The sequence below is a fragment of the Lissotriton helveticus genome, chromosome 7 (genome assembly GCF_964261635.1).
Source record: "Lissotriton helveticus chromosome 7, aLisHel1.1, whole genome shotgun sequence".
Classification (NCBI taxonomy): Eukaryota; Metazoa; Chordata; class Amphibia; order Caudata; family Salamandridae; genus Lissotriton; species Lissotriton helveticus.
The window spans coordinates 1,578,422,182-1,578,494,270 of record NC_136068.1 but is presented as its reverse complement, the minus strand read 5'-3'; positions in this window follow the sequence as shown (position 1 = coordinate 1,578,494,270).

Here is a 72,089-nt window from a genome sequence, read left to right as displayed (position 1 = left end):
CACGACAAATGCCTGGAGGCAATTGCCAGGATCAATAACGTGGAGCACCCCATTGGATTCAGCAGTGGATCCCGTAACAGAACAGGGGGGTCAGAGAGGACCGATGGACCTGAGGGGACCACGGCCGAAATCCTATAAAGAGTTGAGGGCTGACTTGAAGGAATGGGATAGGTCCACAGAAGCACCGAGCAACAGGTCAAGAGCAGAAGCTGAATGGGGAAGTCGAGGCAACGGGACATTATCTCACTGCGGGGCTAGCGAAAGCAGTCAGGAGTGGGACGGTAAAAGTCAGGAGAGTAGAGGAGTTACACGTCATATTGACGGTGGAAATGGGCAGGAGCGAAAAGGTAGAAGTACGGAGTGTGGAGAGACGTCTCGTCTCATTCAAAGTGAGGGAGACCAAAGGACACAAGAGTACAGGGATAGGTTTAAGTGCACTCTCCACGCACCTGATGATAACGTACAGCACTGGAATCGTGGGAACATGGGGAACCGCGAAGGATCTTGCCATGCGTCGAGTGATCAGAAATCACAGGCAAATTGCGAAGGCATGGGGAATTATGGAATGTCTTACCATGCACCTAGAGAAACCAGGCAGAACGGGAAATGTTGGACTATGGGAAATAGAGAAGTGTTTCACTATATACCCAGAGAGGATGGAACTGCATGGGACCTGGAGAGATGGGAGCATGGGAGGACTCCCCATAACACGCCTGAGCCCAGACGTAGGACTCAGAGCTGTGATGGGAGAGATGTAAATGGACTCTCTAGAGATAGCATACTGAAAGCTGTGATAAAAGCCAAAAGACTCGATGTGACCAGCTTAAAATCTGACCTGGACGAGATAATAGATGGTGCGTTGCCTTTAGAAAGGATTGACATGTACGAACAAGATGAGCTGCTGTTTATAGCAAAGGATATCACTCAAAAGGCAAGAGCAACTCATGAGAAACTGTCTGAACTGGCAGACAAGTATATGGTAGATTTGTCCAGAACAAAGGCATTGCAGGGTAACCATAGGTTGCATTATTCAGATCAGGACTTAGAAGAGAGGAGGACGACTGGATTAAAAACACACATAAGGGAACTGATCACAGGAATAAGAGCATGGAGAGATCTGGACAAATGGGAAGAGAGGTGGTCCAAAAAGGGAACTGTTAGACGGAGCGCGAATGTGATGTCTCCGGAGGGAAGGCTACTGCAGATGGAGGCATTCCCTTTGCGAGAAATAGCGAATGGGAGTTATGTACACGTGCCCTGGAGTAGGGGAGATTTGGCTGCATTTACCAACTCATTTCCGAAGTTAAGGGAAAATCCCGTAGAGTGGTACAAGCAGGTAGAGAGGTTTGTCAAGATTTCAAAAGTATTGTGGATTGATTTGAACACTTTATTCGACATTGTGGTCCCAGGAGACTTGTGGATAGCATGCAAGGTTAGTGACGAATGGCCAACTGCAGAACCAGAAAGGGATGCTCGTACTAATGGACCGTCAGAAAGAGTAATGTTAAAATATGAAAAGGTGATGACATGGCTGAAGGAGAAGGTGCCACCACAAGATATAGATTGGGTAAAAATAGACCGAACAAGACAGGAACCCAAGGAGACAGTTCATGAGTTTTATGAGCGATTGCTGAAAACGTTCAAACAATACAGTGGATTAGATGTAATGGATCCCAAAGATATAGGACAGTTTGTATCGAAGTTCATTTTGGGGTTGAGACCTGATATTTGTTTGATGATTCAGCAACATTTAATTTGTTGGCAAACAAACCATTGGATGAAATTTTGAGATACGCAAGGTATTGCAGTGATGAAATAGATTCCAAAGCAAAGAAACTAAAGGAGAAACTGATGATGGTGCAGATGCAGTCGGCTGGGAAGGGTGGACAGCAGCAACAGGGAACAGGGACGATGGTACGGAAACCAAATAGTCAGAATAAGGACAACGAGGAAAACCCGAGACCTAGAATAGACGTTGCTACATTGAAAAAAATGACAAAGTGTCACCAGTGTCACCAGGTGGGACATTGGAAACGCGAGTGTCCCTATAACCCTGAAAACGGAGAACTAGAAGTAGGGGAGGAGGAAGTTCAAGAAGTTCCAGTTCAAGTGGTGACAGTGCCAAAGAGTAAGGTGGCCAAAGGGGGGACTTCGGCTCCACGAGCTCAGTACCCGCAGCCACCAAAGATTACGACAGGGGGAAAGACCTATAGACAAATGCCTCTTTTTATAGACGAAGAAGAGTGTTACTACGTTGATCCATTGACGGGACGACGTGTAAGTAGAGAGGAGGATTGTACCCTCGGGGCAGTTCTAGAGGTGGATCAAAGAGGACCGTTTGTTGAGGCTGAAGTGGCAGGGTGTCCTACAACATTCTTAGTAGATACCGGAGCTACTCGATCAACTTTGAGATCGGCAGTGGTTCCAGATCTACCAATGTCGGGGGAAACAATTCAAGTGGTAGGAGTCGAAAATAGGAGAATGACTAACCCTTTGACGGAACCAGTGCCAGTGAGAATAGGAAACTACACCGATGAACATCAGTTTGTAGTATGTGATTCTAGTCCTGTGTGTCTGTTAGGAAGAGACTTATTGTGCAAACTGAACTGCACAATATACTGCACACCTCAGGGAGTGGAGGTACAGACTACAGACGATGATGCTACCTTTAAAGTTGCAAATTCGAGAGTATGCGTAGAACTGTATCCTACCCTGACTGTGGAGGAGCTTCCTTGGGACTTACGAGATACAGTGTCATCAGAGGTATGGGATTATACTGGAGAAGAGATAGGATTGATCAAAGGAGTAGAACCAGTGAAGATCATGGTAAAACCAAATGTTGAATATCCAAGAACGCCTCAATACAAATTGACCCCGGAGACGATTGCAGGAATAAAACCCGTAATCAACTCTATGATTCAACAGGGAATACTGAAGGAAATAGTGGGTAGTCCATGCAACTCCCCGATTATGGGTTTGCAGAAACCTAGTGGGAAATTTAGAATAGTACAAGATCTTCGAAGGTTTAATAACATAGTTGTTTCATGTTGTCCAGTGGTACCGAATCCATCAGTGATATTGTTTCAGATACCATTCCAAGCTGAGTGGTTCACAGTGATAGATCTTTGTCAGGCTTTCTTCTCAATTCCATTAGATGAGGAGAGCCAGTTTCTTTTCGCTTTTAAGCTGGAAAATCGTGTCCTAACATGGTGTCGTATCCCACAAGGGTATACAAAAAGCCCATCAATTTTCAACCAGCTATTGAAGAAAAATCTTGAAAGTCTAGTACTGCCACAGAACTCGGTTCTGGTCCAGTACATAGACGACCTACTTGTTGCGTCAGGAACGGAAGAAGCTTGTAAGATAGATACCATCGCCTTGCTGAACCATTTAGCTGAAAATGGGCATAAGGTATCTCCGAGCAAATTGCAGTACTGTCTGACAGAAGTACAGTACTTGGGTCACCGGATAGAAAAAGGAAAGCGAAAGGTGTCACCAGATAGGATAGAGGCGATAATGAAGATGAACTCGCCTACGACACAGAGAGAAGTCAGGATGTTCCTAGGAATGGTCGGTTATTGCCGACAGTGGATAGCTAACTTTTCCCTGAAGGCAAAACCCTTACAAAAACTGACGCACAAGGAGGTGAGTGATCCGGTACCATGGGACAAGGATTGTTTGATGTCGTTCCTACAGCTGAGAGAGGACTTGTGCCGTGCTCCAGCTTTGGGGATGCCTGATTACGAAAAACCATTTTCACTTTACTGCTGCGAAAGAGAGGGTTGTGCTTTGTCAGTTTTAGTACAAACTCATGGAAATGCCCGTAGACCAGTTGCATACTTTTCGGCTACTTTAGATCCGGTAGCCGCAGCGTTGCCCGGATGTCTCAAATCCGTTGCTGCAACAGGTGTCAGCATTGAAAGGTGTGAAAATATAGTAATGGGACACCAATTAGTGGTGTATGTACCTCATTCTGTAGAACTGTTAATGACCAGGACCAAGACACAGCACTTAACCAATAATAGGCTCACGCGCTACGAGCAAGTTATTCTTGCTGCGGAGAACGTGACCCTTAAGAGATGCTCTGTTTTGAATCCTGCTACATTGATGCCACTTCCTAATGATATAGAAGGCGAAGAATGTGAAGATCACGATTGCCTTGATGTGACTGAACTATGCACCAAGCCAAGACCAGATATTGTGGATGAGCCGTTGACTGACCCTGATGAAATTTTCTTTGTTGATGGCTCATGTTTAGGAGACGATACTGGTCGGTTGAGAGCAGCTTATGCTGTTTGCACCATTACTGGAGTTGTGGAAGCCGCTTGCCTGGAAGGAGTACACTCCGCTCAGGTAGCAGAAATCATTGCATTGACACGTGCCTGTTTAGCAGGTAGCAAAATTAGAGTCACCATTTATACCGATAGCCAATATGGTTTCGGTGTAGTTCATGATTTTGGGCAATTGTGGTCTCAGAGGGGTTACATGACCTCCTCTGGTTCGCCTATTCGAAATGGGGAATTTGTGCGACTGTTGTTAGAAGCATTACAAGGTCCAGCAGCAATTGCGGTTGTTAAATGTGTAGCCCACACCAAAAATACAGATTTTGTGTCGCAAGGTAATCGATATGCAGACGAAGTTGCTCGCTATTGCGCGGAGCAAGGATATTCTTTCACGGAAGTGGAAGTAGGTGGGACTCAGGAAAAGACAGAGTTAAACATGATGCTAGAAACAGTTGATACTTGGGAGGATTTAAAAGACATGCAAGAGAACGCACCTGATTCTGAGAAAAAGGCATGGGAAACAGCAGGTTGTGTGAAAAGTGAAATGGATTTGTGGGTTTCAGCAGATGGAAGGGCAGTATTACCTGATGAATTAGTGAGTCCAATGGCACGACAGATACATGGTCCAGTACACTTAGGAAGAGATGCCATGCTGAGGTTATTTAGGCAGACTTGGTATAACCCTAAGTTTAGGATTGCAGCAGAAGCAGTGTGTCGAAGATGTGTCACGTGTCAGCAATTGAACGTAGGGAAAAGAACACCAGTTACAATGAGTCACATTGGGAGGTCTGGGGGGCCTTTCAACCGAATGCAATTAGATTTCATTGAGATGCCAAAAATCAACCGCCTCAGGTATGTTCTGGTGGTTGTATGCATATTTTCCAGATGGGTCGAAGCATACCCTACACGCAGGTGCGATACACTCACAGTAGCAAAGTTGTTGCTTAGAGAGTTGATCCCGCGCTTTGGGGTGCCGACCTCCTTGGAATCAGACAGAGAAACTCATTTTAACAGTGAAGTTGTGAAGATGCTTTGCTCTGCATTAAACATTGATCAGAAGTTGCACTGTAGCTATCGACCAGAGGCTTCAGGTATCGTGGATCAGATAAACGGAACTCTAAAGTCCCGAATAGCCAAAGTATGTTCATCAACGTCCTTAAGCTGGCCTGATGCTCTGCCCTTGGTACTCATGAGTATGCATAGCACACCAGACAGGAGGACAGGTCTCTCTCCACATGAGGTTTTAATGGGGAGGGCAATGAGACTTCCGTCTGTTCCAACTACAGCTTTGTTGAATATTACAGATGACCTGATCCTGGATTACTGCAAGGGACTTTCTGATGTCATTCATTCTGTGTCTCTTCAGGTGCAGGCTGCTGAAGTTCCATCTTCAAGAGACCTGTGTCACGACTTGTGCCCTGGTGATTGGGTGCTTGTGAAAAAACACGTCCGGAAGAACTGCCTAGACGTGCACTGGAAGGGGCCCTACCAAATAATCCTGACAACGAATACTGCTGTAAAGTGTGGAGGGCTGCCAAACTGGATTCATGCTTCCCATACTCGAAGAGTTCCAGCACCCTTAGAAGAAACAGCTACTCTCACAGATGAAAATCCAGCTGTGGACGGCGAACCACTAGAGGGGATCAGTCAAGCTGTGGGGGTGTCGAAAGAAGTTGGGAGTGCTACAGATTCAGCAGAAGAAAGACAGGACGACAGTGAAACTGAAGTTGCCACCGAAGGAGAAAGTTGCTGTGAATACGGCTCAGACACAGATCAAGACAAAAGTGATCAAGAACCGAGTGTGAGGACAAGAAATAGGAGAACAAGGTGTGGAGAAGCTAGTTGGCCTGAAAGAAAGAAGAGGCCGAGCTTGAAGCTAACTCCAGAGAGAACTCTTGTTCCTATATGTGAAGACTCGGATTTGGTCGAAGGTGCACAAAGACAGGAACAGGAAGGTCCGAGAAGATCGGGGAGGGTGCGAGTGCCCTGCAGAAGATAGGCTACTCCTGAGTGGACCTACCTAGCAGCAGATGTCCAGTGCACGGAGATCCGGGAGGGTGAGGGAAGTGACAGTGACCAGTACTGACCCAATCATAACATTGGAAGTAGTGTTGTTGGTACCAGGAGTGGAGGTCGAAGGGTTGCTGACACTCACTATCCCCAATCCTCCTTATCTGAGCAGGATAAGAGAACTGATTTTAAACAGAATAGAATTTCCGACTTTTTGTTCAACGATGCCAACACTCGAGGAGATCATTCTTCGTTTAGAAATATTAGAATACGTGATTAGAGCCGCTGGAACACGTATGATTCCAGATTGCTAAAGACTTTGTAAATAAACAGATTGAAAAAATAACCTAGCGCCAAGTGGAAGAAGAAGAAATTTAGGGACTTCCCATTTAGTGGACGGAGAAGGGCTAGGGTTGTCTGTTGCTATAGAACTCAAAAACTGATCTTGCAGAAGGGATTATCAGCTTCCAGGTGTGGTTCGGAAAGGCTGAATAAGCAAAGAAAAGAGACTTTGAGTTGTGAAAGAAAATCAGAACTACACTGTCTTGAGATCATGGAGGCCGGCAACCCAAACCGCAAGACAAAATGCATAGTAGGCACACTTTTAGTGGGAGTAATTTTTCTTATAGTTTTAGTAGTTACTATATCATATGTAGTGGGACATGAAAATGAAGAGAAGGCTACAAAGGAAGCAAAAATTGTATTGATGCAGAAACCTACTACTGCTGGTCAAAGGGGGGACAATACAGAGAAAGATAAAGCTTTACTAGCAGCAGAGACCCGTAGGTTGCATGTGGATGAATCACAGGGAAATTTCAAATCAAATGCATATGCTAAATTGCTTTATGAATATATTGATGCCATGGAGGCAAAAGATTGCTATGTGTGCATGCAATTGCCAGCCTCTGTAGATGAAGGTATTAGATATCATCATCTTCCATTGACTTATGGAATCACATGTAGTTTGTTGCTTAGTATATTTTATGAACGTGATGGTTTTGAGTATTATTTTTCAAATTGTGATGCTGTTTTACCAGAAGTTCCGAACTACAAGCACATGAACAAGTGGGATTATTATAAGAGTGAAGATAGATTAAAGAAATTTTTCATTCCTTGGAAAACGTTGGATACTTCACATGCCCGAAGAAATAATTTGACTTGTAAAGTGTCAGAAATTGAGAAAAGGTTTATAGGACAGGTGGATGATCGGTATAGGAGACAGAAGATCTTAAAGGCTTCAGGCCAATGGAAAACAGATTGGACCGAAGAAGAAAGGTCACACAAAAGAAAGGGTAGTAATGGTCCAATAGCTTTAGATCGAGAGCAAAAAGGGAAACTGTGTATATATCGGGGTAATACCTATTATGAGAATGTGTTTGTGGGAGAAGTAAATTGTGAACATGCTTTCCAATTAGAATATTATACCAAGGATTTCTTGAAGGGAATGCAGGTGATCCCGAATGTATATTTTGTTTGTGGAAGAAATGCATACGTGAAACTACCGGATAATTGGTATGGATCATGTTATTTAGCAATTGTCTTCCCCAAAATATACCATGCTAAGGATCTAGAAATTATAGAGGTAGGAACTCAAGCTAGAGGAAGAAGGGATGTAAGCAATGAGGAGGTAGTTGGAGACGTATTTGGTGCTATGTTTCCTCTTTTAGGGATAGTACTGAATGATGTCAAGATTAGAAGATTGGCAACAGTTGTAGATAGGTTGTCCGCCAGTACTGCTAGATCATTAATGCTGGTGGAGGGAGAGATGCAATCGATAAGGGCAATGGTTCTTCAGAACCGACTTGCTCTAGACGTTCTGTTAGCCAAAGAGGGAGGAGTCTGTAAGGCTTTGAAGGTTCAGGAATGTTGTACTTACACTCCAGACCATTCAAAACCTCTAGAAAAGTATATGTTATGTTATGTTATGTTAATATTTTTTATAAGGCGTGCAGCTGCCCCAGCCAAGGGGCGTCCCGGCGCCTGATCAGGTACCACAACATAACAAATCGGTGCTGAGGAAATAAGGAAGAAATCATTCAGCAGTTGGAAACAGAAACGTTTTTATGGCGCGCCTAAAGGGAGTAAGGCTGTTCAAGGCTCGAATATGGACGGGGAGAGAATTCCACAATCCTGCCGCTAATACTTTAAAGGAGCGACCTCCCATCCTACTAAGTCTAAACCGTGTATTAACCGCCAGATGGAGAAATTCCGATCTGAGGGACCGCGTAGGGACATAGGGGAGGACAAGCTTAGCGAGAGCTGGAGGAGAAGAAAGCTTCAAGATTTTAAATGTCAGGCAGAGAGCCTTAAATTTAATTCTCTGTCTGACCGGCAGCCAGTGGAGAGAAGTCAAAACTGCAGAGACAGAACACTGTCTAGGGAGGCCAACAATGGCACGTGCCGCGGCATACTGCACCCTTTGCAGTCTAGTAGCCTCTGCCTGATTCACTCCAAGCAGCAGCGCACTCCCATAGTCCAGCCGCGAAAGAATGGAGGCTTGGACCACCAGTTGCCGAGTAGGGGGGTCGAAGAATTTGAGGACCGGTCTCAGCCCTCGCAGAATACCATAACAGGTACCTTCTTCGTGTGGCTGGTAAAGGAGAGTGTAGGATCCAGCCAAACCCCCAAGTTCTTAACTTCGGCAGCTGGAATGGGAGTCACCCCCAGTTCTGGAGGCCACCACTGATCTCCCCAGAGCTCCGCCTGCTTTCCTAAAATCAGGACCTCGGTTTTTTTGGCATTTAGCTGCAAACAGTTTGCTCGCATCCAATTTGCCACGGCTATGAGTCCCGCACGGAATCTGGGAGCGTTCACCTCGGGATCACCGCTGAGTGTCACCGCCAGCTGCGTGTCGTCGGCATACGATGTCATGGTAAGGCCACATTGTCTGACGACTGCAGCCAGCGGTTTCACATATAGATTGAACAGGGTGGGGCTCAACGCAGAACCCTGCGGAACCCCCAGCCCCAGCGGATGGAACGAGGACTGACCAGGTGGAATAGCCACTTTAAAAAACCGGTCCGAAAGGAAAGAGCGAAACCATTGGAGAGCGGACCCCTCAATTCCCACTTCCTCCAGCCGCCGCATCAGGATGTCGTGAGACACCGTGTTAAACGCGGCGCTCAGATCTAACAAAAGGAGCGCCGCTGTTTGGCCAGCATCTAGCACCGTTCGCAAGTGCTCGATCATAAAGAGCAGTGCGGTTTCGGTGCTGTGTTGTGCCCGAAAACCATTCTGAGTCTCGTCTAGAATATTATTACGAGAAAGGTGGACGGACAGAATTGAGTTCACATGTGCCTCAGTAACCTTAGCGGGCCAGGGCAGAAGGGAGATGGGACGATAGTTTTCTGGTAATAGGGGGTCCAGATTAGGCTTCTTTAAAATTGGGCTGACCACTGCCTGCTTCCAGGAAGAGGGGACTACCCCCGAAGTGAGCGATAAATTGATCAGATCTAATATGGGCTCACGACATCAGGGGGGAAGGAGTTTAAATAGTTCTGGCTTCAACGGATCTAATGGAGAGCCGGATTTAATTTTGAGGCTCAGAATATCAAAAGCCTCATCAGACATTACTGGCAAGGAGGACAGGGTTTCATAAACCGTAGCCGTCACACCAGTTTGCTCAGTACCAGGCACAGATGACGTAAATCCTCGATAGATTGCCTGCACTTTCTCCACGAAAAAGGATGCCAGACTTTCACAGTGAGAGTCCATGCAGATTTCCACCGAGGTGGCCCGTTTCCCCATAAGGTCTTTAAGAACCTTAAAAATTTATTTAGATGGATTGGGGCTATTCTGGAACTCGAAGGCGTAGTGTGCGGCCCGGGTTTGACAAATTGTCCTGTGGTAGACTTTAAGCTGGGCAAAATAAAAAGATTTCAAGGTAGGATCAAAGGATTTCCTCCACGCCCTCTCAGCTCGCCGGCACGTTCTCTTAAGCTCGGCAAGCGTGTCATTATACCAAGGGCTGGGAACTTTCGCGTGGCATTTCGACCAGCGCATCGGTATAAGGGAATCAAGGGCGGCTAAGACCCAATTACAGAATTGCTCATATCCTTGTTCCACAATCAGCAAATTGCCCAGGGGCTGCGCCTCCAAGATCTTAAAAAACTCCTCCAGTTTGAGCTTATGCCAATTTCTTTTGAGGATCAGTCTGTCCACAGGTTTAAATTGAGGGTCAACTATAGGACATGAAACTTTAACCAACAGATGATCAGTCCAACCTACCACCATCGAGTCGGAAGCCGTAGCTCGCTCCAGTGTAGTAAAAAAGGGGTCAAGGATGTGACCTCCTATGTGGGTGGGGGAGGTAACAAGTTGGTTCAGTTGCATGGCTTCAAGGTCCGCTAGGAAGGTATTAATAGGTGATGATGACCTCTGGTCAAGATGAATATTGAGGTCGCCTACGATGTTAAAATTAGCACATCTTGAAGCTAAAGAGCTAACCACGTCAACAAGGGCGGTCTTGAAGACTGTCATTCCCTGGCGGGCGGTAAATAAGCATACCGCTAAGAGTAAACTGATGACTGAAAGCTATCTTAAAAGAGGCGCTCTCACACGCTGGTAAGTCAAGATACGGAACATCACTGAAATTCATCATGATATTGAGGATTTGACACAGGTAAATGTGTGGGAAAAAGTAGGTCATGGAATGGGTAAAGTTGGAGGTTGGTTTGCCAACCTAGGAAAGGGTTTCATTTGGTACATACTGAAACCTATCATCATAATAGTGATTTGTATAATCACCTTGTGGGGATTGGTGCGGCTGTACCAATGGTATAGATCAAATAGGTTGCAGAGATCCATGAGAGAGCAGGAGAGGAGATTAGCTGCGATGCAGGATAATCAGTACAGGAGTCTGAGGGCTCTAGAGATGATGAAACGAGAGAGTACTGCAACGAGTTCAGTTTGATTCAGTTCATACCTCAGGGATGGTGTTGTGATGGTGATGACTACTAAAATTCATCAAAGGGGGGAACTGAGAGAGCGCAAATTGAGAAAAAATAGAAGTGCACCATATTTACAAGCACGTTGCATCAGTTTAGTAAAGATTACATAAGAGTGTCGAATTTATAGAGTGAAAATACATAAGAGTGTTTAATTAAAATAGAATGCATATATCAGTGTGAAAAGCTAATGTAGAAGTGTGTAGAGATGTTAGAATGATGTTGAAATCCCATGTTATGTGGCTGATGTAGAGGAGAATGTAATACTGCTAAACGTAGAAATGTGTAGGGCACATGGCAGTTCACAGAGAATGAAAGGTGCTGTTACACTCTCACATGATATGGTTTTTAATGTTGTAGTTCAAAGTATTATTGATCATAGAACTGAAATATATGTTTTATAGAAGTGTTTCATATAACCATTGTGTGTAATAAGTTAGAATACTGTTTAGACTAAGAAATTAAAGGTTTACAGAGTGCACAGGCCTGTTTCATGTAATTCTAATAGGCCTGAATAGATAAGGTCATTTCTTTTGATCTGCATGTGTTAGTTAGAGGAATGTCATGTTAAGCATAAATTGCGGAGCCTGCTCGAAGGTTTACGACTTAGAAGATACGGTGGAGGCCGGAATTTGGGGCCCACTGTACAAGTGTCTGTTTGCAGGTGCGAGGAGGTTCCAATCAAGAGAGTGATGAATAGAGTTTTGTTCAGGGAGTCAGGCACAGGCCTGGAGGAGGCTTCAGGAATTTCCTGGGGGGCACCGTCCTGCCGGAGAAGAGCCTGAGAAGCAAGGTCAACGCTAACGATGGGCCCAGAGGAGTATCAGCATGGAAAATGCCAGAACCGACACCACGTGAGGGGCGTCTCTAAAGGGCGTTTCTATTGTAAATGTGATTTTTGTATTAGGGACAGCACCCCTGGGTGGAGTTAGGGCAGATGGTCTGAGGAACCTAAGAGAGCGGATGGGTAGGCAGATAGGGTAACTGCGAGACACCGATTCACAACGAAGACTAAGGGAAGTGAGTGATCTTCTTTGGAAGTCACCACGGCTGACACCTTTTTAGGTTAAGATTTTAATAAGTAGGGATGTCACTTAGTCTAGTGTAGGGACAGTCTAATCTGGATTTTCTTCCTTTCTGTAAATGACTCACAAGTTACAGCTTGTGTCTATTCTTGCAACTCTGATGATTTTTGAATTGGTTTTGGTGATATTCTTTTGCCGACTAAGAGCATTTAGAAAATTTATGTTTGTATTGATACCAGTATATCTTTTGAACCTTATTTTGAGATGTTTGTACCTCCAGTTAACTTTGGCTTTATAATAAACTTTTAAAACTTATTTGTAGTAAGTGGTTCTTTAGAGTGGTGTAAGTCCTTAACTGATTGACCTAGTAGTGGATTGCCTTTTACTCTATGACAGGTATCAACGGTTAGTCGACCTGAGTTGGGATCTAGACCTATAGCAATAGATCAGAAATCCCGCCGTAACACATGTACAATGTTGATTTAGTCCAATTGATCGAGTAGCCCGAGTATTTCCCAAAGTTAGTGAGGACATGAAATAAACTGTTAATAGAGGACCGGGGGGAAGCTACATACACCAGGATGTCATCGGCATAGAGGGAAATTTTGTCCGTTATCTTGTCATTCCATTGGAGGCCTCTGATGGAGACATCCGTGCGGACCCAGTGTGCTAGGGGTTCGAGTGTGAGGGCGAACAACAGCGGAGATAAGGGGCATCCCTGTCGGGTTCCCCTGTGGAGGCAAAACTGCTGAGACGTGTGGTTGTTGACCCGGACTTGGCCCAGTAGGTCTGTGTACAGGAGCCGCACCCAGCTAATGAAATTTGGCCCGAAGCCAAATCGAAGCTGGTCCTCGAAAAGATAGGACCATTCGATTGAGTCGAATGCCATCGTTGCATCAAGGGATAAAATGGCGGCGTCTTGTTGTATGATAGATTGTCGACTCAAGACATTATTAAGCCTCCATAGAATTAGTGCCGTGTTACGTCCCGGGAGGAAACCGGACTGGTCGCCGTGTATTAGAGAGGGAAGCACGAGAAGAAGGCGGTTTGCCAGGAGCTTAGCCAGGACCATCGCCTCCGCACTAATCAGGGAGATTGGTCTATAAGAGCCGCAGTAAGTGGGCGGTTTATTCGGCTTGAGGATGACCGCGATGGAGACTAGTTGTTGATCGAGCGGTAGGGTACCACTTTCAAGGCTTTCTTCAAACATGTTTTTGAGATGGGGACAATTCCCGGAACCATGCCCTTCAGGAATTCAGTGGGGACCCCGTTGGGGTCCATAGCTTTGCCGGAGTTGACGGCAAAGAGCGCCGTAGTGAGCTCCTCTGCCGTAATGTCGGCGTCTAGGGTTTCCTTATAAGCGTCTGAGATGGTAAGGAGGCGCATCTCATCCAGAAGTTGTCTGGACTCTTCTGAAGTATAGCATGCTCCAGTGGTATAAATGAGTTCCAGATGGTCGGCGAAGGCCTCCGCTATTTCTTGTGGATCCACAACTTTGAACCCATCCGGTCTAATTATGGATGACACCCATCTAGACCCCTGGTCACGCCGTTCCAGCCATGCAAGCATTTTAACCGCACTGTCACCGAACTCATATACGCGGAGGCGCTTGTGGAGCAATCGAGCTTGCTCCTTTTCCTGTACTAATGCTTTGTAGGCCATTTGCTGGGCTCGGAGACGGCGAGCCGTGTCTTCCGAGGGGGCAGCATTGTGAGACGTTTCGAGGCTAAGAAAGTCCGATTCGGCTTGAAGAATCTGTTAGTTGTGCTTACGTAAGTACCCCATCTTAAGTGCCAATGTCTCGCCCTTGACAACCGCTATGTATGCCTCCCAAAGCGTGACAGCCGAGTTCACAGAGCCGACGATTTCCGCGAAATAAAATTCAGTTCGCTCAATCAGGCTTTCTTTGATGTCCGGGATCTGCATGAGCCAGGGGTTAATAATAATGGGACCGCGTATAAATTGGCGGTGATAGGTTAGGTTCACGCTAAGGGGTGAGTGATCAGAGATGCCTCGGGGAAGACCTTTCGGGCGGGTGAAGCAGCCAATGTCTGTGATGGGACAGAATAAGTAATCAATTCGGGACATGCTGTTGTGTGCATTAGAGTAGTGTGTGAAGTAAGGTGTCTGGATAGTGATGACGCCATATGTCCTCAAACCCCATAGCATGCACGAAGTCGGACAGATCTGAACTCTGCCGATGAGAGCTGCGCTTAGGTCGGCGGTCTAATTCGCCACACATTGTCATGTTGAAATCCCCCCGATTAGGAGTGTGCCAGTGGGGAGGCCCAGCAGTCGGGCGCCCAGCTCCTTGAGGGAGTCGCAATCTAGGGTCGGTGGAAGGTATGCAGAGATAATGTTTAGGGGACGTCCCTCCCAGGCGGCCTCAACTAGTGCAAAGCGGCCCAGAGGGTCAGCCCACGCATTTGTGTGAGTGAGTGCGAGACTCTTTTTAACAAGAATCCCCGTGTCACGGGATCCAGAGGTGAACCCCGCGTATACCAGCACTTTGTAGCCGCCTCTCTGAAGAGCTTGACAGGTATTGCCCACCAAGTGTGTCTCCTGCAACAAGACGATGTCAGGGGAGTGGCGCTGTAAGTATTGAAGGACTATGCATTGTTTTATTTTGTGCCCCAACCCGTTAACATTCCATGACATTATCGTGAGGGTTCTAGAGATGGGCTGCGACATGGTGGTGGATAATGTGGGATCTATGGAAGGAGAAGTGGGAGAGAGGCCGCTCGGGCCGCCGGTCTATTGGGACAGGATAGGACACAGGATCAGGAGGCCTCCGATCCTCACAGGGACAAGGTGATACCCAAGGAGTCCAGCCCGCCACATTTGGACCCTGAAGGAGAAGTGAAGTGTGACAAAGATAGACTCTGTTGAAAGGCCAGGTTTCTTGATGCTCCTACAGGTGATGGGACAACCAACAAATGTTACACCTAATTCAGAAGCTCATTTTTGCATCCGCCTTTGGTCCAATGAACATATCATAAACTAGAGGTGGTGAGTAGATTCTGGGCAACGGGAGGGCTGGGTCGGAAAAACCCTGCTGTCCTCACCAGAGCACCGTCAAAGGAATTTCAGGGGTGGTTCTTGATCAATCACCTTGTATCGGTCTATCACTCCTCAATACACATGTCTGACCTGAAATGGAGTATTCTTGACTGTCACCAACAATGGTAATGAATTCAGGCAGAACCCGTCTTTTATTGTCCCGAAACATTCTGTGACTTCTAGTGTTCAATTTTCTAAATTCAGTATTGTTTTGGGAGGCGGGGTGCAAGACAGTTATTGTGTAACCATCTAGTAACATTCAATTCGTTTTTGCAGTCTAGCTCAGTAAATAATCAGTTTTATGCACTTTTTGTGCTTTTTGTCAATCATCTAAAAAGTGTATTTGTACCTTTTCATTAATGAATTTCGGTTTGTACCAGGCAAAGGACCAATGTAGAATATGAAGAGATATTCTTTGTCTTCCTGTGTGGTGTACACTGTTTCCATAGTGTAGATAGCAATAGGGAACATTTTGTGATTGGGGTTGCATGCAATTTCATAAGAAAACGATTTCATGGAATGCCATTACTGAGAAAACATTTCATGCAATGGAAATTTTCAAGAAGGATAGCCTTTGCCATTCATTGAAAGCCATTCTCTACCGGCATGCCGCAGATCTGGTAGCAGGCAAAAATCCTACCAGTCTTAAAGAAACCAACCGCAGATCAGAACGATCCGGCCAACTACAGGCCCATTTATCTCCTCCGGATTTTCTCTAAGGTTTTAGAGAAACATGTAAACAAAGAACTTGCAGAGTACATCGATGATTGAAACATGTTGCATAGTTCCCAATGTGGCTTCAGGCTAAATTATAGTACAGAATCAGCCCTATTGGACGTTACTCAACACATTAAGGATAAACTTGATCAGGTTGGTAGGGCAGTTCTTATACTACTCGACCTCTCAGCGGCTTTCGACATGGTCCCGCATAAGAGACTTCTCAACAGGTTGCGGAACATGGGCGTGGGTGGGACCGCATTCGCCTGGATTACATCATTTCTGAAAGACAGATCGCAGGAAATCTGGACACCCCTCTTCACATATCCCATGCCAAATCTGAACGTAGGAGTTCCCCAGGGCTCCATTCTTAGCCTCACCATCTTCAATATATATATGTCACCGTTAGCCTCGTTGGTAGAGGAAGATGGAGTTAAGATTATCTCCTACGCTGATGACACACAACTAATCTTTACATGCGAAAAAGGAGCAGACTTTGGTGGAGACAGCATCAGATCTTGCCTCACAAAGGTGTTCAACTGGCTCAAAATAAATCAGTTAAAAAGCAACCCGGACAAATCAGAGATTGTCTTCTTCGGGCAACCAGCAGTGAGTTACTGGAGCACATAGTGGCCAGTGGAGTTGTCTCCCCCTCAGTCGGCCCAAGAAAGGGTAAAAAACCTGGGCATTGCCATTGACGACGCCCTTTCCATGGGTCCCCAGATTCAAGCACTGATTTGCTCCTTTTTTGGCATACTTCGCATGTTAAAAAAATTCCTCCCTCTGTTGTCAATGGATATTAGGAGGATCATGGTTCAGGCTTTAGTGAAATCAAAATTGGATCATGCTAATAGCCTGTACCTAGGCTTACCTGACTATCTCACTCAGGGGGGCGGACTTTGTTATTAAAAGCAGATGGTCAGAATCAGAACAAGCTGCTGTTTCCTTATGTCAGTAGGCTCGTGAACAAGGGCGGTGGCCCGAAACGCGTTGAGCCGCGTTTTTAATGGATATGAGCAAGCTGTCTCTGCTGGGGCCCTCGTTGGATGATGTGAACTCGGAGTGGCCTCCTCACTTGGGGCAACCTGTTTTGACTGATATATATATATATATATATATATATATATATATATATATATATATATATATATATATATATATATATATACCTGTTTTGACTGATATATATATATATCAGTCAAAACAGGTTGCCCCGAGTGAGGAGGCCACTCCGAGTTCACACCATCCAACGAGGGCCCCAGCAGAGACAGCTTGCTCATATCCATTAAAAACGCGGCATATATATATATATATGTATATTTAGGAAGAGGTAGTTGTATCTTTCTTTATAAAAAATATTTAATTAGAAAAGCATTACAGCGGAGATGTGCATTTTTTGTAATTGTAATAAAAAATTGTATATTTTGACATTTTAAAACTTTATTCCATAACCGGGGTTTTATTTGGGGTATGCTCCTGTTTCCATTGTTGTGTTTGCAGTTACCGCTCTAAGTGTACTGGGGATGCTCAGACGTGAGTCCCAGGCACTCCACACCACTGGAATCAAGCTAGCCGGGCTGAAGAGAGGTGTTACCTCGAAACCGGGCCGGTCCTCGGATGCTTGTTTCCGTTCTGGGAAGGACATGGCTTTTGTAGTTCGGACTGGACTGTTCCCATGGGGCACAGGGTCAGCGCTGATTTGCATATCGCCATTGTCTAACCCAGGGTGGTGTGGAGTGGAAAAACGATGGATTTGGGCCCAGATCTTTGGACTGGGGTGAATGTGTGACATTGATCCACATTCTGTCCATCATTGTTGTGTTTGCAGTTACCGCTCTAAGTGTACTGGGGATGCTCAGACGTGAGTCCCAGGCACTCCACACCACTGGAATCAAGCTAGCCGGGCTGAAGAGAGGTGTTACCTCGAAACCGGGCCGGTCCTCGGATGCTTGTTTCCGTTCTGGGAAGGACATGGCTTTTGTAGTTCGGACTGGACTGTTCCCATGGGGCACAGGGTCAGCGCTGATTTGCATATCGCCATTGTCTAACCCAGGGTGGTGTGGAGTGGAAAAACGATGGATTTGGGCCCAGATCTTTGGACTGGGGTGAATGTGTGACATTGATCCACATTCTGTCCATCATTGTTGTGTTTGCAGTTACCGCTCTAAGTGTACTGGGGATGCTCAGACGTGAGTCCCAGGCACTCCACACCACTGGAATCAAGCTAGCCGGGCTGAAGAGAGATGTTACCTCGAAACCGGGCCGGTCCTCGGATGCTTGTTTCCGTTCTGGGAAGGACATGGCTTTTGTAGTTCGGACTGGACTGTTCCCATGGGGCACAGGGTCAGCGCTGATTTGCATATCGCCATTGTCTAACCCAGGGTGGTGTGGAGTGGAAAAACGATGGATTTGGGCCCAGATCTTTGGACTGGGGTGAATGTGTGACATTGATCCACATTCTGTCCATCATTGTTGTGTTTGCAGTTACCGCTCTAAGTGTACTGGGGATGCTCAGACGTGAGTCCCAGGCACTCCACACCACTGGAATCAAGCTAGCCGGGCTGAAGAGAGGTGTTTCCTCGAAACCGGGCCGGTCCTCGGATGCTTGTTTCCGTTCTGGGAAGGACATGGCTTTTGTAGTTCGGACTGGACTGTTCCCATGGGGCACAGGGTCAGCGCTGATTTGCATATCGCCATTGTCTAACCCAGGGTGGTGTGGAGTGGAAAAACTATGGATTTGGGCCCAGATCTTTGGACTGGGGTGAATGTGTGACATTGATCCACATTCTGTCCATCATTGTTGTGTTTGCAGTTACCGCTCTAAGTGTACTGGGGATGCTCAGACGTGAGTCCCAGGCACTCCACACCACTGGAATCAAGCTAGCCGGGCTGAAGAGAGGTGTTACCTCGAAACCGGGCCGGTCCTCGGATGCTTGTTTCCGTTCTGGGAAGGACATGGCTTTTGTAGTTCGGACTGGACTGTTCCCATGGGGCACAGGGTCAGCGCTGATTTGCATATCGCCATTGTCTAACCCAGGGTGGTGTGGAGTGGAAAAACGATGGATTTGGGCCCAGATCTTTGGACTGGGGTGAATGTGTGACATTGATCCACATTCTGTCCATCATTGTTGTGTTTGCAGTTACCGCTCTAAGTGTACTGGGGATGCTCAGACGTGAGTCCCAGGCACTCCACACCACTGGAATCAAGCTAGCCGGGCTGAAGAGAGGTGTTACCTCGAAACCGGGCCGGTCCTCGGATGCTTGTTTCCGTTCTGGGAAGGACATGGCTTTTGTAGTTCGGACTGGACTGTTCCCATGGGGCACAGGGTCAGCGCTGATTTGCATATCGCCATTGTCTAACCCAGGGTGGTGTGGAGTGGAAAAACGATGGATTTGGGCCCAGATCTTTGGACTGGGGTGAATGTGTGACATTGATCCACATTCTGTCCATCATTGTTGTGTTTGCAGTTACCTGTTTCCATTGTGAGCATATATTTCACTGCAGATTTAATGTACTTTCTAATTTTTAAGTATACTAAATATTCCTACTTAGATTTTCCATTTTTTTTAAATTTAATGTATTTTTCAATGCAATTGTTTTTCTTTAAAAGGATGTTTCCTTCAAAATGTTTTCTGACATGTTTTATTTATTTGCCTTTCCTTTAAATTGGCTTTCTTTAAAATCGTATTTCCATGATTTGATTTCCTCCAGTGTGGTTTCTCAGGGTCCGTTTTTCCATTAATTTGCATAAATCGTCTGGCTGGTACTCGCTTAGCTAAAAAGCTTCAGAGGACAAGTGTAATGTGGCTGTGAATTTTAGTCATGCTCTCCACGATCACCTGAATTTGTTGATGCCCCCAGGCCTGTTCACACAGTGTGCTATCCCTACAAATTTATTTTGACTATGTTCTTGATCAAGGCTGTTTTTATTCGTTCTCTGCAGCAGTACAGCCTCCGGTTCATCCCTGAACATGCTTTTCTCGAAACTGTATAAAGAACTGTTTCTACCTGAGCATTCCCTGCCAGCAGCCAGTCTTAACTCGTCGTTATTACCAAGTAAGGCTCTATTCATTTCACACATGGTCTTATTACTCTATTTATTATATTTTAAATGCTGCCATATTGGCCAACTACTGAGCCACATCCCAGCTTTCATTCTTGCAATGCTATTGGACTGGCTTTTTGCAGCTCCAGGAGTTTTTAACAACTAACATAGCATTGTATCCTTCTCACCTAGGCTTTTATCCTGGTTGCAACACTGACTGGCTGTTATATTAGCCTTGGACAAGTTGTGCCACTGTACAGTTCTACATCCACCAGCTGCCCTTATTCTGTTAGACATATCAACAGTAGTTGATACTGTCCATTACCACATTCTCCGCACCAGACTCTGGGAGATTGGAATCAGGTACCGTGCACTCACCTGTTTCTCAAGATTGCTTTCTGTTAGACATTTTCAGTTTCACTTTTGCCATTCAGTTCTACAGCCAGAACCCTAAATTGTGGGGTCCTCCAGGGATCTATTTAATCTCCCATATTATTCAATCTCTACGCGATCCCTTTAGCCAACCTGATCCGTTCCCATTGTTTGACATATATTAAAATGCTGATGACACCCAGATAGTGTTGAGGATATTCCCCGATTGCCTATCCAAAGTCGAAAATTGTGTGAGTGCTAATCATCTCATGTTGAAAGGGGACATGATGCAAAGTGCTAATCATCTCATGTTGAAAGGGGACATGAAGCAGCTACTTTGTCCAGCTCATCCCTCTCTTTTCTGGGACCTCTCTTTCTGGCCATTCTCGTTAGGCCCGAAACCAGTATTGTCCACCTGATCAAAACAACTTGGGTGCAAAAATGAACTCAACTTTCACTCAACTCCCTCTGTGGTGAATCAAGTCAGCAAAGTGACAAAGAGCTACTACTTTCAATTGCGATCCTTGAAGCATATCTTATAACTGTTTCCATTTTCTCAGAAGGTCTAGATTATGCCTTTGTTTCATAGCCTCTTGATTATTGCAATTCCAGCCTTCATACCTTGTGCTCCCAAAGTATTTAAATTACAAGCCTCAAATCATGCAAAATTATGCTTCTGGATCTAGATTGGTGCTTAGACTGAAGATAAGAGAACACACAACTCTAGCGGTGGCCTCCGTAAATTGGTTGCCTACTAAAGCTTACGTCTTCTTTAAATCTATGTTCTCTTCTCTTCATCGGGCTCCGTTTTAAACTCCTGACTCTGTCTTTAGCAGCCAGCAAGATCATTAAGGTCACAGAACAAACTCTTCCTCGCTGTTTCTAAAGTCTGCTACTGAAACTTTAGGGTTGCACTTTTTCTTTTTTTTAGCTGATAAGGAGTGGAATTCCTTGCCCTTAAATATGAGGCAGACTGTGGACCTCTGTAAATTTAGAAAGGCACTAAAGACATGATCGTTTAGACATAATTTCTAGCTGTTCCTTTATGAGTTCTTCATGGTTGGAATGGTTTTTAAGGTTTGAGTTAATTTCTTAGAGCCATGGTACTACTTCATATCTGGGTGACCAAAGGGTAAAAGTAAGTAAACTAAACTGAGCTGAACTAAAGTAAATTAAACTATACTAAACTAACCTAAACTAAACTAAACTAAACTAAACTAAACTCAATTCTTTAAGGAGAAACAGGGACTTGCAGGAATTTTTAGCACATGTGAAATTTGTATTGAGGCTATGGGCCCGATTCACAAAGGTAAAATGAGACGAAGTCTAACTTTCGGTATTCACAAAGGGCATTTTCGAGTAGTAAAGTTAGACTTTTGTTTCAGTTTAACTGAAGTTTTGGTCTCAGTTAGACTTAAGACCAAAACTTGAGTTAAACTGAGGCAAAAGTCCAACTTTAGTACTCGTAAATGCCCTTTGTGAATACCGAAAGGCGTAAAGTTAGACTTTCGTCTCAGTTTACCTTTGTGAAGCGGACCCTTTAAGCCAGGCAAATTTACATACCTATTCTTTCGTGCCTTTTGGTTATCATACTGATGTTTTAATCGTTTCTTTTGTATTTTGTGGCAAGTCTTCAGTAGGAGCACTGCCTAAAACTATAAAAAAAAAATCCTAGGGCCTTTTGCTGTGACACAGTTACTGATGTACTATATGCAGCAGTGACTGTCCAATGGTGTAATCGCTGGGTGGGCGTTGTTCCCTTCAATCCTTGTGAACCCTTCTTTTTGTTTATTTTTTGTGTGTATGTCACTGTTCCTTGTTTTTCTGGAAGAGTTGGAAGAGCAGCATCCTTGGAAGGCTTTCAGGGGCTTACTTCGACCTGACAAGGAAGCCGCATACCACATCCCACCAGTTCTTCTGGGACACATCCTTTTTTAACAGATCTTTCTTCTTTCATCTTCACTGTGGGAAGAAGGAGCATGCATCTCGCATGGTGTGTTATTCCGCAGTCCCATGCAGGCGGGGGATAAGTTTGCCAGTCCGAAGGCAGCAGCAATTAGACTGAAAACTACAAAAAAGAAAAAAGGTACCACTTCAATATGATAGATGATAATAGATTACCACTAACAAAAGGTACAGGTAACAACCTGCAGACATTATTCTTCCCTGTGCAGCAATACAATTGCTTTTCAGGCTCAGATGGTTCAAATGGCGCCCTGGACTTTCAAGTCATGGACTGTACAACAAACTGAGAGTTGTCTCTGGGGGCTGCAACTAGACATTAAAGATGAACCTGAAAGAGCAAAAGGTATTTCAGGGCCCAGGATAGAAGTTCTTAGATTCTGTAAGAAGAGTAGGTGCTCATCAAGGGGACAGGCAGGAAGAGCTGAAAGGTGTAAAGAGGAGTGTATGGAGGGGAAGGTGTGAACTGCAGGCAGATTGGAAGATAATGCAGATATTATTGGGAGGCAAGTATGAAGTCGAGGGTGGAAGTGGCAGTAGGTATAAATCCAAAGCATCTATGAACAGACAACAGATATTAAGAGGCGGTGACTATGAAGTGATAATGACTGGTGTGTAAGGGAGAGGTATGAAGAAAGGCAGATATGAAATTGAGGTATTTGTGAAGGGGAGACAAGCATAAACCAGCTATAGGTGTGAAGTGTACAAAGGTATAAAGAGAATACGAAAAAAGGGATAGACATAGGAGAGAAGGGTACATGCGGTCAATACTGTGCTAAACACTAGCTGCAAGGTTTTAATTCATCAGGACAATTACATTGGGTGTCAGTGCATCAGCAGTCAATGTATATGTCATAGCAATACTTCGCCCGACAATGCATTATAGATACTTTAATTATTTTTAGAATACAACTTAATTTAAATGCATCCTGAACATTTTAATCGTTTTTAGAATAAGATTAATAAAAATAATAAGTTTGTTTTATTAATTAAATAATTTTAAAAATTAAATATTTTATTACAGGTTTAAATAAATGTAAACCTTGTTTATTAGAAGATTAGACATATTTTAATATAGTTAAATATTTTTTAAATAATTAAACTTAATTTGTGAACATTTTGCAAAATTGTAACTTTTTTTCAAAAAAAGCCATTACGTTATAGTATTTGTTTTATCACCACCATTGTTTCTTACAATGCTGCTTTTCATCTGTTTCTTTAGTCAGAGGAGCATTACAAATGGGCAATGATGGATGCAGTTGCTGAAGTCAGGTAAAAAATTATGGGCCAGATGTAGGTGGCTAAATACCGGTCGGTAACGCCGAAAGTCGGTAAATTTCAGTGTTACCAACTGGTATTTAGCTATGTGCGATGTAGGTATAACCGAACGGCATAGGTAATAAGGAATCGGTAAAAATAAGGGAAACCAATTACCGATTCCTTATTTACTGATTGGCAGACAAAAATACTGAATCAGTAAATAAGGAATCGGTAAAGAATCGCGAATGTGACGTACCAAAAATCGGTAATACCGAATTTGCTAAAAATCGGTATTTAAGAATCTGTAATTAGCACTGACTCAAAGCAGCTGGTAATCAGGTGCACTGCATATTAACAGCCCCAAAATGCAACAATGGAGGCCCCCTACGTGATAGCAAGGCGTCTACGTTTGCGAGCAGCAGGACTGAGGATCTGGAGACGGGAGGAGCGCGTGTACAGACTGCGCATTACACTGTTCCTACTGACTGAGGCTGAAATCCATGAGAGGTACAGGCTACACCCAAACACCATCCTGGACCTGATAGAGGGACCTGCACCCACTCCTGGAGCACCAGACACCAAGGGCTCACGCAATACCCACTCATGTACAGGTACTCTGTTTCCTGCACCTCCTGGCATCTGGGAGTTAACAAGGGGTAATAGCTGTGACAGGTGGAGTCTCACAGAATTGCCTGTCGCATTTTCTCCAGAAATTTCTGGATGCCATATTACAAAGGATGCAAAAACAACAGTTGATGGACAGTGCCTTGACCCTGTGCCTCATGGGAACAGTCCAGCCCGAACTGCCAAGCCATGTCTTCCCTGGACCGGAATCAAGCATCCTAGGACCGGTTTCTGGCTATCAGCCGTCTTCAGCCAGGATAGCTTGACTCCAGTGTCGTGGCGAGCACGGGACTCACGTCTGAGCATACCCGTCCCACTCGGGGTGACGAATGCAAAACAACAGTTGATGGACAGAATGCAGAGCAATGTCACACATTCACCCCAGTACAGAGATCTGGGCCTAAATCCATCGTTTCTTTGCACTCCACATCACCCCAGTTCAGACATGCCCATATGCAAATCAGCCTTGACCCTGTGCCTCATGGGAACAGTCCAGCCCGAACTGCCAAGCCATGTCTTTACTGGACCGGAATCAAGCATCCTAGGACCGGTTTCTGGCTATCAGCCGTCTTCAGCCAGGATAGCTTGACTCCAGTGGTGTGGAGAGCATGGGACTCACGTCTGAGCATACCCATCCCTCTCGGGGTGACAAATGCAAAACAATAGGTGATGGACAGAATGCACAACAATGTCATACATTCATCCCAGTACAGAGATCTGGGCCTAAATCCATCGTTTTTTTGCTCACCACACCACCCCCTTTTGTACCACCATATTACAAAGGATGGCACACTACATCATATTCCCCAACACACAGGCAGAACTGCTGGAGACCAAGTTGGACTTTGATCGGAAGACCCAGTTCCCACACGTTATTGGTTGCATTGACGGGACACATTTACCAACCTACCCTCCTGCTGTGACTGAGTAGATCTACTGCAATCGCAAGTCCACACATTCGATCAATGTCCAGGTCATATGTGATGCATCTTCCATCATCACCGACATAGTTGCAAAATCCCCAGGGAGCACCCATGATTCATACATATTCAGGAACAGTGGGATCTATACCCGTCTCCTTGCAGGTGAATTTGGAGAAGGCTACCTGCTGGGTAAGTACATGTGACACCCCCTGAAGTATACACCTGTTGCTGCGATTGCAGACTGTGAATTACTTACTTTCTTCTCACACACAGGTGACAGTGCCTATGCGGTGTGCTCTTTCATCCTGACCCCGTACCTGCACCCATCCACCTCAAGTGAAAGGCGATACAATGTTGCACATAGATTGACATGTAATGTGGTTGAGCGAACATTTGGACTCCTCAAAAGCCGGTTCCGCTGCCTGCACAAAAGTGGAGGTGCACGGCAGTACCAGCCCCTGGTGTGCTGCAAAATCTAGCTGTATGTACCATGCTGCATAACCTTGCCCCTAAGAGGGGGACACCTGTGGAAATGTGTGATTCTGAAGAGGAGGATGAGGATGAGGAAGGTACAAAGCCACATCACAGCACAGCAGGCGGCACAGCTGCAGCAGATGGGAGACAGACACGGTCAGAGATCACACAAAATTATTTTTGAGTAAGTAATGAGATAAAGCCAGGTAATGCATTTGTGTCAGGGTGTTTAATAGACCTTACAACAGGCAATTGTCCACCACACACCGTAACACCAGCAATGTGTCCAACGGGTTACATCACCCACAACTGAATGGGATCAGAGGGCCGTGCCTATCTCCTGCGCCCCCACACACCAGTGCTGCGTTCAGCATGCACGCTGTCCTCACCAGGGCTGTGTCCTGCAGCAGTACCATGTCTCACACTGCACCTCCTGCTCTCTGGCAAGGGGGGATGTCAGTGCTGTGACTGCTTGCCTCCTCACTCTCGTCCACATCCCCTGTACCAGTGGCAGCAATCTGGTTAGTCTGCATCACCTCTACGGCACTGGTGACTGTGACCAGGCCCTAAGTAAACTTACGGCTGCACTTTGCCATTTCAAGTTGCATGGCCACAGATCTACGACTCAGCACATGGGTTGCATTGCACAGCCTGGTGAAGCTTGCAAGTACCTGCCTGTCTCTCCGCCTTGCAGCGCGCTCACCATCCATTCTGCCACATAACTGCCTCACTGCCTCCGATACCTCCTTCATTCCCTCTGCCACAGTATTGTTGAGGCAGTAGATGGCCTCCTTCATGTCGTCAACCTTCCTGTTGTTAGCCACCATCTGTCTTTAAATGGCCCTCATTGTCTTCCCGCTGCACTTTGAGCATCTGCCCCTCCAGTCCAGAGAAGACACTGGATCCTTCAGCGTCAGGACTCTGGGACCTCTGTCACCGTCTACGGCCACCTGTTGTAGTTTCCTCCATGGGGGACTGTGCCCCAGATGACTGTGTCTCTTCGCCCGGTGTGGTCTGTTGGACTTCCTGCCTGTCCTCCTCTGTGGCATCTATCTCCTGGAGTGTAGCCACTGCGTACCTCTTTGACCGTGGTGGTGGTGGGGATGTTGGTGTAGTGTCTGCAGGTGACAAGACTTCCTCCTCAATTCTGTTTTCCTCCCTGGAGGCATCGCCAGTTTCCACTTCTGCTGCCTGGGGGGCTGTTCTGCCTGTGTATACAGAATGTACTATTACTCACTTTTCTGCCAGCATCTGTCAGCAAATAAATTTCACAACTGACATTCTAGCTGTCTGTCCTCCGCTATCTCATCTATTGATGTGTGTGACATGCCTAGGCTTATTGGGGACTGGCTGGTTTGCTACCAGTTGATAGGGACTACATTTCCCATGATGCATTGCTGAATTTACATAAAACACAATCTGGAGTGGGATTATTGCAGGGGGATTGGGGTTAGCGAGGGTAGACAGCATGCTGTGCATGCATCTTACCGTGTCTCTTGGATGCTGTTGCTGAGCTATCCACGTCCCCGATGCCACTGACGCTCTCTGGCTGGAGGGTAGACTTTAACAGTTGGTCTAGGGCAGTAGGAGCAGGAGCTGTGGAGCTTCCCCCGCCTGTCTTCCCCGCTTGTTTCTGCCAGTCAGCCATCCTCTCCTTTGCACGTGCCCTGAGGTCATACCATTGCTTTTTTAAGTCCTCAGTTGTGCGATGTGTGACGCCAATCGCGTTGATCTTCTGCTGGATTGCCAGCCAAATGTTCCTTTTCTGGGACTCAGGGACGTTCAGTGATCTATTACCAAAGAACTGGTCATGGTCTTTGGCAACTTTCTCTATGAGGATCTACAAATACCTCACACTGAACTTGTGTTTCCTTTTCCTTCCGGCAGCATCCTTCCCCTTCACCTGTGTGGCCATGGTGCAGTTCCTCTGTGTTAGCTGGGTGTTGGCTGTGCTGCTCCTCTGCTCTTGCTGCTGCTCCCTTTCTCTCCAACAGCTACAGATTCAGTGCACCTGCATGGGTCTGACCACTTCCTGGTTGTGAGGTAATGTGGGTGCACAGGATTGGCTGATTCGACAATTGCAGAATTTTTGAATTACCGAATCGCTAATTACCGAATCGGTATTACAGATTCTGTAATACCGATTCGGTCAAGGGGATTCGGTAATTTTTTTACCGATTTATAGGAAATAGCTAATTTTTTGTGAATATTACTGAATCAGTATTTTTTACCAATTTGTTACCTACATCGGAAATACCGAGTACTTAATAGCGATTCGGTAAAAATCGCTATTAAGGACTCGGTATTTGGGGATTACCTACATCTGGCCCTAAATTGTTTTACTTTTTAGTAAAGTTTAGTATATGTGTATTGCAATGTAGGCAGGGTTAAAGTTGGTAGAAGGGTAAGATGGAAACGAGGCGCTTTACTTTGTAAGAACGGGGGTGTCTGAGGTTTTCCCCAAAGATACACCCTCCATCCTTTATTTTTTAGTTTTCCTGCTGCGATTCATTGCTCTTTTTTATATTATTTTTTGGGTTTTCATTGGTTTTAAATATGGAAGATTTAAGAATTCTTCGGATCACGATTGCTAACTACCAAATGAAAGTACAATTTTACGTAATTTCTTTACTGTTTGGCAATCATAAATTTTGAGATGTAATGTATGTTTAATCATAGGGTAGCTGGGTGAGTTGGCTGAAGGGGTAAGAGATTGGGTAAATCGTGGGTTTGAGCCTAATTAGTGGGATATTTTTAATATTACTTCAAATATTTTGAACAGCTGTCAGATGTGTAGGGTGTTAATATTGTTAATTTCTAATGTTACTGTAAAGAGTAATGATGACAGAGTAATTATTGATTATTGTAGAGCTATTAGTTCAAGGTAGTTTACACCCGAAAATGTTCATAATTGTGGCACTTTAGTTAGTAATTATGCACTCATTTGTTTAGATTTATTTGACACTTTTGATTGAAGAGTCCCTGAGATAAATGGCAAAAGGCGTGCACTGAATGTGGCGAGCCGAGCGTTATGTGAGGTACGGTGGGAGTGGGCCTGAAGGTTCTCAGGATCAAGGGGCGTAGCCCACCATGGCGAGCTACTGCAGGCCCAAGGATATAGTAGGTTTCGTGATTGTGGCAGGATGGGGGTGTGGTCTGGCCCTTTAAAGGTGGGCAAAGTTGGGGCTAAGGGCCCGATGTAGGTCGGTCGGTAACGGCCGAAAATCGGTATTTTCGGCCGTTACCGACCGGTATTTTAGAAATGGTATGTAGGGCCACATATTTTACAGAATCGGTAAATTTACCGTTTGGTAAATTTACCGATTCTGTAAAATACCGAATCGGTATTTCTACCGATTAGGTACATTTGATATGTAGGTGGGACTCTTCTGAGTCCCACAAGCCTTACCGATTCGGTATTTTAGCATCAAATTCAAATTGATGTTAAAATACCGATTCCGGTGTGCATGCACATGTGTGCATGCACACCTATGCCATATGACAGGCAGACCTGCCCTCAGGGCTGGTATGCCTGCCACATGGCACACGAGCCTCTTTTGGGGGTGCCAGAGGGTGTCAAAGTGACACCCCCTGCACCCTTGTGTAAATCGGTATTTACCGATTCGGTAAATACCGAATCGGTAATGCCCATTCATTCCTATGGGCTTCAAAGCCCATAGGAATGAATGGGCATTACCGGTCGGTATTTACCGATTCGGTAAATACAGATTTTTAACGATTCGGTAATAGGAACATCTGGATGCTCCTACATGTCCCCCTTCCTATTTACCGATTCTTAATTACCGAATCGGTAAAATTCGGTAATTAAGATTCGGTAAATAAGTCCTACCTACATCGGGCCCTAAGTCTTTTACGACGACATATCGCCCACAGGCCGTTTGATGCTGCGCCACATTCTTGGACCACTTCTTCTTTTCTTCACCAGGATACTCTTTTATTTCGGGGACGCAGTCTGCAGCACGGGAATCACTGATGCTCCTCTGCCAGTCCAGGAACCTGTGGCAGAAGATTTTGCCCACCTTCTTCAGTTTGTTTTGCTGCGGTGCGACTCGGTTTGGAGTTGAGCGTGTGACCTGGCCATTGTTTTTAGGTCTCGCTAAGACAGCGCATGCGCTGTCTGGAGACATGATGTATCTCATTGAGAGGCTGGTAACATGCCCCAGGCTTGCCATTTGTTCTTTTGTGTGCTTGTCAAAATTGCTTTCCTTTCTGTGGCTAATTATTCACATTTGTCCCTCCTTCCTGTGGGTGGTTCATGCCGCTGACGACTGGCCCTGTTACTTTTATTATTGCTTGTTTGTCTATTTCACTTTGTTTTGTTACACTTCTGTTTAGGTCGAGCCTAGCGCAGCGCGCATGCGCTGCTCTAGGAGAGGGCCTCTTGGAACCACTCCAGACTTCCTAGAGACTTCTCCGTGTGGGTCGGCTTCCTCTCACACATTCCATTGGCCTTTGCGTGTCGCTTTCAATAATGAAAGCATGCAAATGGCCAAAGACGGGTGCATGTCCCGCCTTTCTTCTTAAGGTTCACTCCCATGGCTTTTGGGTCTCGGGAGCGAGCAGCGGAGCACACAGGCTGGCAGCTGGTGGTGGATCAGGTTACTAATTATAACCCAGTGCGGTCGTTTTCACTTTCGTGTCCGCGCTTCATTTCACTTACATAAACAAATGTGGCGCTATCTCAGCGCCTTTCTGCTCTGGCGCTGCCTTTTTGCTTTATGGATAACACTAGCCCAACGTTAACAAGGATGTAATCACGTCCTCGGGCGCTTCCACGCACTCACATACAAATGTTGCTCTGATGAGTGTTAACACTCCCAAGGAAACTTTATCTCCCTTCATTTTTTCCTCAACCCAGTTAACGCGCTTGATTTCAGTTCTATAAACACAGTCACTTTCACGATTCAGCCGCCCATGGGGTCTCATTGCAGCTGTGTTTAATTTTGGCACTAAGTAGTGCCTGCTGACAGCGTCATGGCTTTGGGCTTTGAGGCGCTGCACTCCTACACACACGTTCACTAACATGTTTTAAATGAAGGCATAACAAAGCAGGCAATACATGCTGGCCGGCTTCTGAAACTGTGATGCTGCAGAGGAGGTAATTGTTCTAAAATCTGCTTTACTGTAAAATTTGCAAAGTAAAGCATTTTTTTGGTATATATTTACTTTATTAGTAGCTGTAAAGACGTCCACCCACCGTTTTTTGTATTCATTTGTTTTATTAGCATTTGTGTTTTGCCACGTTTTAGTTTCACAGGTTTAAATCTACTGCGTGGCATGCCAAGATTGCTGCCAAAGTAAATAAAAAGAAAAGAAATCGGGCGAGGCTGCATTTCTTTTCTGTTTATTTACTTTTGTAGCAATCACGGCACGCTACTCTTTAGCTTTAAACATCTATAGCTAAAGCAGGATGTGATGCGATTTCTACAAAAGTAAATAAATAGAAAAACAATGCCAAGGCTGCCCACCTTTTTTTACAATTATTTACTTTTGTAGCAATTTTTTGTCAACAAAGCACCTCGCACACTTCATGTGTTAACATGCCGCCCGCGTAGCTGTTTTTCAACACAGAGCCCAATGAGCTTCATGTTTTAACATGGCAGCCGACAACAAACGGTGCACAGATGGGGGGCTATACGCTAACCATAACCTTGGTATATGGCTGTTAAGATGTCTTTTAAAAACAGCAAAAAGTTGGCTATAGGTGAGAAGTTGAATCACAGAAATAACAACATAGCTAAAATTGCTTTTTTAAACTGCATTCTATTCTTTGAATAGTAGCAAAAGCAAACCTGTCAGCACCCGAGAAAAGCTTTGAGTACGCATGTTCTGAGCCTGAAAGGTGTTTGTAAAAAAAACTCACACAGTTTAGAAACTCATCTTCCTGCATGGGAAAAGAAACCAGGTTGTTTGCCTTTCCATTTAATGGCGATACGGCGAGCTCAAGGTAAGTGTTTTTTTATTTTAATATTACCTGTCCCGTCGTTTGTTGAATTCCAACACCCCTGACCCCACTCTGCCCCGCCTCACTGCCCCGATGCTCTTACTTCTGCAGACTGCCACTTGACTGTGTGTGTGTGCACGCCTGTGTGTGTGCCTGTAAGTATGCTTGTGTGTGCCTGTGTTTGTGTATATGCTTGTATGTGTATCCATGTGTGTGCTTGTGTGTGTTCCTGTGTCTACTTGTGTGTGTATCTGTGTGTGTGCTTGTGTGTGCCTGTATGTGCTTGTGTGTGTGTGCCTATGTGAGTGTCTGTGTGTGAGTGTGTGTGCTTGTGTGTGTGCCTATGTGTGTGTCTGTGCCGTGTCACTGAATCCATCCAAGAGTTCTATGTCATACTACTCTACACAGCCAAGTGACAATGCACGCTGGGACATTGTTCCCATAAGGATAAATGAGGCAGTTGCCTTATGGAGTCAGCAGTAGATGGTGCCCTAATAGCAAGCAAGACCTGGAGAATAGTTTGCCAGTGGACGCAAGACTCCAGTGTCCATGTGCTGTTGTGCTGTAGGAAAGTGCACGCTAAAGATGCATGTGCATCCCTGACTTAGAGGCACACCCTTGGGTTTAAGAAAATCCAAAGTTTGTTATAGGTTCTTTTATTATTTTTTCAATTCTCTTTAAGTTCGTGATATTATCCACATATCATACTGTTTCATTTCTTGAATCAAAAACAGGATCGATTCCAAGAGGTACAACTCGGATGCATTTCGGGCTATACTAGCCCTTTGTCAAGGAGTACTGAAAATAAAGGAAGATACGGCAAACTATCAGTGAAATCAGACGGGAAGAAGGTTTAAAGTGATGAAAGTCGTGCACGTGATGGATAAGACATAGATAAAAAGACTTCGCATATCACCAACCCTAAACGTGAAGGGGACGAGTGACCGGTGCGTTGGATCGTGAAAATGACTGTGTGGGGATAATTATCTAGTGCTCAAAGGTGGGGGTGTGATTGGAACCTTAACTTACCAGTCGCAAGCCTCCTCGGAGGACGTAGCGATCTGGAAAAACGAAGAGAGTGAAGAATGCGTTAGCACTGACCTTGTGACCGGCCGTGATGTAAACGAACAGCTGAAACATCAAATGCGTACGCTTGAACTATACTTACTTGAAAGTGCGAACGCTGTAGCCGTAGAGGTGCTGCCGGGTGGTCCGTTCGAGTGAATTAACATGGAAGTGTATTTTGGGATATATGTCATGTGATATTACGTAAAGGTGGAGCGAACTAGTAATAAAGGAAGGACTCACATAAGGGTGTGGGCAAGGGGGTATGTTAGTAACAACGTGGGTCTGTTGAGGGAAGCGTGATTAAAAATAAGTGAAGGACTAAAGTAGAAAGTGGAAACTAGGAGTAAAAAAAAAGGTAAACAAGAAAGTGAAATGCGGAGGAACACTTTTACAGAGCAATGCATATATCATATTTACAATATTTACAAGTAACAACTAAGTTCTATGCGATCATTAAGTCCGAGCAGTTTCAGTGTTTGAAGGCGGTAAATCCATTCTGTTTCTCGTTGTAGAAGGAATTTGTGATTGTCTCTACCTTCAATTTTTGTGATTGTTTCCAAAATGATGAATTTTAATTGAGCAATGGTGTGTTTGAATTCCAAAAAATGAGTAGCTACATTGGATTTTTCGTTTTTGGTGCGAATGCTTGACTTGTGCTCATTAATGCGCACTTTAATTTTTCTTTCCGTCTTGCCTACCTAGAGTTTCCCGCCGGGACATTTGATGGCGTAGATAAGGTTAGTGGTATCACAAGTGGCGTTTACGTTAAGTTTGATGATGTGACCTTTCATGGGGTGTGTGATATTATTCCCTCTGATGATGCAGTTGCAATTGCTGCAATTCATACATGGGTAGGTTCCTTTGAAATCTTTAACAGTGGTTGTGTTCTTTCCCAGGATCTCTTTGATGTTGTTGCTACGTGTGTAGGCGAATAAAGGTTGAGCTTTAAAGATGTCATTAAAATCGGGTTCCATCTGTAAGATGGGCCAGTGTCTGAGAATGATTTTTTTGTATTTAGCACTCGCAGTTGAGAATTTAGACACAAGTACAATACGGGGCTCGCTGGGAGTGTTGACTTTTTTTTTTTTTTTTTTTTTAAACCTTTATTGTACAGAAAACGCTCACAAATACGGGCCTACAACCCAGCGGGCTGGCCACCACATATCAGAAGCATAATTAGCAGTACAATAGTACTAACAGGATATGACAATACGAACACAGGAGACATAGGCCGAGAGCCATAGAGCAACCAGCATGGACAGGATACGTGAAGGTTGATTTTCTATTATGGGAACGGGAAATACAGGATCATGACGGGCCGAGAGGCGAGCAAAAAAAAGGGGGGGGGCCGTGGTGAGCCGGGAACAGGCGATCGCAGAAAGTACAGGATAAAGCCGACAAGGACTAAACATATTGGTAAAACAATTCCAACGGAAGTACCACTAGGAAAGACAATTGTGCACGCCGCCCAGCGCCCACCCACCACAGCCACAACCTGACTGAACAAACAGACGTAAAAAGAGCCCATCGTATAAAGCAATACATTACACACCCCAATAAAAGGAAAGAGATCCCCCACAAAAGGGGGAGGGAAAGGGAAAAAGAAAAAGGAAGGGACACCTCCCCAGACACGTGCCCCCTGGCGAACTAAGTAGGAGAACATCAACCGGTACGCAGCATCCATGAGAAATCAGTGAAAGGAACACATAGTTAGCCGTAATCACAATAAGACCGGAAGGCCAATGAATCAAATACACCCCAGGGGAACACATGATAAGAGGGAGTCCCGAAAAAGAGGATACTTAAGAGCCATAGAACAAAAAAAGGAGGAAAAAAGGGGGGAAAAAGACCCCCCAAAGTGACAGACGGTCCCCACCCACCCCGCGAGCCCACCCTGCACCCCTGCAGAAGGCTATGGCCTACCCCCCAGCAGCGTGCCTGTCGCCCTAATTAGAACCCGAAATATAGAAGATCAAAGGCGAGACAAAAAAGGGGGGAGGGGAAAAGGGAAAAAAGGGGAAACAAACGTACGGGAGAGGGCCATAGAACAGGATCATCAGCGCCCACCCACCCGCCTGAAAAAGGATAGAGCCCTCGGGAAGTCAAAGAAGTATAAGGATACACTCCAGGAGCACCACGAATTCAAACATAGTCATACCGTTACATGCCAATCATCTAACCATTACGAGACTACCGTACACAGAGGCAAGTTCGTCTCAGCCCTGTCCTTGTTTGTCCAAAGTTGTAGTCGTCCGATTCACCAAGAACCAGACCGCGAGGAACAGAAGGCCAAGAACAGGGAGATCAAACGGCAGTCCAGATAAGATACGTGGAGTAGAGCCCGGATGATCCGGAAAAGTCAAAGAACATCGCAAGCAATGCAGGCACAGTGTCAGGGACAGTTCGAAGAAAGCCGACCCAGCGGGGCCGGCACAGGAGCCATGGTCGGTCATTCGAGGCGAAGAGAGGTAGAAAGAATCATCGAGTCCAGTCCGGTCGGGACCCGGCCCCCGGATCAGTGGCGCCGGATATAGTACAGGACGATGAAGGGCAGCGGAACTCCGCACACCCACCGAAGCGGCAGTCGCCGGGCCCATACTTCCCAGGATAGATCCAGTCGCACCCAGCAACGGCGAAGCCGCACCCAGTTTAGGGGGCCCGAATGGCCCGGAGAGAGGATCCACCTCCAGGGTGACAGCGGGTGCGGCCACAGAAGCTCCCCAGGAGTGTAGGGCGGCAAGGATATCCGCAAGTGTAGGAAAACCTTTACAGTATCCGGCACCCGGGCCATGCGGCGGGCCTCCAGCGCTCGTCCAGGCTCGGCTGCGACATTCAGGGTTGGCCGCCATCTTGGAAGCCCGGCGGGGCCGCGGCGTCCGTCAACCCCCGTCCGGGCAGCAGCGAGGCAAATGAAGACCAGCCGACCGGCAGCAGGGCACCTCCAGAGCAGGAAGGAGGGCCACCAGAAGAAGGGGGATCGCTGGCTCCCCAGTGCTGCCGGCCCCGTTCTCCGAGTCCGGGCGGAGGGAATCAAAATGGCCGGACCGGAGAACAAAGGGGGAGCAAGCCGAATGTACGGTCAGCCCCGACAACGGAAGGCAGCGCCTCCACCCAAGGCCACCGGTCCGCCGGAGCCGGCCAGCAAGTCACAGCCGGCCCATACGCGCAACGGCCCCTACGACCGCGTCCACTGCGCCATCAAGGGCCGACCATCGCGCTCCGCCCCGTCCGGGCGCCGCCGAGAAGATCCAGGCCAGCCCGCTCCGGAGGCCCCGAAGCGAGCGGGAGCGCCGTTCAGGATCCACGGCACCCCAGGACGACCAGAGCAAAAGGTAAGTGCCTGCAAGGTATCTTGAACGTTACAGCATAGCAAAGAGGACTTCCCGGGGCAGGATAACAGCAGGATAAACGATAAAAACAGGCAGGCGAGCGGAGCCGAGCTAAAGCGCGGCCATCTCGGACGCGAGCTTGGCTCCTCCCGTGTTGACTTTTTTCAATGCTTCTCGTCTGCTGATAGTTTCAGTACGTTTGACGGCTTCATTAAGAACAGTTTCAGGGTACCCTCTTTCTGCAAATCGGTCGTACATTTCAGTGATAATTTTATTGAAGGTCTCTTCGTCGGATACTATGCGTTTTACTCTGAGCATTTGTGAATATGGGAGATGTTTTTTTAAAGACCCCTGATGGAAACTTGTATAGTGAAGGGTATTGTTGCGGTCTGTAGGCTTACGGTGTATGTCGGTTAGAAATCCTTGATTGGTGACGGTGATGTTAACGTCCAAAAAGGAGAGTGAGGTTTCACTTACTTGCCAAGTCAGTTTTATGCGTTCATCTTTGGTATTCAATGCACTCAAGGCGTCAAGTAAAGAATTCTTTGTGTCTTTCCAAATTATAAAAAGATCGTCAATATACCTTACATATAATTTGATCCTGTCGGTGAAGTGGCTGTTACCATAAATATGTGTCTCTTCAAAGTTTTCCATATAAATATTTGCGTACGTGGGAGCCGCACAATTCCCCATCGACTTTCCTGATAGTTGAATATACCAGTTATTGTCATGTTTGAAATAGCTGTGATGGAGTGTATATAACATTAGTTCCATGAGGAATTCCTGCATAGGTTTGTTGATGTCGCTGTTAAGGATGGCATTTTCAAAGGCTTGAATTCCTCCTTGATGGGGGATAGACGTGTAGAGGGCACTGACGTCAGCAGTGCATAGCACTATAGGTTCTGTTTCATCAATGTTGACTTCTGATAGTTTCAACAAGAATGCAGTAGTATCCTTAATGTGACTTCTCATTTTGGTGACTTGTGGCTGCAGTTAAAAACATTTGTAATTTTATTTAATACAACACTTGAAGGAATCGCCTGCTGTGCACCCTCTACTCATTATATCAGTCATTGCATTCTTCCGCCCTACTGGAGGGGGCACGCCCACATCATGCAATTTGATGAAATTAGTAAATCAACCGAAGCCAAAGCTAACGTTCTCGCTTATAATGAAGAAGAACGCCAACGTATTTACGCACTGATAGAGGAAGATATCAGTCAAACATCATCGGGACGCACTAAAGAGCAATGCTACAAACAACTCTTATATCTCTCAAAGTGCCACATTAATCAAAAGCTCCATGCGAGCACGTTACTGAAGTACCACCGAGCCCTAAGAATCCCCCGCGGCCTACGGATAGCCCTTAAGCCGTCCTTGTGTAAAAATTCAAAAACATTCAAAGAAAAATGGAACGGTATTCTGAATAAATGCAGTCTTGACCTGATTCTTTTAATAGTCGAAGAACTGTAAGACCTAGACAAGGAGATTAAACATGTTGAAAATGAACTAACTGAATTACTCACATCTGACGAATTAAAAAAAACTTTGGAAGACATCAACCTCATCCTAGATAAACACAGCAAAGAAATAAATGAAAGAAAGGTGAGGAAATTTAGAAGGGACACCCTAGATTAAAAGCTTGACGAAGTTTATACTTGGGCCGAAGTATACGCCCAAAGACGTCGCAACAAACCTTATAACGTGCAAACTGACACATCATCATCAGGGAATGATTCCTCTTATCGTTCGAAAAAAACTCCGACACAGACACCATTGGCTCTCATAACCGATCTACACCCAGACAACCAGGCTACCACCTCCAGTGAAGGTCAACAACCTACCCCGGTCTGTTTTTTAGAATCAGGCCAAGTGGATGCAGAAGTCTCAGGAGGAGTAAAAAGAAAAGAAAAAGAGAAAAGCCCACCAACCACTCGGAGTACCGTAACCAAGAAAGATCCTAAACCCAAGAAAAACACCTAGTCATCAACATATCTGATACCAGCCTTTCCACACATCAAAAGCACCTCCTGCAAAAATGGACGTCATTCATACCTACCACCCGAACTAACTTATTGGAACTGGATGTTAGTACATACAAACTGACAAGAAAATTAAGATTACGTCACTTCTTCGACAATGTTTTACCCCCCAACACCGAAGTAAAACAAGATCAACTCAAAGGCTTGAGACCCTCTAGCAGCTATCAACCACCATGTAGCCACAAATGCATCGATCTATTCGAAAACTTAGTCAAAAAGGACCTTACAAAAATCAATTTCAAGGGAAGAGTGGTACAAAGCAATATCACTCAAAAAGACAAAGACACATTGAAAAGCTTGGCCAACAACCCTGAAATCAGATGCACAAAGGCTGACAAGGGCGGCGCCCTTGTGATACTTAACTCAGAAATGTATGATAGGAAATTAAATGAACATATCAATGACGCCACTATCTACATGAGATTGGATTACAATCCTACGAACGAATTCCAAGCCACATTACAATCTCTGGTGTTAAAAGCTCATGAAGCAGGTACCATTGAAGATCGTACAAAAAATTACCTGTTATGTGAACATCCGAGAAGCCCTTCAATCCAAATTTCTCCAAAGATACACAAAAATCTTCACGATTCACCTTTTAGACCGATAGTGTCCACTAGAGGATCGTTACATGAACCAGTAGGTAAATTCATAGATCGATACTTGCAGCCACTAGTCACCAAAATGAGAAGTCATATTAAGGATACTACTGCATTCTTGTTGAAACTATCAGAAGTCAACATTGATGAAACAGAACCTATAGTGCTATGCACTGCTGACGTCAGTTCCCTCTACACGTCTATCCCACATCAAGGAGGAATTGAAGCCTTTGAAAAGGCCATCCTTAACAGCGACATCAACAAACCTATGCAGGAATTCCTCATGGAACTAATGTTATATACACTCTATCACAGCTATTTCAGACATGACAATAACTGGTATCTTCTACTATCAGGAATGTCGATGGGGAATTGTGCGGCTCCCACGTACGCAAATATTTATATGAAAAACTTTGAAGAGACACATATTTATGGTAACAGCCACTTCACCTACAGGATCAAATTATATGTAAGGTATATTGACAATATTTTTATAATTTGGAAAGACACAAAGAATTCTTTACTTGACGCCTTGAGTGCATTGAATACCAAAGATGAACGCATAAAACTGACTTGGCAAGTAAGTGAAACCTCACTCTCCTTTTTGGATGTTAACATCACCGTCACCAATCAAGGATTTCTAACCGACATACACCATAAGCCTACAGACCGCAACAATACCCTTCACTATACAAGTTTCCATCAGGGGTCTTTAAAAAAACATCTCCCATATTCACAAATGCTCAGAGTAAAATGCATAGTATCTGACGAAGAGACTTTCAATAAAAGAATCACTGAAATGTATGACCGATTTGCAGAAAGAGGGTACCTTGAAACTCTTCTTAATGAAGCCGTCAAACGTACTGAAACTATCATCAGACGAGAAGCATTGAAAAAAGTCAACACTCCCAGCGAGCCCCGTATTGTACTTGTGTCTAAATTCTCAACTGCGAGTGCTAAATACAAAAAAATCATTCTCAGACACTGGCCCATCTTACAGATGGAACCCGATTTTAATGACATCTTTAAAGCTCAACCTTTATTCGCCTACACACATAGCAACAACATCAAAGAGATCCTGGGAGAGAACACAACCACTGTTAAAGATTTCAAAGGAACCTACCCATGTATGAATTGCAGCAATTGCAACTGCATCATCAGAGGGAATAATATCACACACCCCATGAAAGGTCACGTCATCAAACTTAACGTAAACGCCACTTGTGATACCACTAACCTTATCTACGCCATCAAATGTCCCTGCGGGAAACTCTACGTAGGCAAGACGGAAAGAAAAATTAAAGTGCGCATTAATGAGCACAAGTCAAGCATTCGCACCAAAAACGAAAAATCCAATGTAGCTACTCATTTTTTGGAATTCAAACACACCATTGCTCAATTAAAATTCATCTTTTTGGAAACAATCACAAAAATTGAAAGTAGAGACAATCACAAATTCCTTCTACAACGAGAAACAGAATGGATTTACCGCCTTCAAACACTAAAACCGCTCGGACTTAATGATCGCATAGAACTTAGTTGTTACTTGGAAATATTGTAAATATGATATATGCATTGCTCTGTAAAAGTGTTCCTCCGCATTTCACTTTCTTGTTTACATTTTCTTTTTTTACTCCTAGTTTCCACTTTCTACTTTAGTCCTTCACTTATTTTTAATCACGCTTCCCTCAACAGACCCACGTTGTTACTAACATACCCCCTTGCCCACACCCTTATGCGAGTCCTTCATTTATTCCTAGTTCGCTCCACCTTTACGTAATATCACATGACATATATCCCAAAATACACTTCCGTGTTAATTCACTCGAACGGACCACCCGGCAGCACCTCTACGGCTACAGCGTTCACGCTTTCAAGTAAGAATAGTTAAAGCGTACACATTTGATGTTTCAGCTGTTCGTTTACATCACGGCCGGTCACAAGGTCAGTGCTAACGCATTCTTCACTCTCTTCGTTTTTCCAGATCGCAACGTCCTCCGAGGAGGCTTGCGACTGGTAAGTTTAGGTTCCAATCACACCCCCACCTTTCAGCACTAGATAATTATCCCCACACAGTCGTTTTCACGATCCAACGCACCGGTCACTCGTCCCCTTCACGTTTAGGGTTGGTGATATGCGAAGTCTTTTTATCTATGTCTTATCCATCACGTGCACGACTTTCATCACTTTAAACCTTCTTCCCGTCTGATTTCACTGATAGTTTGCCGTATCTTCCTTTATTTTCAGTACTCCTTGACAAAGGGCTAGTATAGCCCGAAATGCATCGGAGTTGTACCTTTTGGAATCGATCACAGTATGATATGTGGATAATATCACGAACTTAAAGAGAATTGAAAAAATAATAAAAGAACCTATAACAAACTTTGGATTTTCTTAAACCCAAGGGTGTGCCTCTAACTCAGGGATGCACATGCATCTTTAGCGTGCACTTTCCTACAGTATTACTTATGCGCCCACCGGACGGAGGCGCTACCTGAGAGAGCACCCAACCAGTTAAAAACATTTGTAATTTTATTTAATACAACACTTGAAGGAATCTCCTGCTGTGCACCCTCTACTCATTATATCAGTCATGTGCTGTTGTGCCCACCCTTGCACCGTTTGTTGCACACAATTCTACGACCACTTACACTTACACCTTACTTGTCAGCCCCCACCTCTGTAGCCCAAGGGGCATGCTGAGATCCCTAGAATTGCTTCCCTAGCCCGCAAGACAATAGACATTCTTTGGGATGATGTTGTGTGTCGAGTAAGCGATAAATGTTCCCTATTTAAGTAAATAGACATCCAGGCATCCAGGTCAAGCCATCACACTGCTCTCATCAGGCGTTTTCTGATAAGAATAATCTTTGCGGTGGAGGTGACTCTTTTCTTAATGCAACTTCTCTAATGTCTGTCACTGCATCTTCTCTCTTATCTCTGTCACTGCATAGCCTTTTGCTTCTCTCCTATCGCCTCCTTTCAATGTTGTTGTCGCCCTTTTTAGATGTCTTACTGTCTCGCTGTTAATGGAATCGCCTAGCCAAATGGCTTGGACTGACCACTGTTTAATTCCATTTTCATTTAGAGTGGCAAGAACCAGCCTGCCCGAGAGTACCTGTTACCTTACAAAGAGAAATTGGAATAAACTGACTGATGAGTTTCGAGGCCCAGTTTGGCTGAATAGCCAGCCATCCTTATCTATAGACCCTAACGTAGATATAATGGCATTAAATTAGTGCATTTCTGGAGCGGTGGAGTCCACCGACCCAACCAGAGTTACTAAATCAATAAGAAAATCCCCTTTGGTCCCTTGGTTGACAGAGACTCTTAGGTAGCACAAAAGCAGGTGCAAGATCAGTGGAGGGCGGATTATGGTGCTGTGGCTAAAGTGGTATATTAGAAATCTCTGAAAGAGCTTCATAAATTGATGAGAGAGGCTAGGAAGGACTATATAGCAACGTGCATCAGTAATGCTGAAAACTCAAGCAAAGACATTTTTAAGGTTGTTAATTCTTTTCTTAAACCGCACAAATTAGTGATTGAAGCACTGCCTTCTCTTTCACTTTGTGAAAGAAACTCTGATTTTTTTGACAGCAAAATTCAAACAGTCTATAATTCTTTCTCAGCAGAGGTAGCGACTGTTAAAACAGATGTGACTGATAGAAATAGACCCAAGCTTCTCTTTTTAGAATTCTCTCCTATCTCCCACCAGGAGGCGCTGGTAGAGATCCAGAGATGCAAATCGGGGTCACCGGAGGACCCTTGTCCCCCTAAACTGTGGAAAGAGTTGGCACCCTCTTCTATCCATGTGTTGGCTCACATTTGGAACACCTATCTTACTTCTGGCATTTTCCCTGACCTGTGGAAGCACGCCATAATCCTGCCTCTTAAAAAAAAAAAATGTCGATTTAGGAGAACTGAACAACTATAGACCTATCTCTTAGCTATCTGCGCCAGCAAAAATGTTAGAAAAAGTGGTTAATTGAGAGTAACAATATTCTGCACGATACCCAATCTGGTTTTCGTTCTGGTTTTAGAACGGAGACAGCTTTTTTAGAGGTGGCGGAGTCAGTGAGGATGGTGGTAGATTCAGGGGCATCAGCCATGCTGGTGCTCCTGGATTTATCAGCTGCATTCGACACTGTGGACCACTTAATATTGGGTCAACAACCCCAGGATATCGGCTTTGGTGAGACAGCGCTTACTTGGCTGTAATCATTCCTTAACAACCGTACACAAAGGGTGGCTCTCCAACCATATCAGTCCAATCGTAAGCATTTATGGTGTGGGTTCCTCAGGGGTCGGCACTGAGCCCGCTTCTTTTCAATATTTATCTGGCCCCACTGTTCTCACTTATAGCCAACTGGGGTGTGAATGCGATCTCTTACGCCGACGATACTCAGCTGGTATTTTCTTTTATTGATCATTCGGATGACACCTTAAGTGCTTCAAGGGCTGTTTGAAAGACATTGCTTGTTGGATGAATAACAACAAACTCAAGCTTAATGCGGAAAAAAACTGAAGTGATGTTCTTTGGTAAGATCCAGCCACCAGCATCGGATTTGTGGTGGCCGGCGGAAATGGGCTTACCGCCCATTCTGGCAGGCACTGTTAAAAATCTGGGAGTAAAGTGGGAGGCAGATCTTTTTTTTGCAGCCCAAATTCAGCCTGTGACACCCTCCTGCTTTAGTAAATTGAGAAATTTGCGAAAGTTTTTACATCTGCTGCCAGAGAAATGCCGACGGGTCATTGTCCATGCCACTGTACCATCCAAGCTGGACAATGCCAATGGCCTTTATTTGGGTCTGCCAGCGTACCTTGTCAGGAAACTACAGATGGTACAGAATGCGGCTGCGAGATTGATTAGACATGTTCCATTTTGTCATCATACCTCTCTCCATATCAAAGAACTGCACTGGTTGCTTTTGAAAAAAAGTATTGAGTTTAAGGCCCTAACTGTAGCCTTCTGGACATTCCCCGGTAACTGTCCTAGTTACCTGAAACAACGGCTTCGTATTTATAAGCAAAACCACCTACTGAGGTCTAATATTCAAAACCTGCTTTGCATTCCTCAAGTTAGGAAAGCTCGGCTTGTTGCAGATCTTTCACGGCGGAGGTAGCCAAATTATGGAACTCTCTGCCGAACCACATGCGTCACATTGATTCTGAACCAGTATTCACAAAAACTGTGAAAAAGTGGCTCTTTAGTCTAAACTAATTCTCGAGGTTTCTGTTGCTGTGCCACCTGTTATTATAGCGCTGGGACACCTCTGTGGGAGGTAGCTGTTCGGGCTTTATAAATGTTAGTGTTATTAATATTTCTCGCAGTTCGAGAAGCAGAAACATAAAATGGTATTTAAAATACCATTTTTATGTTTTAGCTTCTCGCACTGCGAGAAAGCAGTGGGGCGACTCTCCACCGCCCACTTGGAGGAGCCAGCCCTTCATACAAATTATGAAATCGGGATGTTGGCCTTGTGCTCCTTTGGACTACTCCCAAGTTCATGAGCCGAGTTTAGATAAAATGTCAACGTTTATCCTAGCGCCTCGTCTGCCTACCATTTCCCACTGCAACCAGGCCTGACAGCACCCCTCTCTAATGTATATTTCACCAGTTAAAGCAAGAATCATAAACTCCTGCAGCACTTCAAACAAATGTAATCTACAAACATATAGCATAGCCTGCTCATTTTAAGCGGCACTTCTAAGCGCTCTTGATGATGTCAGATAAGGGCAATTTATAATACAAAGAAACAAGATGTTTATAGGACCACAAAGTGTAGTGAACTGGGGGAGCTGGGATTCTAAGTCTGGTATTGTGCGGAGGCGTGACTTTCGTTAGTGCAGCAGACGCAGTAGAACTAAGGCTCATAGGCCTGAGAAACCCACTGAACTTTCATTATTGCTGTATTTTATTTTCCCAGGTGTAGTAAAAATCCCTTGGTTTGCAAACGTAAAGGATGAATGCAGTAGACTGGGAAAACTAAGGGCCAGATGTAGGAGAATCGTATTTACCGATTCATAAATACCGAATTTTACCGATTCGGTATTTATGAATCGGTAAATATGAAGGAGGGAGATTTAGGAAGAATCAGTAATTGAATTACCGATTCTTTAAAATTCGGTATTTACCGATTCGGTAAATACAGAATCGGTATTTCCCATTGATTCCTATGGGCTATTAAGCCCATAGGAATCAATGGGAAATACCGATTCGGTAATTACCGAATCGGTAAATACCGATTCAATCAATCAATCAATCAATCATGCCATTTGTATAGCGCACTACTCACCCGGGAGGGTCTCAAGGCGCTTGGGGGGAGGGGTATGCTACTGCTCGAACAGCCAGGTCTTGAGTTGTTTCCTGAAGGCGAGATGGTCCTGGGTCAGCCGAAGGTGGATGCGGAGGGAGTTCCAAGTCTTGGCAGCCAGGTAAGAGAAGGATCTTCCTCCGGCGGTGGCTCTTAGGATGCGTGGTACGGCTGCGAGGGCGAGGCTGGTGGACCGTAGCTGGCGGGTGGGCGTGTAGAAGGTCAGGCGGTCGTTGAGGTACTTGGGGCCCAGGTCGTGGAGAGACTTGTGTGCGTGGGTGAGGAGCCGGAACGTGATTTTCTTGTCGACGGGGAGCCAGTGCAGGTTCCTCAGGTGGCTGGAGATGTGGCTGCGTCGGGGGACATCCAGGATGAGTCGGGCGGAGGCGTTCTGGATGCGCTGGGGTCTTTTCTGTAGCTTGGCTGTGGTTCCGGCGTAGAGGGCGTTTCCGTAGTCCAGTCGGCTGGTGACGAGTGCCTGGGTGACAGTCTTCCTGGTCTCGGTCGAGATCCAGCGGAAGATCTTGCGAAGCATACGCAGGGTGTTGAAGCACGATGAGGAGACGGCGTTGACTTGTCTGGTCATCGAGAGGGAGGGGTCCAGGATGAAGCCCAGGTTGCGTGCGTGGTCGGTTGGCTTGGGTGCGGTGCCCAGGGCTGGGGGCTACCAGGAGTCGTCCCAGGCGGAGGGCGAAGATCCCAGGATGAGGACTTCCGTCTTGTCCGAGTTCAGTTTCAGGCGGCTGTCCTTCATCCACTCGGCGACGTCTTTCATCCCTTCGTGTAGGCAGGTTCTGGCGGTGTCGGGGTCTCTGGTGAGGGAGAGGATCAGCTGGGTGTCGTCGGCGTAAGAGATGATGTTGAGGTTGTGCTGGCGTATGATGGCTGCGAGAGGTTTCATGTAGATAATGAAGAGGGTGGGGCTGAGTGAAGATCCTTGCGGGACGCCGCAGATGACTTCGGTGGCCTCAGAGCGAAACGGGGGGAGGCGGACTCTTTGTGTTCTTCCGGCGAGGAACGAGATGATCCACTCCAGTGCCTTCTCTTGGATACCGATGTTGCTGAGGCGCTGGACTAGGGTGCGGTGGCAGACCGTGTCGAACGCAGCGGAGAGGTCCAGGAGGATGAGGGCCACTGTTTCCCCCTTGTCGAGCAGAGTCCGGATGTCGTCGGTGGCTGCGATGAGGGCGGTCTCGGTGCTGTGGTTGGCTCTGAAGCCGGACTGCGAGGGGTTGAGGGATCCGTTCGTCTCGAGGAAGGCGGTCAGCTGTCTGTTGACGATCTTCTCGATGACTTTAGCAGGAAAAGGGAGGAGCGAGATGGGGCGGAAGTTTTTGAGATCGGTGGGGTCCGCTGTAGGTTTCTTCAGGAGGGCGCTGATCTCGGCGTGCTTCCAGCTCTCCGGGAAGGTGGCGGTGTTGAAGGAGGCGTTGATGATGTTCCGGAGTTGGGGTGCGACGGTGGAGTCGGCCTTGTTGAAGACGTGGTGTGGGCAGGGGTCGGTCGGTGATCCAGAGTGGATGGTGTTCATCGTGCGGGCTGTGTCTTCGGTGGTCACCATGGTCCAGGTGCGAAGGGTGGCGGTGGGGGGCTTTGGTTCGACGGTTGGGTGCGTGGGTGGGGCGCCGAAGCTGTTGTGGATGTCGGCGATCTTGCGGTGGAAGAACGAGGCGAGGGAGTCGCAGAGGTCTTGTGACGGAGTGATGTCGTTGGTGCCGGTGCTGGGGTTGGAGAACTCCTTGACGATAGTGAAGAGCTCTTTGCTGTCGTGGGCGTTGTTGTCCAGTCGTTCCTTCAGGGATTTCTTCTTGGTGGTGTGGATGAGCTGGTGGTGCTTGCGGGTAGCGTGTTTGAGGGCGGTCATGTTGTCGGTGGTCCGGTTGAGGAGCCAGGCTTTCTCGAGGGTGCGGCAGGTCTTCCTGCAAGGGTGCAGGGGGTGTCACTTTGACACCCTCTAGCACCCCAAATACAGGCATGTGTGCCATGTGGCAGACAGACATGACCTAAGGGCATGTCTGTCTGCCACATGGCATAGGTGTGCATGCACAAATGTGCATGCACACCTGGATTCGGTATTTTACCATCCAATTGGATTGGGTGTTAAAATACCGATTCTGTAAGGCCCTTGGGACTCAGAAGAGTCCCACCTACATCGGGAAGTTACCGATTCGGTAAAAATACCGAATCGGTATTTTACCGATTCGGTAAATTTACCGATTCGGTAATTTTACCGAATTGGTAAAATAGGGCCCCTACATGCCAATTCTTAAATACCGGTCGGTAACGGCCGAAATCGGCCGTTACCGACCGGTATTTAGGCTCCTACATCTGGCCCTAAGTCTCTGGAGTAATCCAGAGGAAGCGTGTCTTACAACTTCTCGATCTGAATTGGTAAAAACCTGGTGAATGAATAAACATGCAGCCATCCAAGGGTGTTCGGCCCTAGGACACTTGACATCCGAATTCCTGACAATTAACGAGGAGTATATAATAGAGCCCATTGTGGATGATATCCAACCAACCCTGGCAACAAAATTATATATCCAGTTTAGATTTGGTACCCTGCCGCTCCGTGCCTTTTCCTGTAAATGGTCAAAAACTGCCTTGCGAGGGAGCCCTACCTGTAATTGTGAGTCAGAGCTCTATGTGTCCTTTTTTTGCCCTGGCTACAAACCAGCCAGGCAGCGCAGGCTTATCCAGCTGTGCAGGAATTTAGAGTTTGTGCACTGTGGGGAGGCATTTAGAGTCCTGAAGTTTGATATTTACAAGCCCATTGTTTTTGCTGTATCCCGATTTTTAATTTCAATGTGGCGCAGGCGCTGGACCTTTTTAAATCTATTTTCACAGTCTTAAATGCACTCACTCCTCCTATCTGCTAATAGATTTACATACATTTTTTAATTCTCTTAACATCTCAAAATGCAAATCTGATGATGAAATACGTTTTTATTCTCTTCATTTGTATATGCAACTATTTATCCTTGAGGTGGCCCTTCTTATAATGGGAAACATTTATGATAGTTGGTTGGGAAGAGGTTTGTGACACGATTTACCCTGATCCACCATTTTATGAGCTCTGCAAAGCACTTTAACGCTGTTAAAACCTAAAACATTTGTGTAGCCACCAATGATTGTCCTCGTTTTATATGGTTTTAGGTGTAAGAAATTTTCTTGCATGCACTTTTATGGTCCTAGTTGACCGAAATAGAGTTCTTTGGAATGGAATGGAATGAAATAGAATAATTCATATAAAAGCCAGAGGGAGTGTGGGCATTTTCTTACTAGTGCACTGGCTCTCTGGCCACCTCTAACTGTGTTTCTAAAACTTAGCACACTTTATAGCGCCTCGGAAATAACCGTCAGCCACTGATATCTGTGGGGAACCTGAGTGAGTGTTTAAAGTAACACACTGTATGGTAATCTGTACTGCAGAACCACCCGCCTCTAGGCGCTACCATCAAGTGTCACGTTCCAATGGCAATTCTATTCCTTCTAGTTGTTTGTCCTCCGGGAAGGATCAGCTTGTGTCAGCGAGTTCTGTGTTACTACTGTGACAAGCTTACATCTGAAAAGAGATCCGCTCCAGGGTTTTACTCTGAGCTCACAAACGTCTTTTAGGATTTGACGAATAGCACAGCAACACCTTGCTTTAGGTAAGACAGAAAGGGTGGCTCTGCCAGAGAAAGCTATCTGGAACTCGTCTGTGGCTCGTGTCTCCTCAGCAGCAGGGCACAAACAACAAGGTGTGGGGTTGGGCAACATCTTTCTATTATCTTGGTTCTTAGGAAAGAAAGATTTCGGCTTGGCCTGAGCTTCGACAGATCCTCGCTAGGGGTCATAAATATTCACTCTTAAAATATGTGGCACTTTCTGGCAGAATTCTGTCGAAGTGACTTGTGGCCATTACGTTTGGGGTCGATCTGAGATTGTAGCCTGCGGCAGTACGTGACTCTAGTCTTGCGATAGAACAGAACATATTGTGTGTACTCCCTGTTCCAAACATTATTCTTCTCACGTTTATTATAACATAGCATGAGTACACCAACAAGAAGCTCTCTCCTGGGAGCCGTGTATCTTTATCAAAAAAAATGATGATGGGCACTGCTTCAAACTGGAACTTTTTCACTGCTTGCTAAAAGAGTGTTCAGCGCCATTGTGAAAGGTATAAAGGGATTTATATGGTTTGCGCATTTTCAAGTGTACATTAGGAGGCCATCCAACGTTCTTTGTTTCTTTTCTTTTGATCTTTTTTTTCTGGAGCTTTAGAGAGCACTAACTAATATCTGACCTTTGGGGACACTTTATGGTGCTAAGCTGCTGCAGAAGCTGTGCCGGTTGTGGTTGAGTAACTGTGTTTTCCAGTATTTTTAATCCTGCCCTCAAGGAGGAGGGCATTGATCTCAGTGTGTGCACGCTTTATTGGTCTTAATAACTAGAAGTGCTTATGGACATGCTGAGCTGCCGGCTTGAAGCGCTAAAAGAAAAAAAGCCATTTTCTAGCAATGTGAAACCCCTTCCAGGCATGTGCTGGTCCATGTTTCTTGGTTCCAGCCCAATCAGCTCACTGCGGTTTCCCATGACGGGCGAGAGGAGTGCCGGAGCAAGGTGCTAGCTGTGCCCGCCAATAATCACTCCCTTGCTCAGTCTTAGCCCTTAGTCTTGTAGTGTAGTTCCTATTATCCCAATAGGCTCTGCGCATTGGAATAATACCTTCAATAGTATAGGCCTAGACCAGACGTTAACTAGGTCTACTACTGTCGATATTAGACTTAAAGTTTTGGGTTTGCCAGCTAGCTCAGAGTTCACTAGAAACTTTCTCGAATAGGCAAGGAGGAGTTGAACCTCCCTGGATAGACAAGAAGGGATTTAGTTTCTGACAACCATAGAACATGACAACTTTGCTCTCCCCTAATCAAGAGTGTATCTCGAGAGTCGTGTGAAAACAAAAGGCAATTTATTTTACTCAGTCAGTACGTGCATTCTTAGTCTCATCAGATTGTAGAGAAAAGGAAGAGACGGGCGTGTTCAATAAAAGATGTTATTTATTGATCAGTCTCTTTTCTCGTACAAGAGAAATGGATCGATATTATTGCAATACTTATGATTAAGTAAAGTGCATACATTAAAAGCAGAAGTATAAAATAATACTGTAAAAACATTGATATGGTTTCTAAGCCATATGAAGGTTTAAAATGAATAAAATATAGTACATACACATATACATTTGACTAATCGTACTCAACTGGTGTTTCTAGCTAAGCCTACCCCGTGTACCTGACCTAAGTCTAATACGTGGGCGGGAATAGAAAGTTACAGTTTAAGTTAAGTTTGTTTTTGCCAAGTGACTGACTAAAGAATTCTCTGTGAGGGGTTATTCAGTTCTGTACCTGGAATCTAGGATGGATGAGGGATGGTATCTCTCGTCTCTGGTCTCGATATTCCAGGCTGCCTGCGAGGGCTACCCGGAAGCGCCGGAGCTGGATTTCTCGGCAGGAGAAAAACGGCTTCTCGTTCTCAGCGCGTCAGGAAGGCGGGGCTGCGCCAGCGGGGTCTGCTCTGCTCTGGGCTTCGGCAAGTCTGGCTGCTCCGTCCTCGTCACCACCGCGTGTGTTTGCATAGGGCAATATCGGTAATATTTATACCTTTAAGGTGCCGAGATTGACGTAAGAATGGACATAGATACGTCAATAAGGATGTCATACGACCAGGTCGTTAGCACATTCTTTTGCTGAAGTTCTCGGTGAAATCAAAACAATGGCCGCAGGGTTTTTCCCAAGGTGTCATAGGTTTGATTTGTTATGAGAACTCCGTATGCCTTATCAGGGGCTGGAGGAATATCGCTTGTCTAATTAGATGGCAAGCGTTATGACCTAATCAGATAACACGCTCCTGTGCCGTAGTGTGGCTTTATCAGATAACGGTTCCTGCATCATGGGGGTTTTCTGCCTCATGGGATGGCTGCTAGTTAACTTGTTAGTTTGTTAACCAGAATAGGGTCAGGAATAGGGGGATCGATACAGAACCTATAGGAATACATCACACCCACTCCACGCTAACTATGGACATATTTACTAATCTATGCATAGTAAAACATACTGTAGAGTATCGTGTATACCTTACCACCCCAAAATACATAAATGCATTTTGAATTTATCAAATATACGGGAAAAAAAGCATTTACATGTATTGTATGCACTCAAGCTGTGAAATAATGCTAAAGTAATCACGCATATGTATACATTATTGCTAAATGGTATATGAGAATTTACACATGAAATGGCTCTTAATACAGAAAAAAGTTTCGAGACCATTCCATCACAGAATACAATAATTACGAACATACCAGCGGGCAGCTAATGTCTATAAGCTATCTAAAAGTAGAAATCTTAGTTCTCTAAGAATAGTCCTTACTTTAAGCAGAAGAAAGTGTCCCGAAAAATATGCGAAAATATTTTGGGGCTGCTGAAAAAATTTGCTGTCCGTGAACTGGAGGGAAAATTGTTCATGGTATTTTGCTATTCTAGTTGAAGGTCAAATTCAGGGAACGCCGTGTATGAGCTTGCTCAAAAGTCTCTATTTCTGCTCTGGTGAGAACATCATATCATTTAGACTCTCGAAAAAGTTGTCAACAGCTTCCTGGGAGAGTTCCACTAACTCGGAAATAGGTGTAACCATGCATTCGTGCGCATGATTGTCTCCATTGACATTTTGATTTGGATTGCTGACAGAAGGTCGTACCTGATCGATGCTGCTTTCATTTTGAACCTCACTACCCCTTAATCGTAGTGGTGAAGCTTCCACGAATGCCGTCATCAGGATTTGTAGCCGTTGAGGGCAGCACAAAGCATGAGCCTTTGTTGGACTCAATAATGTTTCTGCATCCATTGGCGCATCCGATTGTAGCGTCAGACAGGTGTCTAACACGCATTCTTCTCCGCATAGCAGGCACCTTAATACAGGTAAAACACATCGTTGCCACATTGGTCGAAATGATAGAAACCAAGTCATGTTCAGGTCTCTAAGCCGGGATAGTCCCAGGATTTTTGATATCCGGTCCCGGTATCCAATGGCTAGGATTGTTTCTTCCCTTGTCGCAGGTGTTTTGTCTGTGACATGGTTTGCCATAACGAAATATGAGGACTAAGAATAGGATTCCTGCAATTAGTCCCAAAATGAGGGGAAGTCCGCCAAAAATCGAGTGGACGAAATCTGGAAAAATACCCAGTATGGCTTTGAATGGTGTTAATGCCATCGAAAATACTGTCTTAAATACTTTTGAGACTCCACTGGTATCAGAAATATTTAAGATTTCATTCAGGATTTCTGCGAAATGTATGGGGGAATTAGTCGATAACAATGAATGTATCTCTGCAGTCGTCCTTGCGACTAGGAGATCATACGTTTCTTTTGATGACGTGAGTCTGGTCGGCGTCTGAAGAAGCACTGTTTTCATTCTGCTTAAAGTATCTATTCGAATAGAAGTAATTTTCAAGTTGGGCCATGCCCTTGCCTCCCTGTCTGGAAAGAAGCTGGGGAACAAAAGGCGTCCACAGCACTTGACCTTCGCAGTCGTAGTTACGAGATAAGGAGTCCCGGGCATAAGACTACAGCATCTGCGGTCCACAATTAGAATGTAACTCCCATTGTAGAGTCTTTGAAAGAATGGTTCTATCTCTGTAGCAGGTGTGCCTAGCTGGTGACATGAAAGGTTATTTGAGTTCCCTTCACAGGCTCCATGCAAACTAATTCCGTTACACAGAAGTGTACCGCTTAGTGACATCGCACAATTATTGCCACTAAGAAACACTTTCTGTCCTTTATAACTGACACATGCATGTGAATAGGGCAGGTTCCATGTTGTTTTAATGTACCCTTTTCCCAATTTTTCGTACATGCCAGCCTGTATATATTTTTGGCAGTATTGAAACCTGAAGGTTGAGATTGGAATATTAATTATCCCATGTATTATCCATTCACTGACAGGTCGTTCTGACATTGTCACTGGTAATCTTTCGAGTTTTTCAATGCTCAGGATTGTATAATCAGCACCCTTCTGGGCCATACTGATTTGTTTATCAGTAAGGTTAAAGATATTGAAAAGTGACGTTGTGTTGATTAAACGCCAAGGCACATAGCCTGAACGCAGATTTTGTAACGTCCAGCCAAGCTGTACAATAGAACGCAATTGAGACTGACCGTGTTGTAACAACAGTAAGTCTTGCGATATTATGTCGATTGCTGAAGACACAATGCTGTCCAAAGAAAAAATTCTGGAGGACAGAGTCATTAACCCATTGTCCACTACAGAAAGTGATTTTTCCAAATTAATACGGTCAATTTCCCGTATTCTTTCTGCTGTCTCAATTTGAGTAACCTTCCAGGCCTCGTTATATGCTGCATATACAGAGGCTGCTATGAAACGTTTCTGACGCTGTTTGCGCGGTCCCATAATGAAATCACGCAAGTCAGCACCATCAGTAAGTTAAGTTAGGTGTTGCTTAATTTCTGCCAGTGTGGAAGTCTGTAGCCACTGAAGGCATAATTTGCCCACACTGTAGGTGGTTATTATTCCTGGGTGTTGTCTTTGGGAATATCTAGGGTCTGGCCTGGTCATTTTGAACCCCTGTGTTTTGTTTGACAATTTGAAATAAAATGTTTCAGCATTACTTATGTTAAAACCTGAAAAGTATGAATATTTGTCATAAACGGTTCTTGAGCTTCCTTTTGGAGGGGTTGCACAATGTTCCCATTGATTATAATTAAAAACATTTCTAGGTTGTGCAGATCTATGTAGAAAATGGTTACCATAGTGGTTATAACAGTACATACTATCATAATTTGTCGAACCCTGCAAATAATCATGTTTGGTAAATTTAGCAGACATCACTAAGTCAGACATCATATTGTTTATACTTTCAAAGTCCCAATCATCAGCAAATGTGCTTGGTTTTACGAAGTCACTCAATGAGATTTTAATTTGGTGTGGATATTTCAGGATTTCAACCGGACCATAGATTTCGTAGTCAGTGTTGTCCCATACTACCCCACCCGGTATAGGATTGGCTGTGAAGTTGACTGAAGAAAGTTCTCTTTTCTCGACGTGTGAAGATGTGTGTGGTTTGAGGATCAAGTTGATTTTCTGACTTGCTGTGTCCATTTTAGCATATTTTCCCTCAATGAAGCGTCCCAAAGTTAGTATCATGAAGAGCCAAAGTATGAGGATAAATGCACCAAAACCCACCCAAAATTCAATCCATGGAGAAATCAGATATGTTTCTTTCAATTGTTTCAAAAGTTCTTTAACTTTATCTTTAAAGGTTTTTGTTGATGGCTGTGTCTTTGATTCAGTGAAGCCTTCAGAGGAATCATCGAAGTTTATGAAGTAGCCGGATGCAGTTCTGTCTATTGTTCCAATTGTTTCAGGATTACTGTTTCTTGCATAGTCGTTTGTTACTTCATTATAGATTGGTGTGTCTCTGCTAAATGTTTTTATTTGGGTTTTCAGAGGTCTAAGTTCCATTGCATTGTTGCATAGTCCTTGTTGTTCTTCTGTAGGCGTTTCGAATGTGATTAGCCTCTTTGTTAGGACCTCTGTACTGGTAGCAAACCTTGGTGTTCTGCTACTCATGGGGAGTCCACTTGGCCTACTGTTTGTTATCGGCCACATGATTGTGGTTTTACCAGGTCGATGGATACAACTCGGTTCTCCTTTTTACCAGCAAGCGGCGGTAGTACAACTGATCTTGTCCCGTTGATAGACAAGACAGGAACTGCTTTTCTGTAAGAAGGCCCAAATTCCTTCTTTACCGCGATCTTTTCTCTGACTAGATCCCCGACTTTTGGAATCCAGACAGGTCTTGCTGGGACAGGTGGTGGTTCTTCAGTGGTTGTTGGCTGCTGTTTCAACTTTATGTTGCTCAGGTCTTTTCTTGTTTCATTTAAGTCCTGTAAAATAGCCAAACGATCTTTGATATCAAAGCTTTTTTCCTTTACCACTGAAGTCTGACTGTCAAGGTCAGAGATTAACATCCTAGTTGCAAATAATAATTCGTACGGACTGAATCCCTTCAGAGAATTTCTTGGCAGGTTATTTAGACTACGTTGGACACTTATTAGATGTTTGACCCACCCAGCTCCCGAACCTAATACCTTTGCCGTTATAGATTGCTTTATGTCACGGTTTTTTCTTTCAACAATTCCGTTCCCCTCAGGGTGAAATGGACAAGAGTACCGCAATGTCACGCCCATGCTGACCATGGCCTCCTTATAAGCTCTAGAGCTAAAAGCAGGACCGTGGTCCGAATGCAGCATGCCAATTGCGTATGTGCCGATAAAGACTCGCAAATCTTTTATAACAGTTCTGGCGTCAGCCGTTCGCTGGGGCCACATCCATATGAATCTCGTGCATGAGCCCACTGCAACCAAGATATATTTATAGTTACCATCCCTTTGTAAGGGACCACAGTGGTCTAGGTAAACACAGGCTAATGGTTTATCCGAGATTAGAAGGGGCGTCTGTGCTGGACGTCTCACCGTTGATACTTTCATTTTTTGACATATTTCACATTCTAAAACATAGTTCCTTGTTTGTCTTCTCATTTGTGGCCACCAGTATCTCTGTTTTAATAATGATACTGTGGCTGAGACGCCAGCATGTATAGAAGCAAGCCCTTTGTGTGCCGCTATTATTAGTCCTAACCTATGTTCCATGTTTGGAATTGCCCTATCCCCCACTCCAGGGATTCGAGCAAAAGGAACATTGTTTGCATCAGTTATGTATGAGTATTTTACTGGAAAGCCTTTCGGGAGTGTTTCTATCGAATCCTTTTCTGTAGCGCTGACAGCCTGTAATATTTCGCTGTCTATTTTTGTTTTTGACCGTGTGATGGCAGCTACGGAAGCCGTTTGCACAGCTGCTTTCGCGGCCTCATCAGCCAATGAATGCCCTGCAACGTGAACGCCATCACGTTGATGACTCAGTGTATGTATCACGTGAGTCTTTGGTAGTTCTTTCTGTAAAAGAACTACTTGTTCCCAGAGCATTTTATGCTTGATTGTGCCACCTTTCGCATCCTTGAAACCATTCTGAAGCCAGATCTGCAAGTATTCATTGTAAGATTGAACGCAATAATACGAATCGCACACTATGAGTGTGAGGAATTCTCGATCGGTATTTTCAAGCGCCATCTTGAACGCCAGTAATTCAGCTCGCTGAGCTGTACAATCTCCTAGAGATTGTGTTTTAGTGATAGCTGGTTTAAATTTCCCTTCGTGCCAGCGACCTTTAACGATCGCGCACGCAGCACTGTAGGCTTGTTTACCCCCTACTGCGGGTTGTGCTGATCCGTCTGTGTATATTATACAGCCGTAATGGTCTAGAGGCAGAATTTCGGTCGGCGGAGGACATTCAAATTCATATTGGAGAAATTCTTGTGTTTTTAAGTTAGGATCAAATTCGTATGCCACGTCTGTTGCAGCAAGAGAATTAGCCCATTGTATCCATCTCGGATGGAGCGCTTTAGCATTTGGAATGCTTGCCTTTGTTACCGCCTCCAGGGCTGGTATCGGTGTCACGATTATTATTTGTTTACCTTGTGCCAGGGCTCGTTCTTTTGCTATAGCTGTCTGTGTTGCAGTTAGAATTTTTTCCGTTGGGCTGAATTTCATTTCAGCCTTAGTGTACAAGTGTGATTTGAATGCAATTGGTACCTTTTCTCCCTCATTAGAGGTCAGGTATGTGAATCCGCATCTTCCTGGGATGACTCGAATCACAAGATTGCGTGTGTTGTCACGTGTTTCTAATTTAGTTTTAATTAGCATGTCTGTTTGTAAGGATCTCAGAATTTCTGTGTGTATTTGAGTCCAATTGGTTCTTTTAAAATCTGGTTTTATTAGATCATAAAGGGGTTTGACCCTTTCTGCGTAATTTGCAATGTATGTTCTTCCGAAATTTAGGAAGCCTAGAATTGACTGTAGGTTTTTTAGTGTTCTAGGTGCTTGGAGTACGGCACATTTCTCTAGGAAATTGTCAGCCAGGCTTTTGCCTTCACTTGATAATTCGTATCCTAAGAACAGGACTGTTAGATGGGCAATTCTGGATTTTTTAAAGTTGAATTTGTAACCCTCTGCTGCGAACCCAAGTATTATGGTGTTCACTCTCTTCAAGTGAGTCTCCAAGTCATCATCTGTTAAGTATATGTCGTCGACATACGATAATGCTTCGTCGTCATATGTTTGTAGTAATTCTGTTACTCTCGCTGAGAATACCCCTGGGATATTCTTGTACCCCTGGGCTAACCGACAGAATTGTTTCTGAGTGCCATTTATTGAGAATGCAGACAAATATCTGCTCTCTGGTGCTATGTTTTGACAAAAGAATCCATTAGAGATGTCTAATGTTGTTTTGTATTTTTTGCGCACTATGTTATTCATTAGTGCAGCACTATGCAAGTTTTGTACTGCAAAAGTTTTGCAACATGAGTTAAGGTGTCGGTAATCCAAAACAAGACGATATGAATTGTCTGGTTTGGAGACCGGAAACAAAGGGTTGTTCATTTGTGAGGTGCAAGTTTCAATCACCCCCTGGTATTCTAATTGATCTAGGATTTCTTTTACCTGTTTTTTAGCTTCTTGCTTAATTGGGTACTGCCTTTGTGCAGTAGGTTGAGATTTTAACTGGATTTTGTGAGGAGGAGAGTCCTCATCCCATCCTACGTGATTTTTATATAAAGCAGGAGCTAGGGCTACTGCCCACTTTCTAGCAAGTGTGTATTTTTTATGAATTGGGATGTGATTTGAGAAGGCAGGCATCATTATTTCTTCGCCATGAGGGCACTCCCTGACAAACTCTGGTGGCCAGTCTTTTTCAGCTAGAAGGATGTCATAACCCTTGGAGAGATTATCCCAAAATAGTCCCCTTATTTTTCTAGTCTTATCCCCCTCTATACGTAAAGTTATTTCATATATTTTGTGAGGTTTGCTAACTCTGGTGTCTGCAGTTTCCACTTGAAGATATTCATTCGTGTCCACTGTCTCCAGATGATTCATAAGGACTTTGCGAGCTATGCTCACTTCTGCTGCGCTGTCTAGCATTGTCTGAGCCCATTCTCCGTTTTTCAGTTGTGTCCTCAGTATTCTCGGCATTGTTAACTACCGTGATACTGGCTACCTTCTTTTTTGGAAATTGTAATTTCTTTTTTAGATGAGCAGGTTCCTTGTCTTTGGACTTGGCGTGCTCTTCTCTTTGTTCTGATCGTCCTCTTCTTTCCGATTTCTGCGAGGAAGTCTGAAAAGATTGAGAGGGACGTGTATCAATGTCTTGATATCTATCAGGCTTCTTAATATTATCCCTATTTCTAAGGTTATATCTTTTCCCAGAGGGGTCACTTTGGGGTGACCTGTGTCTCTGGTTCGGAGATTTTTCTCTCCGCCGAGGAGACCTTCCTCTGGACTGGAATTTCTTTTCTTTAGGATTGGATTGTTTGTTTCCATCCCAGCTCTTTTTTTGTGATGTTGAATTATTATTAAAAAATATTTTTTCAGGACTTTCAATCAGTTGTGGTTTTACTGGTATTCCACCTAAACTATCTCTACCTAGTTCCTCATAGGATTTTTCTATGATTCTGGCTATTTCAGCTGGTTGGTCTGCTATATCTGTCTCTTTTAACCTCTGGCGAATCGCCACGTTTGCTGCTTCTCCCTTTATGTTGGCTAATAATATAGCCGAGGCCTGCTTGAAGTCTTTTAGTAATTTCATACCAAGAGTTAAAGCGGGCTCTGGACCATATTCGTCTTGAATTTGTTTTAGCACATCTGGTATTACCGAAATGGATGGAACACCGTGCGTTTTTGTGTAGATGGAAGCAAAGACTGTACCCCAAGTGTCACAGTCCTCAATGTGTGGTGCGATTCCCATTGGAAGACAGATAGTCAGAATCCTGTGTTTTTCTAACGGGGTGGTGTCTGGAAACACAGCCTCTATTTGGGTGATTTTTTGTGCTAACCAGAATGGTATTTGTTCCCGTTTAGCTGGTACTTTACCTAGGCAGGATTGTATGTTCTGTGGTGTAATTTTATTTGTGTTCCCCTGGTGAGAGGTCAGTTGTGGAATTTTAATTGCTGGTTGAATTGTTGAAGTCCGCATCACATATTGGACTAATTGTCTATGTAGTTTTATTAATTGTTTTAGCTGTGTTAAAAGCTCTGCTTGAGACATCCCATTGAGGTCTGGATGTGGTGTGTATCCGGCTAGGACCGGCCACGTTGCTCCTGGTCTACCTAAAGGACCGAGCCTGGTGATGTGATTATTGTGTTTTAGGGCGCCATTAAATAAGAGCAAATGCTCTTGAAATTTAAGTGGTACTTCCACCTCCTCGAAAGGAGTGTACTCTCCAGGAGGTTCCTCTGTTTTGTAATAGTGGAAGTACTTTGTTACAGCATTTGCTGCTGGAAAATGTATCCATGAATAGTATACCTCTGTCTGCCGATATTCGTGTGCCTCAATTACGAATATGACTGTACCACCTCTAGGTGTCAGTCCATTTTCTATAAGTTTTAAGGTTATAGATTTCCTTTTAATGACCGGGATGAGTATTATATCCTGGTCTGCGTCTAGCAGTGCAGCATCAGCTGCTGCGAGTTCAGTTGCTAATCTAATTTAATTTAATTTAATTGTGGGTTTATATAGCGCTAGAATCAACTCCCGGAGGAGTATCTCCGCGCTTCGACCGCTGGGGAACCCGTCCTGGCTCACCCTGAGAGATGGTCCCTAATGGGTATCTCTAAGGTGCGACCAGGCATCCCCGACGGTCTGGGGGGCCGTTGTGAAGATGAGGCAAGCTAATGCCCAGAGTTGCCGAGTGTGGTCCCTGACTGGAGTAGGCACCGAGGCGAGAATTATCGAGCCCGCTGACCCTGGTCCACGACCCTGCCGCGTCGGGAATCGAACCCTGGTCCCAGGCCGTCCTCTGCTTACGGGTCTGCCGCCTCTAACCAGTGAGCCACACCACACCACATCTAACTGCCTCTCTTTCATCATCACTGTCTACCATTTTACCGACAGGATGGTTACTTTGTTTGTTTGCAGATCAGGTTTCTTATGGAAATAAAGATTAGATGCACAATATTTTGGAACGGTGTATCCTTCAACGTTGACTAAACCAAGTACCATACATAGGAGTTTCCTCCTGCGAGGTTTGGCGGATATTACCTTTTACCCACTCCAGACGTCTTTGGAGTATTATGGGAGAAAGGGGTCTGAGTGAGAAAGCACGACTGAGTTACTCTAAATGTCTTACGTTAGTTTTATCGCCCTTCCAAACGCGTTGGGCGCCATGTAGTGTAGTTCCTATTATCCCAATAGGCTCTGCGCATTGGAATAATACCTTCAATAGTATAGGCCTAGACCAGACGTTAACTAGGTCTACTACTGTCGATATTAGACTTAAAGTTTTGGGTTTGCCAGCTAGCTCAGAGTTCACTAGAAACTTTCTCGAATAGGCAAGGAGGAGTTGAACCTCCCTGGATAGTCAAGAAGGGATTTAGTTTCTGACAACCATAGAACATGACAACTTTGCTCTCCCCTAATCAAGAGTGTATCTCGAGAGTCGTGTGAAAACAAAAGGCAATTTATTTTACTCAGTCAGTACGTGCATTCTTAGTCTCATCAGATTGTAGAGAAAAGGAAGAGACGGGCGTGTTCAATAAAAGATGTTATTTATTGATCAGTCTCTTTTCTCGTACAAGAGAAATGGATCGATATTATTGCAATACTTATGATTAAGTAAAGTGCATACATTAAAAGCAGAAGTATAAAATAATACTGTAAAAACATTGATATGGTTTCTAAGCCATATGAAGGTTTAAAATGAATAAAATATATTACATACACATATACATTTGACTAATCGTACTCAACTGGTGTTTCTAGCTAAGCCTACCCCGTGTACCTGACCTAAGTCTAATACGTGGGCGGGAATAGAAAGTTACAGTTTAAGTTAAGTTTGTTTTTGCCAAGTGACTGACTAAAGAATTCTCTGTGAGGGGTTATTCAGTTCTGTACCTGGAATCTAGGATGGATGAGGGATGGTATCTCTCGTCTCTGGTCTCGATATTCCAGGCTGCCTGCGAGGGCTACCCGGAAGCGCCGGAGCTGGATTTCTCGGCAGGAGAAAAACGGCTTCTCGTTCTCAGCGCGTCAGGAAGGCGGGGCTGCGCCAGCGGGGTCTGCTCTGCTCTGGGCTTCGGCAAGTCTGGCTGCTCCGTCCTCGTCACCACCGCGTGTGTTTGCATAGGGCAATATCGGTAATATTTATACCTTTAAGGTGCCGAGATTGACGTAAGGATGGACATAGATACGTCAATAAGGATGTCATACGACCAGGTCGTTAGCACATTCTTTTGCTGAAGTTCTCGGTGAAATCAAAACAATGGCCGCAGGGTTTTTCCCAAGGTGTCATAGGTTTGATTTGTTATGAGAACTCCGTATGCCTTATCAGGGGCTGGAGGAATATCGCTTGTCTAATTAGATGGCAAGCGTTATGACCTAATCAGATAACACGCTCCTGTGCCGTAGTGTGGCTTTATCAGATAACGGTTCCTGCATCATGGGGGTTTTCTGCCTCATGGGATGGCTGCTAGTTAACTTGTTAGTTTGTTAACCAGAATAGGGTCAGGAATAGGGGGATCGATACAGAACCTATAGGAATACATCACAGTCTTAGCCCTCAGACATCGTATTGCCTTGAAAACACGTGCTGCAGACAGGTGTGTGACGCAAACTTTTTCATAAGGTTGCCCTGACAAATTATATATGTCTTTAATTGATTAGTTATTGGTGGGAAATTCACAACAATCTTTTGAATGTTTCACAATGTTGGCTTCTATAAACTGCTACCTTCCTATACCTTCTCTGGCTACGTACTGGTCCACCTCTCTACCCCCACACCGTCTAGGTGCCCCTCCCACTCGTCCTCCTCTCTCTCGTACCATCTCTATCCCTCCCTCTCACACATTCTTCCTGCCTCTCTCATGTTAACTTCAGGTCCTCCAGTACAGTGTCTTTCCTGTGCATTTTCAAGGTTTCCCTCCCTCAAACCCACCCACTCCTCCTCTTCTTGGGGTGTCTGCTGCGTGCGTACACAGGCACATCCTCTTTATGCGTCTGTTGCCTGCTCTCCCCTCCTTCTCCCTTTCTCACACACTCTTTCTGCTCCTCTATTTGGCGTTCATTCACCAATTCATGAACAAACTACCTATCCCTCTCTAGCTTACTTTTTAACTATTCTGTGCAGTTCTCACCTCTATCTACACCACTCCACTGCAAACTAAAACACATGGGTAAAGGACATTGTAATTTACAATTCCAATAGTTCTAACCCTCACAGATGCAAGCCCGATTGCATTGCAAATGCTTGTTTCACTCACCCCCGCAGCTAGAAGGGGCTGATCTGTGCAGTGATTGGAAGTGCTGAGGCCTTTCTTAGTCTGTCCCCTATAGTCACAATTTGGTCTTGTGCTTAGACTCGGCTATACTTTGCCCTGGTGTTGAGGCATTTGGATGGTACTGCACGGGAGCTCAACTTAGTCGTCCCCATCCAGGGAGGTGTTTTTTGTTCAAACTTGTTTCACCGCCCCCGTGAGATTGCCCCTACCCCACACCACCATTCGCATGCGACGCCAGGACAAAGAGGTAAGGAGCAACTGAGCGGGGTAATTGTGGTCACATTGGCATATTTGTGCTAGTGCTTGTTGTTTTAATTTCATTCTCGTGTTTGCTTTCGTGGGTAGTCCAGTGATTAGCATGCCTCCTAAGGCCCCCAAACGGGCCGCAGACAGTGGGGATGAGAGGGGTATGGAGACAGCAAGAGAATGGATGTGATGGACGAGCTTTTGGCGCTACTGTGCCCTGCACTATTAGGTGGGAAGGGATAGAAGCAGCGGCTGCACCACCCCCTGTGGCACCTGCAGAAAGGCCTAGGAGGCCTGTGGTTCGCCCACAGGCTGCATTCCCCCTGACCCAAAGAGGGCAAGGAAAGGCCAGCGGTGTAATGCATGTCTGTCTACTGTACCTGCAGCCGGAGTTACAGTGACTGATGGCATGTCACCACAGGTTCAGGTGGTTGGTGTGGCGGGTGACACCAGCATTGTGCAAAGTGGGGACGGGTGTGTAACAGTTGGGGGGCAGCTAGTATCTGGGGTCCCAGCGCGGCTAGCGTCCCAAGCCCCAGCGCAGGTGTGGAGAGGGGCAAACGCCTGCTTCGGACGCTGCGCACCCAGACCTAGAAGCCAATCTTACTAGTGTGGGCTTACCACTTCAATGTTCGATGGGCTGCAACAGCGGTCCCAAGCGGGGACAACTTAGAGAAGGCAAGGAGGCTGGTGACCCGTTCTGGGATGGGTTATTAATGGCACTGCAGCCAGTTCAGGAGACAACTCAGATAGGGAGTGCAGTGCCTTCCCAGCCACCTGTGGGGGAGGGGTCCTGCATTTGAGAAAGGCCAAGGGAGCAGTGGTTCCCAAGCGTCCTGTGCGGCGTCCCACATGTGAGAAAGGCTGAGGGCCTACAGCAGGGGCTGCGCCTCCATATCAGCGCAACCGGACAGGGCCAAGGAGATGGCAATCTCAAGTCATTTTGCCGCTGCTTTGCTGACTATGGGTCTGGGTTAGGTGAGATCTGAGCCGGATCAGTTGTGGAGGTCATTTCCCCACAGAGGTGAAAGAAAAGATCTGGAATGGTGCATTTGTGGAGATATTTGATCTGTTTATTGAGACTCCAGTGAGGGAGGATGCTAAATGTTGTAAGGAGTGTTCACATTCCAGAGATTGTTCTCATGCCCGTAAGCTGAGGGTAGAGGAATCATTATTGAATTGGGTGAATGGTTTCACTATCTTTCATTCAGTCTGGGTGGAGAAGTTCCCTGAACTGTGGTCTCAGCTCTCTTGTTACCAAGATAAACTGTTCTGTGCACATGATGAATTTGGGGGCACCTCATTGAAGGATTATGACATGGCTTTTAGAAGAAAGAAGGTAACCTGCAAAACATTGTATTAGGATCACACTGATGTCAACACTTGGTTGAGCCATATGATGGTCAGGAAGTCTGAGTCCAACATACCTCAGCCCATTCTGGTGGGGTACAGCCAAGGATCGGGGAAAAGAGGGGAGCTTGCTGGGCTTATAACAGGAAAACCTGCACAGGACCACCTGGGACCTATAAGTTCAGACACAATTGCTCCTTTTGCAGCATGCCAGCACACCCAGAATTCAGGTGCTTCAAAAAAGGAAACGAAAAGGGTCAGCAGAAGTAGTGATTCATTGACCTTTACCTGAAGGACCAATCTCTGGTTAACATTCAGGTTTTGACCCTGTAGTGTAGCTCCTATCTTCCCAATAGGCTCTGCGCATTGGAATAGTACCTACAGCAGTAAAGGCCTAGGCCAGACGTTAACTAGGTCTACTACTGTCGATGCTAGACTTAATTTTTGGGTTTGCCAGCTAAGCTCAGAGTTCGCTAGAAACTTTCTCGAATGTTCAAGGAAGGATTAACTTCCCTGATTAGACAAGAAGGGATTTAGTTTCTGACAACCATAGAACATGACAACTTTGCTCTCCCCTAATCAAGAGTCAATCTCGAGAGTCGTGTGAGCACAAGGCAATTATTTTACTCAGTCAGTACGTGCATTCTTAGTCTCATCAGAATGTAGAGAAAAGGAAGAGACGGGCGTGTTCAATAAAAGATGTTATTTATTGATTAGTCTCTTTTCTCATACATGAGAAATGGATCGATATTATTGCAATACTTATAGTTAAGTAAAGTGCATACATTAAAAGCAATAGTATAAAATAATACTGTAAAAACATTGATATGGTTTCTGAGCCATATGATGTTTAAAATGATTAAAATATATTTACATACACATATACATTTGACTAAACGTACTCAACTGGTGTTTCTAAATACGCCTACCCCGTGTACCTGACCTAAGTCTAATGCGTGGGCGGGAATAGAAAGTTACAGTTTAAGTTAAGTTTGTTTTTGCCAAGTGAATAACTAAAGAATTCTCTGTGAGGGGTTATTCAGTTCTGTACCTGGAATTTAGGATGGATGAGGAATGGTATCTCTTTCTCTGCTCTCGATATTCCAGGCTGCCTGCGAGGGCTGCCCAGAAACGCCGGTGCTGGGTCTCTCGGCTTGAGATAGCAGCGCGTCTCTCAGCGCGTCAGGAAGGCGGGGCTGCTGCCAGCGGGGTCTGCTTCTGCTCTCGGCTTCGGCAAGTATGGCTGCTCCGTCTTGTCACCACGCGTGTGTTTGCATAGGGCAAGGTCGGCAATATTTATACCTTAAAGGTGCCGAGATTGACGTAAGGATGGACATAGGTACGTCAATAAAGATGTCATACGACTTGCTCGTTAGCACATTCTTTACTAAAGTTCTCTGTGAAATCAAAACAATGGCCGCACGGATTATCCAGGTTGTCATAGGTTTGATTTGTTATGAGAACGTCGTATGCCTTATCAGGGGCTGGAGGAATGTCGCTTGTCTAATTAGATCTCAAGCGTTATGACCTAATCAGATAACACGTTCCTGTGCCGTAGTGTGACTGCGTCAGATAACGGTATCTGCATCATGGGGGATTTCTTGCCTCATGGGCTGACTGTTAGTTAACTTGATAGTTAGTTTAACCAGAATAGGGTCAGGAATAGGGGGACTGATTCAGAACCTATAGAAATACACGACACCCACTCCACGCTAACTATGGTCATATCTACTAATCTATGCATAGTATAACATAGTACAACATACTATAGAGTATAGTGTATACCTTACCACCCCAAAATACATAAATGCATTTCGAAATTTTCAAATATACTGAAAAATTGCAGTCATATATATTGTATGCACTTAAGCTATGTTTTAAATGCAAAAGTAAACACGCATTGTTATGCATTATTGCTTTTTGGTATATGAGAAATACACATGAAATGGCTCTTAATATGGCTATACAGAAAGGAAGTCCGAGACCATTTCATCACATAATAAAATATTTGTGAACCTACCAGCGGGCAGCTAAAGTCTATATAAAGTATCTAAAAATAGAAATCTTATTTCTCTAGGAATAGTTTCTTACTTTAAGCAGAAGATCAGTGTCCCGGGAAAAAAATATGTAGAAAAATATTTTAAGGGGCATGCTGAAAAAATTGCTGTCCGTGAACTGGAGTGAAATTGTTCATGTGACTTTATTTTTAAAGTTGAAGGCCGAATTCAGGGAACGCCGTGTGCGAGTTTACTCAAAAGTCTCTATTTCTGTTCCGGAGAGAACATCATATCATTCAGGCTTTCGAAAAAACTGTCAACAGCTTCATGGGAAAGTTCCACTAAGTCGGAAATAGGGGTAACCATGCATTCGTGCGCATGATTGTCTCCATTGACATTCTGATTTGCATTGCTGACAGAAGGTCGTACCTGTTCGATGTTGCTTTCATCTTGAACTTCACTACTCTTCAATCGTAGTGGTGAAGATTCCAGGAATGCCGTCATCAGGATTGGCAGCCTTTGAGGGCAGCACAAAGCGTGAACCTTGGTAGGAACCAACAGTGTATCTGCATCCACTGGCGCATCCGATTGTAGCGTCAGACAGGTGTCTAACACGCATTCTTCTCCGCATAGCAGACACCTTAGTACAGGTAAAACACACCTTTGCCACATTGGTCGAAATGATAGAAACCAAGTCATGTTTAGGTCTCTAAGCCGGGAAAGTCCCAGGATTTTTGATATCCGGTCCCGGTATCCAATGGCTAGGATCGTATCTTCCATTGTCGCGAGAGTTTGATCTGTGACATGGGTTGCCATAACGAAAAATAAGGACTAGGAATAGGATTCCTGCAATTAGTCCCAGGATCAGGGGAAGTCCGCCAAAAATCGAATGGACGAAATCTGGAAAAATACCCAGTATGGCTTTGAATGGTGTTAATGCCATCGAAAATACTGTCTTAAATACCTTTGAGACCCCAGTGGTATCAGAAATATTTAAGATTTCGCTCAGGATTTCCGCGAAATGTACGGGGGAATTAGTTGATAATAATGTATGTATCTCTGCAGTCGTCCTTGCGACTTGTAGATCATACGTTTCTTTTGATGACGTGAGCCTTGTAGGCGTCTGAAGAAGCACTGTTTTCATTCTGCTTAAAGTGTCTATTCGAATAGAAGTAATTTTCAAACTGGGCCATGCCCTTGCCTCCCTGTCTGGAAAGGAGCTGGGGAACAAAGAACGTCCACAGCACTTGACCTTCGCTGTTGTAGTTACTAGATAAGGAGTCCCGGGCATAAGACTGCAACATCTGCGGTCTACAATAAGAATGTAACTCCCATTATAGAGTCTTTGAAAGAATGGTTCTATTTCAGTTGCAGGTGCGCCTTGCTGGTGACATGAAAGGTTGTATGAATTCCCTTCACAGGCTCCGTGCAAACTAGTTCCGTTACACAGAAGCGTGCCGCTTAGTGACATAGCACAATTGTTGCCACTAAGAAACACTTTCTGTCCTTTATTACTGACACATGCATGTGAATAGGGCAGGTTCCAAGTTGTTTTAAGGTACCCCTTTCCCAATTTCTCGTACATGCCAGCCTGTATATATTTTTGGCAGTATTGAAACCTGAAGGTTGAGATTGGAATATTTATGATTCCGTGGATTATCCATTCACTGACAGGTCGTTCTGACATTGTCAACGGTAATCTTTCTAGTTTTTCAATGCTCAAAATTGTATAATCAGCACCCTTTTGCGCCATACCGATTTGTCTATCAGTAAGGTTAAAGATTTGGAATAGTGACGTTGTGTTGATTAAACGCCAAGGCACATAGCCTGAACGCAGATTTTGTAACGTCCAGCCAAGCTGTACAATGGAACGCAATTGTGACTGACCATGTTGTAATAACAGTAAGTCTTGCGATAATATATCGATTGCTGAAGACACAATGCTGTCCAATGAAAAAATTCTGGAGGACAGAGTCATTAACCCATTGTCCACTACAGAAAGTGATTTTTCCAAATTGATACGGTCAATTTCCCGTATTCTTTCTGCTGTCTCAATTTGAGTAACCTTCCAGGCCTCATTGTATGCTGCATATACAGAGGCTGCTATGAAACGCTTATGACGCTGTTTGCGTGGTCCCAATATGAAGTCACGCAAGTCAGCACCATCAGTAAGTAAAGTTAGGTGTTGCTTAATTTCAGGCAGTGTGGAAGTCTGTAGCCATTGAAGGCATAATTTGCCCACACTGTAGGTTGTTATTATCCCTGGGTGATGTCTTTGGGGATATCTAGGGTCTGGCCTGGTCATTTTGAAACCCTGTGTTTTATTCAGGAATCTATCTTGACAGTTATTTGTATCTGTGGGCCAGATCAACCATTGTTTCCAATCAGGATGTGTTCTGTTTTGGTTAAGTATATGGTTTATGTCTATTCCTTCATCTGTATCAGAGTTATTGCTAAACATTGTTGGCTTTGGAATAGACGGGTTATTTAAATCTTTGATTTTGGCTAAGCCAAGACAGGTGGTTTGTTGAACAGTGTCATTTAAAAATATCATTTGTTCTGGGATCATGCAGGCTCTAAACAAAGCTTCTAAACCCTGTACTTGCCATTCTTTTGTACCCCAAACACTTTTCAAATCAACATTTTTGTCCCAATAATCAAATCCAAAAGTATTCATTTTTTCAAAGAATGAATCTGAATATATCAATTTTGTGTTGGTTATCATGGTTTTCATCCCTGTCTTGTTTGACAATTTGTAATAAAATGTTTCAGCATTAGTTATGTTAAAACCTGAAAAATATGAATATTTGTCATAAACGGTTCTAGAGCTCCCTTTTGGAGGTGTAGCACAATGTTCCCATTGATTATAATTTAAAACATTTCTAGGTTGTGCATATTTATGCAAGAAATGGTTACCATAATGGTTATAGCAATACATACTATCATAATTTGTAGAACCTTGCAAATAATCATGTTTTGTAAATTTAGCAGACATTACTAAGTCAGACATCATATTGTTAATACTTTCAAAGTCCCAATCATCAGCAAATGAGTTTGGTTTTGCAAAGTCACTCAAGGAGATCTTGATTTGGTGTGGATATTTCAGGATCTCGACCGGACCATAAATTTCATAGTCAGTGTTGTCCCAGGCTACCCCACCAGGTATCGGATTGGCTGTGAAGTTGGCTGAAGAAAGTTCTGGAGAAAGTTCTCTTTTCTCGACGTGTGAAGATGTGTGTGGTTTGAGGACCAAGTTGATGTTCTGACTTGCTGTGTCCATTTTAGCATATTTTCCCTCAATGAAGCGTCCCAAAGTAAATACCATGATGAGCCAAAGTATGAGGATAAATGCACCAAAACCCACCCAAAAATCAATCCATGGAGAAACCAGATATGTTTCTTTCAGTTGTTTCAAAAGTTCCTTAGCTTTGTCTTTAAAGGATTTTGATGATGGCTGTGTCTTTGGTTCACTGAAGCCTTCAGAGGAATCATCGAAGTTGATGAAGTAACCAGATGCAGTTCTGTCAATTGTTCCAATTGGTTCAGGATTTTTGTTTTTTGCATTGTCACTTGGTACTTCAGTATAGATTGGTGTGTCTCTGCTAAATGTTTTTATTTGGGTTTTCAGAGGTCTTAGTTCTATTGCATTGTTGCATAGTCCTTGTTGTTCTTCTGTAGGCGTTTCGAATGTGATGAGCCTCTTTGATAGGACCTCTGTACTGGTAGCAAACCTTGGTGTTCTGCTACTTATTGGGAGTCCACTTGGCCTACTGTTTGTTATCGGCCACATGTTGTGGTTTTACCAGGTCGATGGATACAACTCGGTTCTCCTTTTTTCCAGCAAGTGGCGGTAGTACAACCGATCTTGTCCCGTTGACAGACAAGACAGGAACTGCTTTTCTGTAAGAAGGCCCAAATTCCTTCTTTACCGCGATCTTCTCCCTGACTAGATCCCCGACTTTTGGAATCCAGACAGGTCTTGCTGGGACAGGTGGTGATTCTTCAGTGGTTGTTGGCTGTTGTTTCAACTGTATGTTGCTCAGGTCTTTTCTTGTTTTGTTTAAGTCCTGCAAAATAGCCAAACGGTCTTTGACATCAAAGGTTTTTTCTATTACCACTGAAGTCTGACTATCAAGGTCAGAGATCAACATCCTAGTTCCGAATAATAATTCGTACGGACTGAATCCCTTCAGAGAATTTCTTGGCAAGTTATTTAGACTACGTTGGACACTTATTAGATGTTTGACCCACCCAGCTCCCGAACCTAATATCCTTTCTATTATAGATTGCTTTCTGCCTTGGTTTTTTCTTTACACCATCCCATACCCTCAGGAAGGAAGTGAGAAGATTCCCGCTGGGCTGTGCTCATTTGGCCATGTTTCCCCCCCAGGCTGGTTTGCCTGAGTGAAAGAAATGGTCGAACGTAGCATGCTCTTAGCGTATATGCCATTTAGACTCGCAAATCTTGTATAACAGTCCGGACGTCAGCCGAGTGCTGGTGATCTACATTATAAGTGGAAACTAGCCTGTATATGTTAATCGCAAGCCATTCTTTTTGCTGGTAATATTATCTGCCTTGATTCGACGAGGTATTAAACTGCTTCTCTCCCCTCTGCGATCTCTGTTGCAGTTTGGGCAGTTTTTTACAAACATGGTGTAGTGCAGGCTCATGCCTGGCCACCAGTACCGTGATTGTAATTCTTCCAGAGAATCTTTTAATTTAAGGTGTCTGTGACCCTCGCCCATGTGGGGTCTGCGATTAACAAGTTTCTCCTGTCCATGTTTGGAATCACTCTATCCCCCACTCCAGGGATTCGAGCAAAGGGGACGGAGTTTGCATCGATTATGTATGTATAATTGAGTGGATAGTTGATCGGTAGTGCTGAGCAGTCGCCGTTTGATGACGTTTTCACTGCCAGCAATGTTTCACCGTCAATGTATTTTAATGTACGCTTTTTTCGATCTACGGGAGCCGATTTAGTGGCTGCCGCTGCGGCTGCTTCAGCCAATAAATTCCCCACAACGTGAACGCCATCACGCTGATGACTCAGTGAGTGTGTCACGTGAGTCTTTGGTAGTTCTTTTTTCAAAAGAGCTACTTGTTCCCAGAGTAGTCTCTGCTTTATTGGTGCATCTGTGTCATCTTTGTAACCGTTCTGAATCCATGTCTGCAAATCCTTGTTATATGCTTTGACGCAGTAATATGAATCTGACACTATAAGTGTCGGGAATTCGCGATCCGCATTATCTAGCGCCATTTTCAAAGCTATTATTTCAGTTTGTAGTTCTGAATTAGTTTCTACTGAGTGTGATTTTGTTAATAGAGGTTTTAGTTTACCTCCGCGCCACACTTCTTTTGTAATCTCACATGTGGGATTGTATGCATGTTCTCCCCAAACGGAGGGTTGAGCATGTCCGTCTGTATAGATTACACAGGCGTAATGTCGTAGAGGCAGAATGTCGATTGGCAGAGGATACGTCTTTTCATATTTTAGATTTTTCAATTCTTCTAGTTCTGGATCAAAGTAGTAGTATACTTTGTCCGTTGTGATTGAATTCACCCATTGTATCCATTCCGGATTCAATGTTGTTGTTGGTAAATTACACGGTGTTGTTAGTGCCTCAAAGGCTGATTCTGCTGTTCCGACTGTGATATGTCTACCGTCAGCTATGTCTTTTTCTCTAGCTATTGCGGTTTGAACTGCACGAATGATTTTTTCTGTATTACTGAATTTCTGTTCAGCTTCTGTGTACATGTGTGATTTGAATGCAATTGGTACCTTATCTCCCTCATTAGAGGTTAGGTATGTGAATCCGCATCTCCCTGGGATGACTCGGATCACAAGGTTGCGTGTATTATCACGGGTTTCTAATTTTGTTTTAATTAGCATGTCTGTTTGTAAGGATCTCAAAATTTCTGTGTGTGTTTGAGTCCAACTGGATCTTTTAAAGTCTGGTTTAATTAGATCGTAAAGGGGTTTGACCCTTTCTGCGTAATTTGCAATGTATGTTCTTCCGAAATTTAGGAAGCCTAG